Source organism: Lagopus leucura, unplaced genomic scaffold (assembly GCF_019238085.1).
Source record: "Lagopus leucura isolate 7727_CA_CO unplaced genomic scaffold, USGS_WTPT01 Super-Scaffold_100004, whole genome shotgun sequence".
Taxonomy (NCBI): Eukaryota; Metazoa; Chordata; class Aves; order Galliformes; family Phasianidae; genus Lagopus; species Lagopus leucura.
Window position 1 is genome coordinate 57430739 of NW_024962264.1, and position 72089 is coordinate 57502827.

A 72089-nucleotide genomic window follows, 5' to 3' on the forward strand; every position below is an offset into this window, starting at 1 on the left:
GGGACCTCCAGAGATCATCGAGTCCAACGCCCCTGCCAAAGCAGGTTCCCTACACCAGGCTGCACAAGTAGGTGTCCAGGCAGGTCTTAAATATCTTCAGAGAAGGAGACTCCAGAACCTCCCTGGGCAGCCTGTTCCAGTGCTCCGTCACCCTCGCATTTGTGCGGAACTTCCTATGCTGCACTTTCTGGCAGTTTCCCCTTGTCCTGTCTCCACACACTGCTGAAAAGAGTCTGGCCTTGCCGCTCTGCCCCCTGCATCTTAGATATTTATAGACCTGGATCAGGTCCCCTCTCAGTCTTCTTTTCTCAAGGCTGAACAGACCCAGTTCATTTAGCCTTTCTTCATAGGGGAGATGCTCCAGGCCCTTCACCATCTTTGTGGCCCTCCGCTGGACTCTTTCCAAGAGATCCCTGTCTTTTTGTACTGGGGAAGTCAGAACTGGACACAGTACTCCAGATGAGGCCTTACCAGGGCAGAGTAGAGGATCACCTCCCTCGACCTGCTGGCCACGCTCTTTTTAATGCACCCCAGAATGCTATTGGCCTTTTTAGCCACAAGGGCACACTGCTGGTTCATGGCCAACCTGTCATCCACCAGGACACCCAGGTCCTCTCTGAGAGCTCCTCTCCAGCAGGTCATCCCCTAACCTGTATCGGTGCATGCAATTATTCCTCCCTTGCTGCAAGACTCTACACTTGCTTTTGTTAAATCTCATCTGGTTTCTTACTGCCCAGCTCTCCAGCCTGTCCAGGTCTCACTGAATGGCAGCACAGCCTTCAGGCGTGTCAGACAATCCTCCCAACTTCGTATCATCAGCAAACTTGCTGAGGGTGGCCATTATCCCCTCATCAAGGTCATTGATGAAGATGTTGAACAAGACCGGACCCAGCACTGGCCCCTGAGGAGCACCTCTAGTTACAGGTCTCCAACCAGACTCTGCACCGCCAACGACCCTCTGTGCTCTGCCAGTCAGCCAGTTCTCAATTCACCTCACTGTCCACTCATCTATTCCACACTTCCTCAGCTTTGTTATAAGGATGTCGTGGGGGACATTATCAAATACCTTGCTGAAATCAAGGTAGACTACATCCACTGCTCTCCCCTCATCCACCCAGCCAATGACAACATCATAGAAGGCCACCAAGTTGGTCGAGCATGACTTCCCCATGGTGAACCCAGGTGATGTTTTACATCTCTGACTTAGAGAGGAATATCTTGGAACAGCCTATCTCCAACTAAAATAGCAAACTAGTGAAGGCTAAACAAAGTTGAAAGATACTTACTTTGAGGTCTATTTTAAACTAGAACAAAACCTTCTTTACAGAAGATTATTTTACTATGAGATAGAAAAATAATGAAGTAAATTAGGAAATGAAGGAATCATAGAATCATAGAATCATAGAATCATAGAATCACCAAGGTTGGAAAAGACCTTCAAGATCATCCAGTCCAACCGTTCACCTATTCCCAGTAGCTCCCACTAAACCATGTCCCTCAACACAACATCCAGCCTTTCCTTGAACACCCCCAGGCTCGGTGACTCCACCACCTCCCTGGGCAGTCCATTCCAGTGCCTGACCACACTTTCTGAAAAGTAATACTTCCTAATGTCCAGCCTGAATCTCCCCTGCTGTAGCTTGAAGCCATTCCCTCTGGTCCTAAATTATATAGGAATATAGGATTAAGTTACTTTAACAGAACAGTGGCTTATACTGGAGTTAAAGGAACATTGGCCTTGTTTGTTCTACCTCCCCCTGGTGAACCCATGCTGACTACTCCTGATAACTCCTTTTCTTCCAGTTGTCTGGAGATGGCATCCAGCACAAGCTGTTCCATCACCTTTCAGGAGACAGACAGAGATGAGGCTGACTGGCCTGTAATTACCTGGATCTTCCTTCTTGCCCTTTTTGAAGACCGGAGTGACATTGGCTACCCTCCAGTCTTCAGGCACTTTCCCCATTCTCCAAGACCTCTCAAAGTTGACAGAGAGCAGTTCAGCAATCACCTCCGCCAGCTCCCTCAGTACCCATGGATGCATCCCATTGGGTCCCATGAATTTATGAACATTGGTGTTGCCTAGGCACTCTCAGACCACTTCTTCCCTGACTAAAGGGAAGTCTTCCGTTCCCCAGACCCTCTCACCAACCTCCAGGGTCTGGGATTCCCAAGGGAGAGCTTTTTCACTGAAGACAGAAGCAAAGAAGGCATTCAGTATCTCTGCCTTCTCAGCATCCCCCATTACCAGAACACCCCTCTTACTTAGTAGGGGAGCCACATTCTCCCTAGTCTTCCTTTTACTGTTAACATACTTCAAAAAGCCTTTTTTATTATCCCTTATCACCTTTGCCAGATTCAATTCCAGGCAGGCTTTAGCCTTCCTCCCTGCAGGCCATGACATTTCTATATTCTTCCCAAGTGGTCAGACCCTTTTTCCACCTTTCATGGACCTTCTTTGATTTCATGGATCACCTTCTATTTACAAGTTATAAGACCAGTAGAACTACTTCCCCTGTAAACTCATCCATTACCTGCATCAAAACCTTGTCATGAGCACAATCTAGAAACTTTCAGGATTGCTTGCATCCCATCAAGTTTCCCTTTCAGGAGTGGTTCACATTAGAATGAAAAACCACAGTATATCATGATTCTTCTAGTTTTGTAAAGAAATATTCATTGATTTCTTTTTCTTCTTGACTATGAAACATATAGCAGAAACCCAATACGACACACTCCCTTTGTTTAGCCTCCACTCTTTTCTCAGTTCATTGACAAGTCAACTCATCACAATGGACAATACAAAGACAACACTGCATATCTACCCCTTCTTTATAGAGTCCCCTATACCACCTCTTTCTCATATTCATGTACGGATTTGAGACAAGTCTCTTAGCAGTACCATTTTCCAAGAGTACTTTAAAAAGTCTTCCTAATCATTTTTTTCAACAACACACTTGGCTCCTGGCCTTTCTTCCTCCATCTGTCTTCAGTATTTGTTCTGTACCCTTCAAAGTATCTAGTTATAAATCCCCATCACTGTGTGTCAAACTGAATCTCAAGAGTGTTGTGGACTACAGGCCTCATAAAAATACATCAGTTCCAAGTGGATCTTCAAACAATCTGAAATAGTACAGTTACGACACAGCCTCTGTGCTCCCTTCCATTATACCTTTCAGTTCTAATGCTTAAGAAGACATGGCAGAGGCAATGCACTACAGCATGCACAGATTACCAGATACCACTGCAGGGAGTACAGGAACACAGGAAAATAGGGTGGTAATCATCCAACCATAGTGCTTCCTTTGCAGTTTCTCTCAGCTGTGCCCTGCATTAGTCTCTTATGGAGCCAGTAGTGTCTAGCAACAAATTACCTCTTTCACCTGAACCCAGCCCCGCAGACCCTCCCAGTACTACAACCTTGCCATTGACACTCAATATAATAATATAGTTCTGTCTTATTGCACTTCATTCTGTTTGCTTGGTTGGCTGTTGTTGTTTTATTTGTTTGTTTTGAAAGAAGTGTGGCAATCATAGCATTCACTGCTGAGGGCAACCTACAGCTCTGAGAAAGCATACACTTGCAACTTTTTGAACAATTATAAAGGCTTTAAAAGCTGGATTACTGCAATATTACTGTACACACCTGCCATGAAGAATAGTACTCCAATCATGGTTTACAGCATCAGTATCACTGGAAATCAACACTCTGCAGAATTAAATTAGTGACTATTTCTATTAACTTTTGATCTGAATTTGTAATCTTACTCACTGCTCACTTGCAACAGAGCAAATTCTTGTAATTGGATTTACTTAGGTATAATTGCTTGCAATTTACACCAATTTATTATTTTTAACTTCAGTTTATTTCCTACTCTATTTTACATCACATTCATTTAAATTTGTAGAAATGAATGCACCTGTTAGGATATCGCTTAAACTGGTGATGAACATTTCCACTCAAAATAGTTTTTCCAAGTATTCAGTTTCAAAAACAGTAGTGTCAAAATTATTTTTTCCCAGATGCATCGATTTGGGATTTTTTAGCATAAAAGATCTTTAAAATTTTAGAATATTACCTGAAATGACATATATTTATTGAGTATTTTAAAAAATGGTAGCTATATTGATAAAGGGAGTATTCTGCGGTGTGAATAGGTGACCGGGTGAGTTGTTCATTTTGTTTTTCCTTGGACTCCAAAGAGCAATAAAGGAAAATCATGTAGCTACATAAAATTATTTCCTTTTGTGTAAGACGTGTTCTGTTTTTGTAGGTATTTACAAAGCATAACTATTAATTTTAATTTTTTAATTAAAATACACAGTTTTTTATTTTTTTTTATTTAATTAAAATACACAGTCCTGCTGTGGCATAAAATTACAGGAACAGGGGGTCAACAAAGCTTTCCTATACTTCTATTGTGTATTAAATGATTTTTTAATTGTTTTTCCCTTTTTTTTACATCTCCAAATACAAGCTAATATTTAGGCCTAGAATAAATGCTTTTCAGGTTGCATCACAATATTGAAACCATATGTGTTCTAGCCCCCTAAGTAATCCCACAATGTTTCTTTTGTGTTTCAGGACCGCTTATTATGGTCCTTCTAGGGCCAAGGAGCCAGAACTACACAAATCCTGGCTCTTTGGTATGACAGACCTAATGTACTCTGGCTGTAAAATGAAGCTGAATGACTGTGAGATTCTATCTCTGTAGCTGTGCAGAGAGATATACACAGACAGACTGCACACAGAAAAGTGTGAGAGTCAGTGAGAATCTGATCTGGTACATATTTTCTTTGATCTGTATTTTCTCTATCTAAATGCCTATATTTATTTCTCTGCAATATCTGTATTCATATCCCCAAGTCATTTTTGTGATTTGGGCTTTATCCTTTCAACAAATCTCAACAATGCACTAATTTATTTGCATGCCTTTGAGATGTTACCCTGACTTTCTCATTGTTCTTACGCACTGCTCTTTTCCCATCCACAGTCCTATATTTGACATGTCACTTTCATATCCATTCACTGCTACCTTTGCCAAAGAGCAGATCAGAATTAACATGATTCAGAAGGTAAATTTGCCACTTAACACATTCCATTTACATTTTCAATCCTTTAGTAATGTAAGTCTTTTTAACCTAGGTGGTTAAAAATGCAAAAAGGACTCTCGGTTTAAAAACAGGGTTTCAGTAAAGGCAAGTATTCATCCTGTGCTTTGCAAAAAAAAAAAAAAAAAAAAAGAAAAGAAAAGAAAAGACCATTAAAATGACCAGGTAGCTACTCTACCTTACGAAAGATACTCTATCTCCCTAGCTCTCTTTTTTGTCTCTAAGCTGTAAAAAGGAAGTAGCAGAGAGCAAAGAAACAAGAAAATAGGTCAGTCAATGTTTAAATGTTCATGCTGCACAGCAGTTCCTACCCTTAAAAGCTGTTTTATTTCACAAGAGCAGTAGGCTGAGTGCAGCATATTGTGCAAGAACTATTCAGTATAGTCATTTTGGGGTTAAAAAACACACATACAAAAGACCAAAACAAAATAATTGCCATAGTAAAGCAAATACTTTTGCTACAACAAAGCCAGCTTGCATATTGCAGTTCAGATTAACTCTTCTTTTGATATAACAAGTTGCTTTCAAGGGAAAAATTTAAACAAATTATGTAGATTCATGGATTTTGTCTTAATTTGACTGCAGAACTACTATCAGAAAGAAACAGAACTTCCCTGAACCACCAATAGAGCACATTAACTATTTACTATCCTTTATTTAGTTCTTACTCCAGATATTGCTGACAAATATTAAATGTTCCTTCTTGTCTAAGACATTTGTACAATAAAGTTGAGATTCACATTAGCCTTGAACTGAATGGCAAGTATTTACAATCTTTTTCTGGAGTTCTCAGTTATTTTCATGGTAGTTGGCATTGCCTTCACTACATTGAAAACATTTATATCAAGATATGTTGCATGTTGCAAAGCAAAGGTGTAGGCTATGCCTGCATTACACTTCTTCCCTGGCAATTTGATACTGCTAACCACAGATTCCTTGATGAGCAATGCCTGTTCTACAGAACTTCTCTCTGACATTTTAGGCTCAGGAACAAGGGGAAGAGATGTAACTCTCAGTGCTCTTAATAAAATTTCCATTCACTTATATCTGTTTTAACCCTCAGGGTACGTCAATCTGCTCAGTAATTCACCTTTTGCTATTCAAGTATCAGCAGTAAATTTGCCTGATGAACACAAGTTAATTTGGTTCAATGAAGAAAGCAACTTTCAACTTTCTCCTTTTTGCTGAGAGATGTCTCTCTAGTGGGGTGAATATCCAGAGCAGTGAGGTGAATATTCCCATGAGAGAGACAGATTACATTCTGTCAAATTTTTTTTGCTCTATTAAACAAAGGAATGTGCAAATCAAGAGAGAAGTTCTTCTGTTACGCTACTTTTAAAAGGACTATTACAAATTCCAAGACACATGCAACAACTTTGATTTTGGTAAGTGTTGCATACTTTTGGTCTTGAAATAGACCCGGTAATTCCTATTCATCAAAGGATCTGGCATGACACCTCACATTTGTTTTTGAGGAAGAGCTAGAGGAGAAACTATATATCATTGACCTTCAGCTGATGAGTTCCCTAAATTTTGGGATCACTTTATAATCTAGAATTGAAAATGATGTTTTGAGGCTTCACAAAAGCAAATCTCCCCATTGAATTTAAGAGTTCAAATCCTTTCCTATTCCATTTGTGTTTTATTCTTTTAGTAAGATATGTTTTTAATTAGATTTTAACGCACTTAAGAGGAAAGCAAAAGTATTTTCCCACTTTATTTCTAGCATAAAAAAATCAAGACTAATGGAGAGAGGGAAAAAAAAATCATTTTCCCCAACAATTTTGAAATAAAAACATGTGAAAAAAGTTGTCTGAGTTAAAAAAAATTCTTATCAACAATTTAATTAGCTTTGGATAAGGTTTGGAAAATAATCAGTACTGGTTCTACAGTTCTGGAGATACCCAGCTCTCTTTCCAGTCTAACAGGCAGATTGTTTAGACTGACTGTGAATATGGCAAGGAAATATTCAAATTGTTGTGTAAGCCAAGTTCTCAAAACACTAGAAAGGCATAGAGGCAGAGTTGCCCTGAAAAAAGAAAAAAAAAGCAATAAACAAGCAAAAAAGTAAAAATACCTTGATCCTTTTTTTTTCCTTCCCCCTAGGAATTTTATTTTTAATGTTACCAGTAAAGAAGATATATCCCATTTGAGTAGCATCTTTCAAAAAGGAACATTGCTGGTCATTTTTTTATTTTTTAATTTGAAAACCATGTAAAGGACAGTTAGGTATTCCAAGTGAACACAGAAGCAAACTACTTTGGGTGGGATTTAATCTACAGAGAATGTCCTGTTTTTGCTAAGACTAGTGCTTGCTTTTTTATATTTGTCAGTTCTACTGACTTCAGTGGATAAAAGTAGTTGGGATCTAATTCATGAATGGGATAAATTAATATTGAAAATACCAATTCATTTTTAATTCTGTTTAAAACAAAAAGATTGCAGAGTTTATCTTACTCTTGCAGAAAATTACTGAAAGGTATTTTCCTTTTTCTGGCTAGGCTGGAGTATGTAGAATGATAAAAACCCAGAATATAAAATCTTTTTGCAAATATACTACACAAATAAATCTGCATTTGGAACAAGAATATGTGCTAAAACACTTCTTCCCATCAGTTTAACAAGATCACTTCCAGGTGTTCCCTAATTAGCAGAGGAGCGGACTGCAGTTGCCTTTCACATTATCCACGCTCACAAATTTTCACTGTATTCAGCATCTTGTTTGTTTCTTTTTTTATTTAAAGGCTTTTTTTAAAAAAAGGAAAAAGATTAGGAGCTCTGATAGATCATGGTAACCTATGTCAAGACAGCCTTTGTTACAGAAGCTTTATCCTACTTTCACTTAGAAACATCAGTATTCACTCAGTTTTACCAGTGAACAGAAATTCCTGATCAAACCACTTTTGCAGCATACATATGTTTCTCCTGCCAGAAACTTCCACCACTTCCTTTATTTCTGCAAACTGTTAACATGTTGGATACATTCTGCCATGTTCAGAAAACAGTGAGTAATATAATTCCTCATAATTCCCTTCTCCGTACAAGGCTCAGGGAATCAGATGAACAAGTGTGTATTAAATTACAGGTCATAAATCATGTAAGAAAACTATTTTCTGTGATGTGGAGCAAAAGACAACTTTGTCACAATGCTTATAGTAGGCACTTTTTGATGCATTTTATCACCTGCCTGCATTAGTAAGCCCTCTGTCCCATTCAGTCATGTTGCACTTGTGCATAATCAGTCTGCTCGGCTTTTAAAACTTCTAGTACATTAATTCTCACAGTGGCATTCATCTTGAACTGGATTCTAACAGCTAAAATAAAGCTGTCATTAATTTACAGTAAGCATATTCTGACTCTAGATATTTAATTTACTTGTCTTTGAAAAAGAGCAGTAATAACAAAATAGTAATATTGCTCTTTTTTTTTACCACCCATTTTTATAGTGTTTTCAAGTGCTAATCTCAAGACAGCATTTAAAAGAAGCTAGCTGTAATTGCTCTCACTTTTTCACAAGACAATCCATTAAATACAACTTTTATGAGCTGATTACCACTGAATATATTTGAGTTCCTTAAACATGAACATGTTCTTAAATATTTCCAATTAGGAACTTGTGATATACAATGTGAGGCATAAGTGTGCAAATTTATGATTTACGATTTATCACCACAGGATGAGTACTCAGGAAATACTGGTGGATACAATCTCTTCCTTCTATCAAATCATTACATTTACCCTTTTTTTATTTCCCTTGGCATTGATCAACGCTTCATGAGATGAAAATCAGGACCATTAAGGTCAATACAGCTGCATTGCTTTTTAGTCTGGTTTAGCGATCAGTTTTAAATGCTTCCAGATCATTGCCATAGCCATAACCATGTGGTAGTTGACATTTCAGCATGCAATTAAAGGCAATGTGAAAAAATATGTGTTGCAATATACAATTTCTAGCACTTCAGAGATGCAATAGTGGCTTCCTAAAATGTTTGGAACATTATCTTTTCCTTTACTATAAACAGGAGTATAATTTCTTTAACTTACGCAGACATTACTCTGATTTACTGAGGTATTCTCTAGAGTCATGATTCATCAAAGTGAAAGCCAAATAAATGCAATCCTGGTGTATATATAACAAGACCAGCTTATGTCACTATAAATTACCTCACAAGGCACTGGCATTATCCCTTTTCCTAGCTACAGTGGGTCATTTCTACCTCCAGGTAAGCACATGTTTGCAGGTAACATTTTCAGTCAGTCTGTTGATTTTGAGTTCTTGTAAAGTGTGATGGCCAGAGTTCACATTGCAGCTTCAGGCTTTCACTGAAAACAAAGGGAGTCATGATGAAAGGAAAAAAAAAAAAAAAAAAAAGAAAAGAAAAGAAAAGAAAAGAAAGCTAAATTTTAAAAGATAAAGAATTTCCCTAACTTAGCAGGATAGTACATTAATTTGAGGTAGAATTATTAGAGGAAACAAAGAATTGTTTTAATCGTCCTATTATTTACTATTATCATTCATACCTGAAAATAAAAAAGACAACAGATAAAACCGTAGGTAAAGAATGTCAAAGTTAGGTAGGGACATAAAAGTTTAAAGCAGTAAATATATCACATTTTCTCTTCAGACATTTTTTTCTAGAAGCTTTAAAGGAGTTTTGCATGACTGCAGCAAGTAGGACATTGAAATTTGGTTTATAGTAAATGAAACATACTCCTCTTTCAAAAATGCAGTTTAGAAGAATAACAGAAGTAAGTGCTAGGTAGGAACTTCTGTACTGTACTGCACTAATGATTAAACTTCTCAAGGAAATAAGTGAGCAAGTGAAAATTCATGTTTAGATTTGTTTTTAACCTATATTTACTAGTTCAAATATTTATGGAACTTAAGACTTATTATAGACAAATTTGAAGAAGTAGAAGTATTCAGAAATTGGGGAGAAAAAAGTGTTATTGACTACAGCAGTACTTCCTCAGCAAGTTGAAACTGAAATATATCTACTGTTTATCAAGCATTGCAACTTCCTAACACAAGACAAAATGAAATGATACAGTTCTGCATGCAGTATGAACCATAATTTCTGTAAGTTTAGCTTTGTGCCTATTTACAAGACATTTACAAAATCCTATACATCTTTGATCCTCTCAATGCTTAAATGTGAGGCAATAACTGTAGCTGATGCTATAATTATTAATGTGGTTATGTATCTTAAATGATTGATAAGGTTAACAAAGTTTATTAGAAGGCTAATGAAGTTTAATCTTACGCAAAACTGCTTCTTATGAAGCAGAAAATTGTTTACAGACATTGTGAGAGAGCCTAAAATAATTCTGAACATCATTAATCAGTGCCAACTGAACAAATTGCACTAAAATTACATGCAACCATTCGCTCTTGACTTAAAACAAAATATATGCCTTCTTTGTCTTTCTCACAATTTCTTTTGCTGCTCTTTGTTCTTTTAAATCATGAATCCCTTTATATTCTTTTATTATTTCAGGCAGAGACAGTGGTATTTATCATTGAGTTTCCTAAGCAGGACGTCTGTGCATGTTTATTTAATCAGTTTCAAGATTGAACCTGGAGTTTCATATTTGTGCGTTATGCCTACTGCATCTATTGCAAGTAATAGTAATAGTTTGCAACTCTGCAATAGTTTGCAACCACTGTGTTCAATTTCCTGTTCCTTTTTTTTTTTCTCCACAGTCTACAGAATTCAGAATATGATTTTTGGCAAAGAGATTAAGATGTCTTTTAAGACAAAAGCATTTCTTGTTTCAAAACAGTAATTGAGGGTACAGGACAGATGTCTCAAGTGGGTGGACTGAAGTGGAATATTAGAGTCCTTATCTTACACATAAGTGTGAGGCTTGAGACACCTATTCTCCCAAGAAGGTTTCTTCATCACGTACTTCAAATGAGTCAAAAAGTAAGAAAGCTAATGAACATGCCAGTAAAGCAGGTGTGTAACACTGGGAAAGTCAAAATCCCACCCCCAGCCTTAGTTTTGATCTTCGTATTAACTACCATTGGTTATCCATAGGAACTGCCATAAAATGAGGGACTACAGTTATTGAGTCCGTGATAGTATAAATAACCTGATGGTAAAGCTGGGGCTGGTGTGTTCTTTGCCTAAAGGCTCATGGAGAGACAGCTTTGCAGAACATAAGGGTCTGAAATTCCTTAAGAGGGCCAGTAAATCTTAAGTGAGAGTTCTTGTTCTTATCCTATTAAGGTGGGGAAACATCAATCTCAGCAGGTATCTCTGGACAGAACCTGTGCTGTCAGTATTATGGGATTTCCAAGCAGAGATGACAGCTGTAGACCTTTCAGAGAATTTAGGCTCAGGCATGGCTAAACTGTAAATTTCAGACAAGTGCAGGAGAGAGACAAGTACCAGGCACACAACTCAAGAGGGTACCAGTTCTTAGCTTGCAAAGAAGAATAAAAATATATTAAAATGAACAGATAATGAGATGAAATTTCTCTCCCTCAGAGAAGGATCATCCTTTCTTCTGATAGTAATTCATCTGATCCCATACGACCACCTTGAGAAAAACCAAAGACTAATAATAAGGAATGCTTTCAGTTACACATAGCATCTCTATAAATGCTATAAAAAAAACTTTTCCAGACAAAATATCCATGAATGCTTGCAATTATCCTGAGTCTGTTCAATTTTGAAATCTGTACTTAAATGTGGAGTAATGATCAAGAACACATTGGGATTCTACTACCATATGTCTTATATCCTCCTTTTTGCTAAAGATAGTATGACTATGTAATGTAACACATAAGCATTTTCTTAAAATATGTCCATTAATATTTGTACTTTTCTTAGAACAAGGTTGATTAGTAACCTTTCTAGAAGAGCAACAGTTTTCTTAACAAAAAGTCGTGATAAAAATACAGAGACTAAATTGCTTTTCCCTTGAAATCTGAACTTATTTTACTTTTGGCAGTTGCCAAATGCCAATTGTTAATTAAAGTCAAGGCATTAGAATGAGATTTGTTCTTACACATAGTAACCAATAGCAAAAGTGAAAATGATACTTATACTAGTTTTTCTGTAAGATGTTCGTAGTTTTATGCAATCCTAGAATTTTATCATCACATTAGTATCGCATAAATAAAGACATTCAAATGAAAACATGTGGGTAACTATCACAAACAAATTCAAAAAAGGAACACTTAGGAAAAGTATAAAAATAAAAATATTCTCTAGGGTACTTTGTGTATAGGCTCTTGACATACTTTCCAAACATAAAATCCTCACTTAGAAGTTTCAGATCTGTTAAGGAAAACATCAGTTTATATTGTTGTTGTTTCTTCGGGGGGGGGGGGGGCGGGGAAAGGGTTGAGGATAAATAAATTACCCTAGATCATAATTATTTTTACTGGGGCTAAGATCCAAATGACTGATATTAGTAAACCTGACTGACCCTGATGAGGGCTGATGAGCCTTAGAGCTCACTTATTCCTCTTCAAAGTAGATTGCCTGTTCCCTGTGATGTGGAAAACATAATTTCTTCCTTCATTTTACTTGATCAGAGAAGGCTGCATACTTTCACTACTTCACAGTTCAAATACTCCAACACAGTGCCTAAAACCTGTTCTCCTCAGACTAAACATTTTGCATTATATACTTTGATATACTCTTTGGTATACTTTCGTAAGTCAAAATCTCATTTTCAACTGGAAATTCTCATGTACTTTTAAACCTCTTCAATTTCACTACCAAATTCTATTTAAAAGTTATGAAAATGGTACTAATTAAAATAAATGTGCTGTAGTGTGTTATAGATCTCTGAGACCACTGTAGAGATAGAAAAAGACTAACACACCAGCAGTTGGATTCTCAGTAAATACTTAGAATGTATCAGCATACAGGAAAAAATCAATACTTTTATTGAAAGTAGAATCAAAGATAATAAAAAATGAATCACATGGAAACCCATAATCTTAAGACTGTCATATCAGCCTAGTAGGTATTCATTTTGGATAACTGATCTTAATATGGCAATGTAAAGGAGTTACAAATATTTTGTTATGGAAATGAGAATATTCAGGGTTAAAGCAGAGGCAAGACATTTCTTTTCATCATAGAGTGAGAAAATCAGCAAAAAAATCACATGTAGTATCCTTCTGCATCTTTGTGGGAATCTGCTTCTTGTGATCTGCTGCTGCCAGATTTAATGTACTGAATTTATTATACACAAAGTTGTCTGACTCACATGTGCTTTTTATTTCCTGAATAGAGATACTGTTTTGTGTTGCTGTTCAACAGCACAGAACAGTTACCTAGCGAACATTTTTAGCACTTACAAAAAATGTAAGGACATGAGCTATTTAAAATATTACATACATACTAAAAAAAATTGTTGGCAATACCTGTATGTTATTTCTAAAACAGACTCTGATTCCTTCTCTAGGTTCTTTCAGGAGTATTCAAGATTATCAGTTTGGCTAGCATGGCAGATAACAAGGAATATCATGCAACTAGTATAAGCGTTATTGTATCTACCAGCCCCTAGGGAGATCACAGCTGATGAGCATTTCCTAGCCAGCCAGAGCTGTCAGGCAAGTTGCAGAGGGGATGGATCTTTCTTCTTGCAACTGACTGATCATCCTTGTTGATGAATTACTTTCTGCTAATGCTCTGGTTTCTTTGTTTATGTTTTCTCTTTGTGTATTTCTTTGTTTTGCTTTGTTTTTCCCTTAGGGATTCTACTTTATCATATCAGTATTTTTCCTCTCGTATCCTTGAGATGTTGGCTACTGACATCTCAGCTACTCCACCTCCGTTTGTGTTTTTGCTTTTCTTATCTTGCACAGATTTTGCCCACATAGTTTCCTTTTTCTTAATAACATTTTTCTCAGTAAAAGCAAGTCAGTTGCAGAGCAAAACCAGGCCTGGATTACATTCCACTGAACCCTTGGGCTGTGTGTTACAAGAATAGTGTTCACAGCTAAGAGATTTACTCAATGTTACGGATGAACCTAGATTATACTCTGGCAATTCCTGCTGAGCTCAATGCCTTATCTGCTAGGCCACATTGCCTGCCTTCAGTAACAGCACTTAGTAGTGCTGCCCAAACCACCATGCTAAAGAACAACAAATTTTCAACATTTACAGATCCTGCAGTTGAGTTAGCGATACCACTTGATTCACCACCCTTTCTATTTGTAATTTATTGTATAATTTATATGTGTAATTTATAATTACACAATCACCTACACCTTTCTATTAAATAGGAGTGCTGCATTATTCAGCTCTCATTTAAGAAAGAGCTATTCAGTAGTCTGTTGCTTTCCACTGCAATTCCAGTCCCTCATTTGTTTCATGTTATTAAAGGCAATTATTATGCACTTGATGCATTCCTCACAAAGTTCATCACTGCAGATGACTACAGGGTTTAGCCACATGTTTGGAACCTGACTTCCAGACTAGAAGATATTTAACTAATACTTAATTGTTGTTCCATAGGATGTTAAGGTTGGAAAAGACTACTAAGATCACCCAGTCCAACCACCAAACCATCCCACTAACTCATGTCCCTCAGTACATTTCTTGAACACCTTCATGGACAGTGACTCCACTACATGCCTGGGCATCCTGACATTAAAGTATGAAGATCTAGGATCAACCTTCCATTTTATCCTGGTTTATTCTTGTCCTAATAACAGCTGATAGTCCAGCATTAACGATGTACTACACCTTTTGCCTTCAGCTGTTGACTGTCATGAAATATGAAGACAGTCAGAGCCACAAGCCCATAGGAAGTAATTTAAAATGAGAAGGCTATAAAAATTGGGCCTGCAGCATTGATGTCAAGTATGGATTTAACTTTTGTGCATACTGCTGTCTGAAGGAATTCTCAGTCTCCTTCTATACCTGTCCAAAAATTTATGGGGAAGGAAAGATACTTTGAAAAATATTGATAGAAATACGTCTGTAAAGAGTTTAATTCTGATCATAAAAATCAGAGATCTTTAGGTAACTTATGCAGTTTCCATGACTGACTTTCACTTGAGACTCCTAGTTTTAGATCCTGAATAAATCTTTACAGCTAGGTCAAGTCCCAGTCTTTAAAGGTGAAGTACTATATATGCATTTTATATAGATAAGACAGGTTTACCAAGCAGACAATAACTTATTCTTCTCTAAGAATCAGGCCTTTACTGTGCAGATCACTGAAACAATGTAAGAAATATAGGTGGAAGAAGAAAAGCTTGTGTCTTTGAAAAGAGGGTGTCTAAATCAATTTCAGATGTAACCACAGCTCAAGTAGCTGTCCATCAGTGCTCACTTGCTAGTGTCCTTTTCTGTCTTTAAGATTAATATAAATAAGACACTCCACCCATACTTTGGAATTCTGGATGAAAGGAGCAAAAGCTGTCATTTTATGAGATGGGAGTGAATGGATATCAATGACTCCAAGAAAAGTTTGGTTTTCCTTTACACCTTGGGTAAAAATAAGGTGTTTCCTTGAATAGAAGTTCTACTGTCTATGTCATCAACATATAAATTGCCTAGCAGTCCTGATTATTTTTGCTTTATGTTTTTTAAGGTTTAACATTCCAAAATCTTTGCTCTTATCCCTGTCAACTTATAAAAATCATATTTAAAATGCAGTAACTATATCCACAGTGTAACTATGTCCTTAGAAACCTAAGAACAAATACTGTTATCGCAAAATAAATGACTTGTTATTTTATATTTCATTTTCTCTGCCATATGAAATGAAATATATAGATATAAATAAGCCTTCAGAACAGAGAGACATACTGTTACAGTAGGAAAACAAATCCTGCACTAGGTCGCAATCTCATTAGGACTTAATTTCCTGTTTTTACCAGTTTCATTTCTGATTCACTTAAGAATTTAGAAAGCAAGATTTTGAGAGTACAGGCTCTCTTTGGCTCTTCTTACTACTCATTTCTTTCAGAGAGAAATTGGCTCCAATTAAAGATGGTATCATTTGGGGATGTATTAATTAATAATGAGAGGTTGCACTTTCCATGCAAATGCTAATACTTCATTTTAAAGACTATGGAATTCTCACACTCACAACTACTTCTGCTTGTTGTTTTCCAGCAGAAGCAATGTAGGCCAGATATTTTGCATTTTTTCTTGAGAAAAATCTTCCTAACGTTGCAAATAACTTAAAAATAAGTGCATCTAACATTTTCTAGAAGTAAGAATTATGTTTTTCCCTCTCATGCAGCTCAATTCAGTACCATTCCCCTGCTGTACTGCCTGCATGAGGTATTATCTGATACAAGGTCCTGATTTTTAATAAGAATTTTGCATTTTGGCAGTCAATCAGACTGTCTCAGATAATTTATGAACTCCTTTGCTCACAAATTAAACTGATTCTGTTCCAGAGAAATCCATGAACTATTTTTTCATGTGTGACAGAGTGATGTATGTTTTCTGTGATGAAGTGGTACTTCCCTGAACCCTCATCTTTCTGTAGATATTAAGCACTGATACTCTTCACTTTGCTGAAAAGGATCTTGGATTATTAACAATTATGCTGACTAATTTAACAATAAAGGCCAGTTAGCTGGCTGAAGTGTTCAGATAGGTCGATAGTAAAACAGGCATTGAAGCTAGAAATAATCTACTGTCAATATGAATCCTTTTTTTAAATAAGACAACAAAATGAATATCAGCTGTCCATTGCCTATAGTTTGTTCACTGTTTCAGGCTGTTTTCTGTGGAACAATTAGAGTAATTTTTGCTGGAATGCTGATCAATACGATTTAGCTGGAATAAGCAGGTGAGGAAAGTGAAAAGCACAGGTTTGATTAATTGAATACAATCTTTACAGAGGCCTTAAAGAGGCTGATAATGAAAAATTATTTTGATGCAGCAGACTAGAAAAAGGAGAAATACAAATAAACCCTATAACAAAACTAAACACAGAAATGGTAAACTACAGATATTCCAGGCATTGGTGCTGGTTAGGTATGAGCTTTCTTACAGTTGGTTTTACTCTGCTTTACCCTAATAGGTTAGGCATTCAGCAGATGTGAAGGGCTTACCAACAACAATCCTGGGTATGTTACTCTTTGTCACTAAAGCAATTCTCTCCTTAAAAGATAGTTGGTGATTTGTTCTGCTCCCAAGCTGTCTGCAGTTCTACTAATCTAATAAACCTGTGCTCTTTTATAGTGCCCCATCAGTGTGGAACTAGCCCAGGGCTGCTACCTAACTCATTAAAGTTCACACCTTCTAATCTGTGTTTACCTTACAGTTCTGTAGTGTTCAGAGGAGAAAAGGTAATCATCGGCAAATTAGATACTTATACTTTGTTAGACAGCCAAAGTTATACAGATCTCTATAAGAAAATTATTACATATAAAGACAGTTTATTTCACTGTCTTTCCACACCTATTCTGGACTTACGTGCTTTCTTAAAAGTACTGAAGTCCTCTAAATCACCTTAGATTTCTCTTCTGTCAAACAGAATAGGATTAAAGCTCTCAAGAGTATTCCAAAGGCTATGTCTTTCTGAAAACCATAATACTGGTTTTATTTCATGATTATTACAATGCAAAAGATTTACTGATTTATCCAAAGGCAGCAAAGAGACTTTCTGAAAGTACTGAAAGGCATTCTGGGTTAGAATGATGAAGTGCCTATTACCTAATGGCTGGTTCTTCGTAGCAGAAAGCAGCTCTCTGTCATTACAATATATGCACCACTCAGGCTTTTGCTAAAATGTGTTTAAGCTTTAGAATGTATTATTTATTAAATAAACATGACTTTCATTTGTCTCTTTGCCTCTTCTAGTATTCCAAAATATTTCATTTTCATTTCTATTCAGAACAAGATGTTGCAATTCTGTGAACCTATGTCAAGATTGTTAAGTGTTTCCTGCTAGATTAGTGGTTTAAAAATTCCTAAGAAATGGATAACAAAAGATTTATAATCTCTGTATGAAGCTGTTGGCTTTCCTTAGCAGAGCTACATGCTTTTGCACATCAGTTGCTTCATTAAGTCTTCAATTTTAAGACGCAGTTCTCTCACTTTTTAATTTGGAAAATTCTAATATTAATTTTTTTTTATGTTGTAGTTACTGAAAATAGCTTAGCTATCAAGTTTCTAAATCGTTATTTTAATTCTTTGATGGATAACCAGTATATTAACACTCCATTCTGCTGTAAAAATCTAGGAGCTAATCCAGAGCAATAAGGTCATCCAGGGTTGTTAATAATTGTAAATGATGACTGGACTAGGAAGCGGACAAAGAACATCTCAGAATGTAACTGCAGAAAGATATCACAAATTCACAGATTCATATGTGTTGGAAGGGACCTCTGGAGACAACCTTTTCCAACCCCATTCTAAAGCAGTTTCCTACCATAGGTTCTACAGGAAAGCATCCAGGTGGGTTTTGAGTCTCAAAGGCAAAAACAGCTGCTTAGGCCTATATAGGCTGGCTAGAGAATTTACCTATGGCTGCGTGGCTGAGGATGCTAGGTTTTGGATTTGTTTCTATTTGTTTCTTTCTTTCTTTTTGTTTGCTTGTTTTCTGGGGATACGTTCATATGTGAAATTCAAGAAACTTGAACAGATCCTTGTCTCAGTTCCGCTTAAAGTCATAGAAGAGCACCAATTATGCTCCTAGCTGTTTCTTCACAGGGCAAAAAGATATATTTTTTTTTCCTCTGTATCTTGCTGAGCGCAACTCTTTGAAAAAAAAAAATATGGAAACAGCCTGGTAATTATGTACATACTAAAATGTACTCAGTCATTCATAGCTCATAATGTCTTTCAGAAAACAGAGAGATAGTGGTGTGAAATCTCAGGCCAAATTCAAATTCTATTTCTTTCTTTCTGAATACACACATGAAAAAAAAAATGGGGCAAAAGAGGAGGGACGCCTTTTACCCTGAACAAAGTTATATAAAGACAAATAATCATTAGATAAATTTAAAAATATATTTTATTTCTGTATAAGGTATATTTAAAATTAGATTATTTATTATATTTAATTATTGGGAAAATAAATTAGAAAACAGTTGTCCACAAGAAAACTGATTTTAAAGTTTTGCAGCTCAGGTGGGATGCCTTTACCAGCACCAAATCCATCAATTGCATGGCCTTCTGCTTGCATGAGAAAAGAAACTGAATGGACTCGGCTGCATAAACACACAAAAACAAAGGCAAAGTAGTTTACCACACCAAAGCTTTAATTCAGCATATATTTAATCAAGATTGTATTTTTCTGTTTTGGTAATTAGGCTGGGTTTTTTGTATGAATAAAATTACTGTCTTCTTCTACACTTCCTCTGTAATTCTTGCTCAGTTTTACACAGACTAATGAACAATTTATTATAGAATAAATTAGTTTCTATACTGTATTCATGCAAAAATCTCAGCATGAAAGGTGAATTCCACTGTTTTATTTTGCTAACTCTAAAAAAGTTATTTCAAATAAGGAAATTAATTCACATGAAGCTGAAACACGGCATGTCAAAACAAACAAACAAACAGGTACAAAACCCAAGTTTTCTACAGTGGAAACTGCTGCCCTATGAATATATGTGGGCAGCATTAGCAGCAGTGTGGATTCCCAGTCTTGTGCCAATGCCCAGGTACATCCCGAAGAAGATGCACCTCATTTTGCTTGTTTCACAATTGCACAGCACAGCATCAGCACTTCTCATTCCTAATATTACATTCTCACGCATAAGGTCCTTCTTACCTCCCCATCCCCTGCAAAGTAGGACCCAATCCTCTCCCTTCCTATACTCACTCAGGTTCCCCACATTCATCTCTGTCTTTGCTATGTCACATTTTCTTGACTATGCTTTCATATTCAGAAAGGAAAATACAAATCTTCTGAAAGAAAGTTAAGCTCAGGAGCAAGTTTTATGCACATATGTCAGCAATATACCAACAAGCATCATTGGTTGTCAGTATATGTATATCTTACAGACCAAATGAAATCTCTGTAGAGAATGTCATTATTATCACATTAAAATGATCACATTAAAATGATCACATTCCCCCACTGATACATATATCACCTTTTTTAAAAACTACTAGAGTCAACCAGAAATCTTCTAAAATAAAGAATGCAATTCCCCTTACAGTATCTAAACAGGTAGGATTTAGATTGGATATAAGGTAAAAGTCTTTTACAGTGAGGATGGTGAGGCACTGGCACATGGGTTGACTCATGCTATCTGCAATGCAAGGTTAAAAATCTCATCATTTGTGACCGTGTACCCATTTTGCATGATAAAAGATTGTTTTGTACTTATGGCTTGCTTTGGTAGGAAGTGGGGCAACAGAGAGGACAGGACATGTATTCCCAATGGAAAGTCCTAGGTTCAGAAGAGGTAGCACTTAAGACTGGTTTCAATAAAACCTGAAGATAAAGCAATGAGTGCTGAGGCTATTGGGCCTCTAAGAGCTTTTTACAGACCATGGGGATTCCATAGATGATTTCACTGTTCTGTTAGAAGTAACATTTAAGAAGCATATTTTCTGTAGGCTTTAGCGTGCTAGAAAGGAAACAGGTATTCATGGAAAAAGCTTCTGGAACACATGAGAAACAGATTGGAAGAGCTCCTTAATGGTGAAAACTAGCCAGTTTGCAGCAACAAAAGCTCCAGTTCATGAAGATGCTCTTTTGAAAGCTTGAATAGAAGCAAGTGAGCTTTATGCTTTTTAAACTTGTTTGAAACAGTATTCTATTGCTGGAAACAGCTTTTAAAGTTTCAGGCAGGGGCCATGCATCAACATCCTAGTCTTGTTGCATTGGAAGTGCAGTGAGAAACAGAATCCTCTGCTGGAAAGAGTGTATCTCTTGAGGGATGATATTCCAGTCCACATTTTACAGATGTGTCACAGGAGATTATTTCAGCAGGAGAGAGAAAGCAAGGCTGACTAGCTAAATCATCTAGAAATGTTTGTGCGTGGGCAGGGTATCTTCTCTAACAACCTTAACCAGTGGAACTCCCCAACAGTCCTGCAGCCCTGGCTGTCAGCCTATATCCACAAGCCCTTGAAACAGGATCAGTAGGTAGGAGACTCATTTCTTAGGCCAATATTTGGGGTTTGATGGTTTTGTTTTTTTGTTTTTTGTTTGTTTGTTTGTTTGTTTTTGGCTAGTAAAGGAATTTGTGCATTAGCCATCTGGCAGGGCTTTCTATATGCTTTTAAATTTGACTCCAAACTCAGTGTAACTAAATGGTATCTGAATCAAAAATGTCTACCAATGCTATATATTCAAAAACAGACTTATTTTTCCTCAATCTGAATTTCTTTCTACTTCCACTATGTGAATTTTAAGTGTTTTTATCAAAGAAGGTCTAATTTTCAGCCTAAAGCAAGCCTTTCCCTGTGAAACAATAAAACCATCATATGAATGCAGTAGCAGTGCTTAACAGTAAAGGAACAGGCTATGAATCTTCCAATCCCATATCTGATTTCTACAGATTTTGAAAAAGAGGATAATTTTAAGTGTATTGTATAACACCAGGCTTTAGATTTCCTGGACATTCTTTGATTGTTTCTTTTCTGTGTAACATTTCGTTTCACAACAGTATTACCATAAGAAAGTAATCCATGTATGCAAACAGTAAGAGACACACATCCTTCTCAGAGGCATAGTTTGAGCCATAGTTAATCAACAAGGTTATTCAAATTTCCCAAGCTAAGACCTGCTTTTTGCTTGATTATGCTATCATGAACTTTGAAATAATTTAGTCTGGAATTTTCTGTGCTCTGAATCCATAAATCAAATGATTTGTGTGTACAGGTTCAAGGAAAGCTTCAGCCCAAACAATATCAGAGTAAAAAAGTTTGTTTTGACAAAAGAGCAGATAGAAAAAAAAAAAAAATTTGCCTATTTAGGTTTATGTACTGTGTGCTTTGCTGTAGAGAGCTGCAAAGCTCATTTTGCATATATATTTCACCCTCTCTGAAAGTATTTGATCAGATTTAATTGAATTTCTCTCAATCCCATTTTACCTCTTTACTATGTATAATAGATTACTGAAGAAAGTCAGAAGTTCCATCTATCTGCTGTATCTAAGAAACAACATAAATATAAACTTGCATAAAATCATTAGAATCCTGCTGGACTTGAAAGCTTAATTATTTGCAAACTGTGCAGCTGTCAAGTTTTTTTTGTTTGTTTGTTTGTTTTTGAATGAATTTGACTTTCTCTACACTAGATTTCGTTGTGTGTAGTCTCTAGATTCAAAAGGAGCACAGAGACAAAATGTGTCCAGTATTTCCAGTGTCTTCTGCTAAACATCAGCAAATACCAGATAGCTACCTCCATCAGCTGCAAAGGCACAGAACATACTGGGCACAAGAGAATCACATGAAGATCAACACATCAAAGTGCAAAGTCTTGCACCTGGATCATGGCAACCCCACTATCATTACGGGCTAGGACATGAGAAAAGAGAACACAGCCCTGCTGGAAGGGACCTGGGGGTCCTGGTGGGTGGCAAGCTGAACATGAGTCAGCAGTGTGCCTTTGCAGCACAGAAAATCAACTGTATCCTGGGCTGCATCAGAAGAAGTGTGGCCAGCAGGGTGAGAGAGGTGATCCTGCCCCCCTACTCTGCACTTGTGAGGCCTCACCTGGAACACTGCATTTAGATGTGAAGTCCTCAGTGCAGGAGAGATGTGGACCTGTTGGAGTGCATCCAGAGGAGGTCCACAAAAATGTGTCAAGGGATGAAACACCTCTCCTGCAAGGGCAGGCTGAGAGAGCAGGGGCTGTTCATCCTGGAGAAGAGATGGCTCCAGGGGGACCTGAGAGCAGCTTTTCAGTATCTAAAGAGGGGCTGTAAGAAAGAACGGGACAGACCCTTTAGCAGCATCTGTTGTGTCAGGACATTGGATATATAGAAAAAAAAAATTACAATAAGGGTGATGAGGCACTGACACAGGTTGCAAAGAAAGGTTGTTGACCCATCCCTGGAAACACTCAAAGTCAGGCTGGATCAGACACTGAGCAAACTGATTCAGCTGCTCGTTGCAGGGGGGTTGGACTAGATGACCATTAACGGTCCATTTCCACTCCAAGGATTCTATGATTCTATGATTCTATTTTAGATACGAGTAAACAGGGGACAAGGATCCTGGGTGAGAGATTGAGTCTGAAGCTACAGAAAGTATACATGAGGAGGAAGACCTGTTAGACATGGTGAATGGCACTGACTGTGGCCAGACAGCAAATGAAATGATATTGAAATTATAAACATGCACCCATAAAAACCATGGAGTCAAATTTTCATCTACTGAGATAGGACTTTGGCAGACAACTTTTGTCACTTTCTGGTTTTGAGGTGTTTTTTCAATTTTGTTATAATTTTCCTTGTTTCTCCTTTTCCTATCCTGGGAATATTCTGTTTGTTTGTGTGTCTGTGTGTATGCATGAGCACACACACAGAAAAAACAACAACCAGGCAACAAGTGGCTATTGTCAGTTGTACAAAATTACTCAAATTAATACACACACATATATATAGAGTGATATTCTTCACTCAAAACAATGTCTCTGCCATTTTACTCAGCCATTTCCCAGACTATGCAGCTTTCACTTTCAAGACCAAAATGAGCCAATAAAATTAACAGATTTATCCTTTCACTAATTTTTGAAGAAGCGCTTTTTTGAAACCAGGTTTATTGATGATAATTGACTATAATTAAGCTAAGCTGTTAACTCTTGCTCATAATATTATTATAGCATTGTAAACAAGCTCAGCAATCTTATTAAAAAAGAAACTGCAAAAACAGAATTACTCATTCCCTCCCAAGCTTTCTTCTATTCATAATTTGCATCAGCATGTTTGCTTGTTGTGATAATTCAGTGATATGACAGACTGAATAAATGTGTCAAGAGTTCTTATCAACAGTTTACTTCTCCCATTTACCACTTTGGGTTGTGTATTACCTTGAATGCTGCTGTTCTGAACTTGTGATTATACTTCTATAGCTGGTCAATTGCAAATTGGAACAGCAGCACCAGGAACATGAGATGGTCTTTGAAGGAGATATTTAGTCTTAAAATAAATAGAAAAAAAAAAAAAAAAGCATGCTTTTTAGAAGGATTTAAGAATGTTATTTCATTAGAAATAACGCAGGCTAACATTTTCTTGGGATTTAATATAGAATTAGAGTATGGTTATGAAATCTGTTGTTTTGTAGGACATATAGTTTCCCATAAAATATTATACTTGCATAGAACCAAATCTGATAACATGAGGAATGTAACTAAAAAAGAAATTTTCCCATAGCCGAATATATGTTAATACTGGGAATACAAAATTACATTTCAATTTCAAAGAAGTCCAGGAACTCTAGGAAAATCTTAATTGAGACTTATGTTAAAAATACATAAATTAGTGGAATTTACATATCTTAATAATGTATATCTTTGTTAAGTGTTTCTTCAGTCTCACGTGATTTTAACTACATATTTATCTGGTTTATGTATTCAGTTTAGGGATATCTAACGCACTCAACACTTTGAAAGGGTAGATAATGGAACAAGGGAAAATGGTTTTAAGCAGAAGGAGGGAAGATTTAGGTTGGATGTCAGGGGGAACTTCTTTACAGAGTGGTGAGGTGCTGGAACAGGCTGCCCAGAGAGGTTGTGGATGCCCCGTCCCTGGAGGTGTTCAAGGCCAGGTTGGATGGGGCCCTGGGCAGCCTGGTCTAGTATTAAATGGGGAGGTTGGTGGCCCTGCATGTGGTGGGAGGGATGGAGATTCATGATCCTTGAAGTCCCTTCCAGCCCTGGCCATTCTATGATTCTGTGATTCAACAATTATCATTTATCTTAAATTATGACAACATAAATGTGGGTTAAATTAAACTGCAGTATTTTTTATTTAAAAAAATCTATACTGCTCAGAATAGAGACAATTAGATTTTTGGGGAATTAACAATATAAGTTTCAATTCAGATTGTTTTATTTAGTTATTTATTTTAAATAGCGCTGTCATAGCAGTTGCAACATTTCAAAACGGATTAAGTGACTTGGAAATTACTTTGTAAATTATATAATCCTTTGAGAGCTTAGGTTTTGTTTAAAGCTCTTTTAAATTCATAAACAGAATTGCTGACATCAATTACCTATGTATAAACGTTTATATATATGCGTTAATGAACATGAAACTTGACATCACACTGAATCAGCCACAAAGCGATTAAAATAGTCCCTGAATATTTTTAAAGCTCTTTCATACAGAGTTCAAAAATACTGAAAACATAATAAAGTATCAACAAAGTACTTCTATTATTGCAAGAAAAGAAGAAACTGTCAGAATACAGTCTTACTTCTAGTCTGCAATCAAATATTCTACCTTAATGTAGATACAGTTTTCAATACAGATATTAATAAAATTCAGATCTAATTTTTTGATGGGACTGTCTATATCATGCACAGAAACTTTTTTGGGTCACAGCAGGTAGTTTCAAGTACAGCTTTTCTGACACTCTAGAAATATAGGCTTTCATATTTGTCAAACAATCACCTTCCATATAAAAGTAAGCTATGCTTGATTTTAGATAGAGATTAAAGAAAAAAACTATCACTCATGACTATGACTATATAGAACAGATTGGTGTGATGGCCAGAGGATTTGACTGTTTCTAAGTGAAGACACTTTTTCCTGACTGCAGTTCAAGCAACACAGCAACACACTGAAACCTAAACAGGTACAGAAATTATGCAAGCCTAACAAGCACAAGTGTCTTTCCATAGCCCTCAGGACTCTGGTCTGTTATTCCCAAATCCCCAGCTCTCAGCCATAAGCATTACAAACTCAAGTAAACAGGCAAACAAACAAAAAAACTCCCTACAAAAGAAAAGCAGACAATATTTTGTCAATTTTCAATTTTTAAATATCAAACCATGAAATAGATTCCCTGGTTATTTATTTTCATTGAAACAATGCATCAGACAATCAAAAGTTCTTCCTAAGAATACTGGGAAATACAAACAGAATATTGGAGCTTGGTCATTTCTTAGAAAAGTATTCTGAAGTCTCATCTACTGTTTTATAGCAATAGAGAAATTATGGAGAATTTCCAAACTTTTAAAATACTCTTCAGAATACACCTGAAGAAAACTTTCAAACTGATGATGTGAAAAATGTAGTGTGAAAAACCAAAAAAAAAAAAACACATGGGGAATTTCAGGAAAAAAATTGGAAGTGTGAGAATAGTCTGATTACAGAAAACTGGAAAGATAACCTCTTTCCCCCCCCACTTTTCCCATGTCATGACTCCACGCTACAAAATAAAAAGTAAAGGAATATTACAGCAATCTCAGTGTCCCTAGGACAGCTCCCAAAATCTTTTAGATGAATACCCCTGACTGACACCAATAGAGTAATTCACTACTTGTAAAGGAAAAGTAATAAACTGGATTTTAAACCAGGACAGCAAGCTAATCAAGGAGGTGTTGGGTACTGATAATGAGTCTTTACCAGAAAATCTGGAGGTTGGTTTATTACCTATTTATATGTTATTTGAGTTCAGATCCTATTTATAAATTTGGGCACATTCTCTGCTAGGTGATTCCAATTACTTGGTCTATAATTCAGCTGCTGAATCAATTCTATCAAGATGAAGACGGTGCACTTGATGAGATCCTATTTGCTGAACAATGGTAGATAGACGTTTTCTTAACAAAATAATAATAATAGAAAAATCTGTAAGTAGGCTAGACACAGTGGTAAGTCAGCCTACAAATGCAGGCCTGTGTTCTGTTGCACAATGAGTCACAGCCTCACATATGTGTGGTGGAGTGTTACTTACAGATGGAACTGTCAAAATCAGGTTTTCATTATACAGGATGACAAATGTAATCCTCACAGGAGACATTTCTCAGCATAATGAGATCTAATCTCTTTAATTTCAACATTGGTGTCTGTATTTTTATTGTTAGATCCAGATTCACTTTCTTCATTTGTTTCTTCAAATTCCTTCTAATTACTCCATTTTTTATAAGGGTTCACATGTTATCACTTTCTTTGTCATCTGTAACCAAATGTGGGAGAGAAGGGGAAGAAGCAGAAATACTCCAAACTGAAAATATTTATTCCTCCCTTGCACAGTTGTTTCTCTTATTTCTGCTCTCTGCCACATTGTTTTCCAACTGATGGAACATGGAAAGGAATGCAAACAAGATCTGTTAGAACTGTATCAGTATGGCCCACTTGAATTTTTGCTGTTGTGAGGTCATGTACAGCACTGAATCCTCCCATGAATTTGGACTATTGGACTGTGTTGCAGTTTTGTATTCCTGGTTTCTTTGACCATTTGCTGTGGAATCAGCTTCCTCTGAATCTCTGCTTATCCCACAACTGAGATGTCTTATCGACTGCTAAGCTAACAAAGCTAAAGAAGAAGCAGATGAAATTGCAGCTGACAAATGCAGATATCATTGCTGTGGATTCAAAATTTGAAGGTTTTTTTTTTCAAGAACTACAGATTTTCAGACTAAAGTATAGAAAGCAATAAGAAAAAGGTAAAATCTTAAACTTTTCTTCTACAAAGAGGCTTCTATGCTTATATATCCACCAAACAGCTTGTGTTTCTCAGGTACAACAGAATTCACCCAAGGATCTATGTATATCCAGTGAGTTACTTATTTCACAGGATCACAGAATCATAGGAGTTGGACAGGACCTCTGGAGATCATTGGGAGCCCTAAAGTAGGTTGCACAGGGAAGCATCCAGGAGGGTTTTGAATCTCTACAAAGACTGAGAATTCAGAACCTCTCTGGCCAGTTTGTTCCAGTGCTCTGTCACCCTCAAAGTTAAGCAATGTTTCCTCATGTTCATATGGAACTTTCTGTGTTCCACTTTGTGCCCACTGCCCTTGACAAATGTCAGTGGGCAAAACCCTTTTATTTTTCACTGGCTATCCACAAGATGAAAGAGAATACAAAGAGTTAGAAAAAAAATGAAAATGTAATCACCTCCGCCTTTTACAGTAATAGAAAGACCATATATTTCAGCAGTTATCACTTTTGTATAACTGGGAACTCTGTTTGCTACAGAAATCAGGAAAAAGAAACGTTTTCTCTTGAACTAGTTGCTGCATTTCCTACGCACAGCCTATGCTCATAACCTTTCTTATTCTTCCCCACCCTAGATTTCTGATGCAACTCAAAGGAAAAAGAACGTAAATCTATCTACAATACTTCAGATAATCATGTAGTCATTTCCTTTGTGAGTCTTCTGACACAAAGATGACATTCGAATTTGCTGTTTGGGCTCCATATCTAGATGTCATACTACCAGAGGCTTCAGAGAGAGATGTGCTGAACCAGCACTATTCAAACAGTATCACACTTCTTAGCTTGCTAACCCTCTAGTTCCTGCACAGAGACAGCACTGCAGAACATTTAGGCCTATGTGCCTCTACTTATATCTGTAACAATGGAAATAAGCATAATACTCAAAAAAGGGAAGGAAAAGGTTGAAAGCTAGTGTAACCATACATAACTGATATAGATGAAGAAGATGGAGTAGCACTTTACTGCCTTCCATCCATAAAGAGCTATGGAGATTACGCTGCAGCCAGTACCTAATGCTACCTCCATTTGCTCTTGCTCAGCATGATTTCAGAAGGCCCTTTGGTATCTGTGGGAGGGAGTACAAAGTTTAGTACTTGTATTTGCAGAAACAGACAGGTGTTTGCTTGTCAAGTCAGTATAATGTCCATAATAACTAGTTTGCACAAATCAACGTGCTTGGGTGAGGTAAACAGATGGTGGGAAATGCATCATATTTTCCCACCTGATGCAAACACTTTTGAAAATCTTTTACGAATATTGCCTCAGTAGAGTTAACAGTGTCACAGTCAAACATATTTAGCATCCCTTTTCACTTCTAATTCAAGGTACTTATGCATTTGTACTTTCTCTATCCATGCCCATATGTCTCAAGACATACATTAGATATGATTCTTGATTGTAATTGGACTCTCTTCAAGTCAGAGGGACTTCTGCCATGGATGTAACTTGTGACAAGTAAGATTTTCTCCAAAACCCCTTTTTATTTTAACCTCAAGCTTTCTTCCTGTTTCAACACTCAGCTGCTGCAGCTAAAATCTTCCAAATACACAGTTAACTTCATGTAGATAATGCTTTCCGTCAGATTCTACTCATCTGCTTTTAACGTACACGCTGGATATTACCTGCTTGTTTCTTAAAGCCTGGTTTAGTTAGAATGAAAGTACCACATCACTGTAGGACACAGAGATGAATAAGCATACTATCCCAGTAGCAACAAAGTGTCTGAATCTCCAGTTACCCCTAGCATCTGTAACTCTCTCAAATAGGTAACAATAACCAAGTGAGTTTACTGTAATATCAGCATACGCAATGCTCTTTATGGGGGTCAGAATGTAGACAGCCTTCTGCAGCTGAAGCAGAACATCTCTGACACCTCAAGATGCCTTTTTGCTCTCTGGAAAGGGTGACAGTGGAAGCCCAGCTGCAAACTGAGCCTCAGTTTTGTCAATGTCTTGCCAGTTCCACACACCTTAGAGCTTAGATGGATGTTTCCTACAAGCCTAGCATTAAAATAGAAATAGAAAATCTAACACATTTTATTTCACTGGACAGTATTTAACAATTTAATTTAACAGTCTAATTGGTACATGCATACTGACCATGCCTTAGCACACAAGTCATGGTCATCTCCATATGCTCTGCTCACGAAGAGTGGACAGGCACACTCTTCTTGGTCACTGGTGGAACCTTGTGTCAGCATTAGCAGTTCTGTGTGCATGAGAAATGTGAACACCACTAAGCACAGTAACCAGCCAACAAATCTGATAGGATTTGCCTCTCTTATTTCTGCTTCCTACATCTGAATTGGTTTACTAGCTTTGCTTTAATAAGAAGATAGAGACATTGGTAAATGCAAAGCTCATGTTACATTGTTACGATTTAAATTGAGTTGAAGTCACACCATGTTGATTACATTGGCTATAATTCCTGATGTAAACACTACCAGAATTAAACCAGCTCTTTCACCAAAATAACTTGCTATTTACATTGGAAGGTAAGATTTGACAAATCACTACTGCAAAACCACAGACAATTGGTGTAGTTTTGCAGAATCACAGCCCTGGAATCTCATAGAATCTGTGATTCTCTCACAGCTAGCTCAAAAGGTTACAACTGAGCAGACAATACTGACAACAGTGCTTCAAAATGTTATAAATATAGATAGCGACAAATGACTACTCATTAACAATACAAGTCAGTGCGAGATCTTACACAGTAGATTTGTCTGTGTTTTGTCATTAGTTCTACTTTAACATCAGACAGGCTGCAAGGAAGCTGGAGGTAGCAGCCAATGGCAAACAAACTGCCACCAGACACACATAGATTGGAATATAAACTTTCTTTTAAAACTGTCATGTAATTCAAAACAAAATACGAATACGGAAATTAAAAACCCTGTAGAATTAAAAACCCTGTCCAGAACCCTGTAGAATGCAATTTTTTTTATGCTTTGGCTCTATCATTTTTCTTCTCACACAACAGTTTCAGTGAAAGAGAAGGGGTCTCATGTAAGCCCCTGTTGTGATCCAGTCATCCTGACTTTAAGCCTAGTCTAAACAGATTTACATATTTCAGGACAGTATTGTACCACTGAAGGTTAATCTGTTTTTTGTTTTTAAATCACTCTACACATTATTATCCATAGGACTTTTTGGATAAAAAAAGTAGAATTTTGAAAGGAAAAAAAAAAGATTTTGACAGTTCTCCAACTTAATCATTGTAAAATTGAAACATATTTTCATTCCAGTCAAAGGGAAGGTAGTAGACTCACTCTTAAATCCCTTTTCCCACAAGGCAGAACAGAAGCTACACCCTTGTCCTTCCAAGGCAGGTCATGAAGGGGCCTCTTATCTTTGTAACCTGAGTCCAGAAAAATCTTTCCATATGCAGTCACATCAGAATTATCATTTTTCCAAAGAGCATTTTGGTTTCAAAAGATGAATTTTTAATAATTTTTTTCTCTCTAATTTTTTGTTCAATCTACTTTGGTTATAACAGACTCCCAAAGCAGCAGACAGAGAGGATATTGATTCCAGTGTTGATTCCTGATTCTGTAGACACTGTATTTATTTGAAAGTGAAATAAACATTTTTTAAAATACATTTTTTTCCAAAATGACATTAGGAGTGACAGAGTAAGATTAGAAAAGTCAGTCAATGAATAGTATGATGTAAAGCAGATGGAAAGAACTATAAGCAGCCTGGGACCCTATAGCTGAAGTTATGTCCTGACACAGTGTTCTCTGCAGATCATAGTCCATGTCTTTCTTTGAAATGTAGGAAAATGCAAGTCAGAACAAACAAACGAAGAAAAAACACATACTAATGAACAGAAATGACATATTTAAAGGAATATCAGGTCTCCACAATAGGAATCAAAACACTCAAACTTCAATAAATATACATGGTGATAGAAAAATTAAAAAAAACCTTCTAGATTGCTGCTGAATCAATTTCTTTTTGCAAATGTGATTAAAATTTAATCTCTCTGTCACTGTGGTTGGAAAACAAAAATGAAAAATAAAGACATTCAAACAGCAGACAAAAAAATTGTAAGAACACAGTCTGAATGCACAGAGGCAATCTTTACTCTCTTCTTCACTAAAGTTCTAAATGAGCAGTCACTGGTAATAATAAATGCTGTATATTGCACTGAACATGTACCATAAGGCTGCTCAATTCTGACAAGCCTTTTTGAGTAATCCAGGTTTCAGACATTGCTTTCTCACAGCACTAAGCATTCTAAATAGTGATGAGTCAGAAAAGAGAATAGAGCAAGAATAGAATGAATAGGATGAAAATTAGCAAACAAATAAAAAGCCTAACAGCTTGCATCTCCAACTTTTGCCCATGCACTTGCATATTTTTAGAGAGTATGCTTTGATACTGTTATATAACATACATATACACTATATAACATACTACTAACAACAAAAAAAAAGCCAGTGAAGATCAAAGTCCTTTTCCAAATACTAATTCTTCAGACATTTCTGAAATATTAGAATTTATTTAGATTAGATCTACTTTTATTTAAATCCTGACACATTAATTTTGGAGAAGTTTTGTATCTCAATTAGAAAACATCTTTCCAGATCACATCAGAAAGCCCAGAACATTGTTCCACAAGCTGACAAAACTGGATATCTTAATTCAGTAAGCCATCAGTCCCATATGCTGAGCCCTAGGACAGTGAAGCTGAGCATCTGTTCTGCTGCACCACATGCACATGAAGACGCCTGTGAAAACCTGACTTCTTCCAAATGGTTTGTAGCAAGTGGCAACCTATTTAGGGTAAATCAACAGACAGAAAGACTCCAAAACCTTTGCATCATTTCCTATTTTAAGCTACATCTCAAGCTACTTATTCACTGTTTTCAAAGCCCTACATTGCTTTTCCTTTCCATTCTTCAATATACTATTTAAACCTCTCCTGTTTTTATCAACATGAATGGTTATCACTGCCATTCAGTCTGCTGACGCTTGTCACAATTTGTATAATCAGACAAAGGAAATAGTTTCTTCATTCCTGTTCATTCTGGATAAAGATCCATACATAAGTCTTGTTGCCATTACATGAAAATAAGAATAAGGATTTGAATGTATGTAGTTAACAACAACAACTGACATTGAATAATTGAATAATATTGAATAGATGGAGAGAAACTAACAAGATTTATCCCATGTTTATCTTGCACAGAACTTTTGCAGTAGATAGTTTTTAAACACAATGAATATAACTCGTTAATGGTGTTAAATTTGGCATATCAGTTAATTTCATGTTGATCTTTCGTCTCTTTCTTACTTTGAATCATCATCACACCAAAGATGAAAGATTGTGTAATAATACAAGAAACTAATTTCTCTTTACTGTGAACACACATGTAGGAGGGGTTGGTTTCTTCTTGCCAAGTCCCACATTTTAGTCATAGGATAACGGGAATTACCTTGAATGCTCTCCAAACCCACATAAAAATAGGCCTTGGAGATGTGTGACTACTGGTGCCAAAGCTATTCTGCTTTGGAGAGACAAGGGGGAACTGCACCTTATTAACTCCATATTAATTTTACAACAGACTACACTGTATGAAAAACTGTTCATTTCAGAAAGAACTAGAATACTCAGCTTAATGCAAGACTTTTAAGTACTTTTACTGAATAGAAATTATTCAAGCCCTTGTCTTTGACATCTGATTTGGACATTTAGAAGACTGTATTTTTAATATCAGTTTCCTAAATAAAGGACAAGTTTACAAAGATTATATGGAATTATTCTGAAGGAAAAAAGAAAAGAAAAGAAAAATATATCAGGTAACAGTAGAGTGGGAAAAGATCCTTAAACAATTTCAGAAATTTTAGGTTAAAAAAATAATCGTTTACTAACAAATAAATATGAAATAATGGTATGATTTTACTTTATTTTTCAGGCAGGCATTAATCATAGAATCATAGAATCATAGAATTGCAAGGTTGGAAACAACCTGCAAGATCATCTAGTCCAACCACCCTCCCATTCCTATTAGTACCACAAGCACTAAACCACATCTTGCAGCTCCTCATCCAGGCGCCTCTTGAACACTGCCAGGGACGGCGACTCCACCACCTCCCTGGGCAGCCATTCCAGTGCCTGACCACCCTTTGAGAGAAAAAGTTTCTCCTAATGTTCAACCTAAACCTCCTCTGGTATAACTTCTTGCCATTTCCTCGGGTCCTACTATTTGCCTGGGAGAAGAGGCCAGACCCTTTTTCATCACAACCTCCCTTCAGGAAGTTGTACAGTGCAATGAGGTCTCCCCTGAGCCTCCTCATCTCCAGACTGAACAATCCCAGCTCCCTCAGCCGCTCCTCATAAGACTTGTGCTCCAAACCCCTCACCTGTTTCGTTGCCCTTCTCTGGACACGTTCCAGGGCCTCAATGTCTTTCTTGTAAATACAGCACAGAGGGAAAAAAAAAAAAAAAAAAAAAAAAAAAAAAAAAAAAAAAAAAAAAAAAGCTGCAAGAAATCACAGATTTGTAGAACAGTTTAGATTGGAAGTGAGATATTGAGATCATCTAAGTCCAACCTATCTGTTCAAGCAGGACCATTAAGGACCACATCTAGTCAAGTGTTGAGTATCTCCAAGGTGTGAGAGCCTGCAACCTCTCTGGGCAGCCTATGCCAGTGCTTGGTCACCCTATCTTCTGCTCAGAAGAAATTTCAAGTTTGTTCATTTCTTCCTATTGCTTCTTTTCTTGTTCACTGAAGATCAGTGTCTTAAATCTGCTTTCTGTCTCACTTCTGCAGTTATTTTAAATTATCCTTTCAGTTACATCTTTATCTTTTCATCATTTTCTTCTTTTTATGTCATACGTTCACAACACCTCTCTTCTCATCATGGCAAAATACGAAAAGCAAAACTGCAGCTCACTTAGCACATCCGCAAACCACCTCACTGATGTTACTAGTTTTCCTTCTTATATGTTCATTATTTTCTCACTTGCAAGAATTCTGAATTTCTCAGCCAGACACAGTGGCACAATTATTTTTACCTTATTTTACGCATCCTGCTGTGTATGTCTACAGGCTCAGAGTCAAATGTCTGCTTTCTCAACAGCTGATAATCTTCCAAGCTCTGTGGGACTTGTTTACTACTCTGTGCCAAAGGGGCACAATGTTCTTTGAGTGGCTCTAGTAGAGTACTGTTAAATTTTTTACAAAGATGAAAATCGATGATGGACAAAAGCAAGAAGGAATTAGCTTTCACTTAAGTACTTCAAATCGGTACATTTTTGAAGGAGAGTTCCATTTACTCAATTCTGCTATTGTGAAGATATAAACCTCATAATTATTTTGGCTGCCTTTGTAGTTGTTGTTATTGTGTTGTTTTGGTGTTGTTTGTTGTTGTTTTTTGTTTTTTTTTTTAACTAAAGCATAAATATGCAATCAGTGCCTGATCTGAAGAAGTCAGAATGGGGTTTAATTTATCTCTTAAAATATCCAGGTTAAAGTAGCAGCAAAAAAAGTTCAGATGTACAATATGATTACACAAATCCACCATATAAACTAGCTAAGTGTTTAATAATACCAAAAATAGTCTCTCTATATCCAATATGTACTGTTGAATCAGAACTTTCCTGCTTTTTTGATCAACCACGTACATTGTGATGTAAGATGAAAAAAATGGATCTTTCCCCATGTGCTTTACTGTATGTGAGAGATAGCCTGTCCCAGTGGACATTAGAACCTAATTTTATTTCATTTTTCCCTTTGCAATTCTGCCTCTGGGTGTCCTGGACAACTATTTGTCCTATGAAACAGGAGTAACAAGGCTGACCTCTACTGAAAATTGCTTTGAAATCTCATGAGAGAAACAAAATAGAGAACACGGGAATTATCGTAACAAGATGATAATCATTTAATTGTTCACATACAAGCAAAACTTTACAAGCTAGTGCAATAATCTTAAAGCAGTGTGAAAATTCTACTTTTGAAGACTGCTCTGCTGTATATTTGCTAAAGAGTATACCGATGTTTTCCATTTTCCAAGAAGATGCTATTACTTGTCTCTTGGAGCAATACCAGTTATCAGCAACTTCACTGATAAGCAATAACTTATTGTAGAAACCTGAATTATTTTGTCAGTGCAATTTGAGCATTTGTTCTAATACATTTGGGTACTTTCAGCATGCTCAAGTTTTGCTTTCCTACAAAATAGGAGAGCTAATAACCACTTCTGTTAAACTATCGAGTTGATTGCATAAGTTCCAGGCAAAATTTAAAGCAATCAAACTTCTGTAAAAGGTTGAGCTGGAACAGCATCCCTCTGACATTTGCTTCCTTTTGGGTAGAAATGGAGAAATTGTCTACTTCAGCTTTATCATCCTGAATTATCCAAATCATACAAGGTTGTACTGAAGAATTTTCTGGAGTTATTCTGTAAGAGGGTTATAAGTCTTAATAACCAGAAAATCCTTCTGGTTTTGGCATAATCTCTTTTAACAATTTGGATTAATTGAAGTAGCAAATATGAAAAATATGTATGCTAAACAGTAGAAGTCACTGTGAGGTTCTGCAATTCATGCTCTTTTCATAACAGCTGCAGTAGGCCATTCATACCACGACATCAACATGTTTCCCATTTGTTTTCCCCAAAATAAAAATAAGCAAGCAAGCCTTTCCCTCACATCCACCTATTCATTCTAGTGCCTTTGGTGAGTAAAATTTCCGGAATAAGGTGTAAATTAGTTATTCTATTGAAATGTATGTATTTTTTGATTGAGAGAAAATTTTCGTGTATGGCTCCAAGTATTGCTAATTGCCTCAGAAGCCTGATGCTGAAATATGAATAAGCAGTCATGATTATAACTGCATGATATAACAGCCATAGCTGTATGCTTGTCTTACCAGTGTTAAAGAATAACAAATTGATACAGCTACAAATAGAAAGGTTTCTCCTTATATTCCAACCAATATCTTCTATCCTAGTGGGAGTCCAGAAAAAATAAAAAGTATGTACCAAAGTATAATTATGTGACTGTTTTTCTCCTAGGGCCCACACAAGAACAAAGGCATGGATACTGGGGGGCAAACAGCCACCAATTGACATGAAAAATAAAATAAATGTACCAGCTCCAAGGATAGAAAGAATAATGGCTTGAATAATAGGTCAAATTTCAGGCACCATGCTGAGTGAACTGTCAAATTTTCTTTGTCATATGCTGTAGACTCACCAGATGAAACAAATTGTTGTATAGTGGTTTAAAAAAAATTGATAATATTCAACTACGCAAACTTTTTCATCTTTACATGACAGAAAACTCAAGTGTTAGGATGAGAACAGTGATACGGGAAGGTACAGCACCAAAGATATAGTAAATAAATTACAAATGGGAAAATGTATTAAAATAAACAGAACTAGGCAAGTACCTTCTATAGAATAAACATCTGAGAGTTGACTGAAACACATGAAACTAAAAAAAAATCCAAAATAGAACAGAGTTGGAATGAGGTAATACAGAAGAATTAATTAATTCTGTAAATGTTTATTTTCTTGTTTTCCCCTTGGTATATCTACTAGCATTTTAATTTATTATTACTCTTATTTGGTAGTATTGGTAATAAGCTGCTTACTCCAGTTTAACACAAATATATTGTCATTAATATTTAGAACCATAATGAAATATGAATAAATATTATTTTTGATGTCAAAACATCTCTCATTTGCAATACTGCTATGTTGCAATTTGTTTTGTAAGCTCTCTATGTATCTATATAAAGTAGTATGCTTACACAGAATGCAATAAGCTTATTAAATAAAGAAAATTACTAATTATTCTGTGGCCTCATAAATCAGGTCATATGAGAGATATTCATATGTTTTCCTTAAGGGAACTTACATTTCGGAAGTAAGAAAAAAAATGCATTTGAGGGCATATTCTAATTTAATATACAAAGCTTTGGAAAGCATGCTATAGAAACTGCCAAACAAGATGAAAATTGCGTATTTTAAGCAAGCTGATATTAAAAACTTGTCTATAAAATTTGTTTATATTGAGAAATGAACTTTCAGCTTCCCTGAATCAGACATGAAGTTCCACATGGTGAGAATGGGATTTCTTTTTCCCACTGGACTATACCTTCTTTGACACAGCTAAACCTAAGTTCTTGCAGAAATTCTCAGCATTAACAAATCAAATTATTGATTGTTCACACTGACTTTGATCCTGTAAATATTTAAGGAATGTTTAGTTTCAATTTTTTATATTCAAAGGGAGCACCACTGCTACCATATACGAACTAGCTAGATAAATACCTAAACCTTTAAAATATTTGATAACAAAAAATCTAATATCATAGCCTATAAAATTTAATCAGTGAATCCAGTAAATCTGAGCACAGCTCATTGGCCCACAGAATCATTTTTGAGATAGGGAATTTTAACATGTGCAGTATACTGACAGTGAAAGGGCCTTTAGATTTCCCAGGTGAATGGCAGTGTGCATCACCAGCTCCAAGAAAGTGGTAGACGATCTCACCCATGGTTTCTGATGGGTAGGATACCCATATTCTGCTAAGAGGAATTTCTGGAACACTAGATTATATTTTGGCATGATTCTTAAGATAGTTGGAAAGTGCCTACACACTTAATATTTGAACTTTTAGAAAGGACATACACATCCTGGGAGCAATTACTGTTGGAATGATTATTGTTTTTTCCTTTCTTTGTTGTCCAGGTTAACTTGGGGAAAATAAAATCTCCAACATGTTTAAAAATTGCGAGCAACAAAGTCATACATGTCTTTATTTCCTGAATTAACATTTCTCTTTTGGTGCATTTTTGTAATTCTGCTGCAAATGTCTAATTTACAGGGGGTGAAAAAAGCAATCAGCCAAGCATTTTTGCAATTCTGCTGTGAACTGATAGTATTATTCCTAGGATGTGCTAGGCTACTGTTTTCTGCCAAGACCGCATTTGTGTCTCTTAAGAGCTAAATAAGTTAAATCCTTTTCATCTCTGAACTGGAACTTTTTCCTACTGTGTTTGAATCAAACGCATTAATGCACTAAGGCCCACAGAACCAACTGTATGTCTGTGCCTGAAAACTTCTGCTACATTCAGTTTAATGAAGCAACAAAATACTTTGAGGGGAGAAGTGCCAAATTTTACTGCACTTTACTGTAAAGCAAGGGATGAAACTTTAAAAAAGTTTCCTTCCAAATGAGGAACACAGCAGTTCAGGTTTATTTCTGGTGTGTTTGTAAGTTAAGATGGGTACATCTCTTTGATGTTGTCACTCAGGTGATTTTGGACACAAACAATGCTCTGCATCCTTGCTTGATGCAGCTGAAATGGTGTGAATTGGAAATAAAATACACAAGAAACTCTGTAAAAGTTCAAACAGTTCTGCTCCAAAAGTGATGCCTATTTACTTCCACTGAATCTACAACAGAAACAAAGGGGACAATAGCACTATTTGACAGAGCTAATTCTAAGCTACAAAATGCTATTTTTCAACATAGTCAATAGCATTATGAGCTGAGCATTTTCACCTGCAATGAATAAAAGCCTGCATGATGCTATGCTCATGTAAATCTTCATGGCCATCAGAATGTGCCTTGCCTTTCACGTTGCTTTCATCACTGCTGAAACACAACACTCAAAACCTGCCTGTGCTCAAATCCAATCTTTGATTTCCGTAAACATTCAGCAAGTCAATGGGTGCCATTTTTTCCACATGGAGGAATTCAGTGATGCACCTTTTCTTCACACATGCTTCCATGTCAGGAGTCAGTTTGTCAGACTGCCCCTCTGCTGCCATTTGTCACATGGCAACAAAATGTAATGGAATATTGGTGAGAAGGTTCAACTTCTACTGCCATTCCACCAACATTTGCCTCTGACATTGTGGGCTAACATAATAATACAGGAGGCGTTACTTTCAGAGAAGACATTGCACATGTTATTAAAAAATATTATTTTTTTAATAGAATTATATATACCTATCATCTTCTTTAAATCACTGGGCATGGAAAAATCACCACTCAGAATATGAGATGTTTTCCAGTTAACAGACTGTAGGCAACATTCCCTACCTCACACTCCCTGTTGTCCTTACATTTAATTGGAAATTCTCTCAGTTCTTTTCCTCTGAATGGCATTTGTAGACAAGTTTCCATTTCACTACTTTTAAAATGATCAAAGCAATTCCTGTAATTATGTGAGCTTCTGGCAGTTTTTGTACTAAAACTACTTCATTAGGTGCTGCTATTCTTTTCTAATTTTCACTGTATCTGTCATTTATAAAAACTCACATCAACATTTCGTGCATCCACATTAACTGTGACTAGAGAAACAACTTACTGGATGATTCTTTTGAAGAATCTGCCTCAAACAAAAATTTATTAAATGAAATTACAAAGCATGAATTAGCATACCCTGATACCAATTAGGTAATCTTATGTTAATCTTACTTAACTCATAGCAATCATGGCATTGTTCACTTAGGATAAGGAACAAAACATGACACACGAAAAAGAAACTGTAGGGGTTAAAACTGAAAATAATCAGAACAGGATATGAAACCAAAATATTCCTAAAATTATCATACTTCATAAATATGTATGAGGCTACTAAATAGAAGATATGCTTTCTTATTTTATCTGTTTGCTTTCTTATCATTTGTCATGAATTATAACTACTCTACATTATCTCGCTATATTCCCCCTTCATTCCCAATTTATGACCTTTCACTATGATGGGATTCTGTTTTCAGCAAAACACACTGAAACTATTCAGGGGATGGATGTAGATTCTTTGCATCATCAATTGAGATGGTAAAAAGGCTCAGCTCCAATAACTTTAACAGAGACAGTTGCCATAGTGCTTTCATCTGCTATGTGTTGGAAATACATGTTTGATGTGAAGTTCAGAAAATCTGTGGATAAAATAATACAACTCCACTGTAGACAAATCTTAAACTTTTGGATTTTTACATGAACTATATTTATACTAAACTAAAATTATACCATTTGCATAGTTCCCTATAACCACAGATTCTTATCATAAATGCACCTAAATCTATTTTGAAATGGTTGCCAGTCCCTCAGACCTTCTAACAACTCTCATTTTCTTCCCACAGCTCAGTCTCCTCAAACCCCCACATTCTGTCCTTAGAAGTTCTCAGCGTCTCCAGTCTTCTGAGGAGAAATGTATTCAGACTCATGCAACATTTAACAAGTGGCCCTTGGAAGTCAGAGAAAAACCCAATCACCTGTATCATATCTCAGTTAGAAAGCATCGTCTTTGCTTTGGCTCACTCCAACTAGCTCTTTCCCAATAGAGGGAACAAGTTCTAAGGTATTCAGATGCAAGCCACATTTATTCTTGAGGAGCAGTATTCAGTTCTTGTGCTTCCTTTGCTCAGTAGTATGGACACAGCCCAAACAGGCTCCAAACCCTGAGGGTTCCAGAGATTTCAGGAAAACAATCTGCACACCAGAAGACTGCTTCCAAATTAAACCCAGTCCATCACATTGCATAGGATCACATAATATTCTTTTAGATTCATATGGTAATTAAAAAGCTGGAAATATACTCAATCTGGCATTTTGATAAGTTGTTTCAAACAGGTTTATAAATATTTCTGAGAATATGTGGTCTGAGTACAGTCCTGTAACACGCAAGGTTAAGCAGCCATAGAAAATAATTTAAATCTCAAGTATCTCCACGTAAAGTGGAAAAAAAATATATTATAAAGTGATATCAGGTAACTGGTATGGAATGGTCATTGTTCAGAGCAGGAAAAATGGTCATTTAAAACTGACAATCCACGGCACTACCACTTCCCTAAAATTGTAAATTTTACATGAAGGAGCTGAATGAAACAGAATATGCCATTACTTTAACAGTGCTGTTGCAGACATCAGCTAACAGAAGGTCTTTTCCTGGCCCTTATTTCTCTTTTAGCACATGGGGCGCTCCAAGGAAAGGTTGGTTGAAGAGCCCAGGCAATCAACAATAGGTGACTCTGATAACAGAAATTGGATTCCTCTACTCCAAATACTGAAGTCAAGTATTGGAGCTGAAGAACTGCTTTGGTTTTAGTAGTCTAAGAGTAGCACAAATCCAATAGCAGTACAGAAGGAAAGGAATGACTAAACGAAGGAAGAGAATTCTTCATTGAAAATTAGTTTGGTTTCAGTAAGTATTGCATTAACAATTTGCATGTGGCTGGTATCAAACATCACATGGCAGAATATATGAAGTCTGTGCAAAGATATACAAGAAAAATATTTTTCTAAAAGCCCTACTTTAATACAGCATCTATCTTTTTTGATCCACCTTATTCTCTCTTCTCATCCTCTCAGACCCTTTCATTTTAGTTGTTCATATCAAACTACCAAAACCTATCAACATTTAATTGCTGTTAATCTTGCTAATGTCAGGAAGTTTTATAATAGTTGCAGCTATTTTGTAGTTCCAAGGAGGTCATTTACATTCTTTATCGTATATTGTTACTAAGACAGCACTAAATGGATGCAATTTTGCTATTCCAAACATTTTAATCTCCATATGGGAACAGAAATAAAGTGTATTTACTCAGGGCATTGTTATGTAAGATTAACTATATCCATGAGGAAGTTGCCCTGTATTATGAGTACTGTTAATATGTTGTAACTTTCACATATAGCCAAGATCTCAGTTGATTTAGATTGACCATTACAAGTGAATACAGTAATTTAAATGATTTGCTCTGTGTTCCTAACTCAGTTTAAGGAAAACAGAGCTACTATTAGGCAGTTTGGTATGCTACTTTTAAAACAGCAGCTTGTATAGAGCTTGTTTAGCACAAGTAGCTAAATTTGCTGAAGCCTAAGGCCACAGGTCTTGAACTTTTTTACCAGTTATAAGGAAGATCACAGGGTCAGTTGGAAATGGGGGATAAGAAAGTAAGAAAGACAATACTGACAGCCTGTGAAACTGTTGGTAGATTCTAGAGCCCTAAAGACAAGAAAAGAAACAGCTCACCTAGAAACAGTGAAAGGAACCAAAAAAGAGAAGTCAAGTCTCCTACCATATTATTAGCATTGGTCAAGACTGTTAGATAAAAGATTGGGAATGTAGAATGTAAGGAGTAATTGCTCAGGGATTTTTTTTGTTCTGGATTCATTCTCAAAGGCACCCAGCTTGAGCTGTTACTGCAAATTTAACTCTGCAGATTTTTTTTTGTTTGTTTGGATTATTAACATTGCAGAAACAGACAGACAAACCCCGTTATGGTGGCTGCCTTGTACAATTTTTATAACAATTATGTAATACATAATTTTCTCTGTCATCAGTAAAAACCTTATATCACTTTTTCTGCCTCCAGTTGCTATTTATTCCTGGTAATTTGGTGACAGCAACTGTTTTATTTTTAATTTTATCTTTAAAAAGTATACATTTTAGCTCAGAGAGAATATATGACCCTTCTATACAAGGTGTATATATTATTTTCCACCTGTAGCTGATTTTAAACTTACCACACTCTTTGGATTTCTTATTCAGGTTTCTTCCAATATTACCACTATGACTTTTCAGGCAAGTGCTTGGATGCCACTGCGAATTTTATGCGTAGTAAAAAAAAAAAAAAGTATCATATTCCAAACCAATGTGTCTATATGTATATGTATAAGCATTTTACATAATATAGACACTTCTGATTGTCTATTTTTAGTGAGACTATCATAGAAATCCAGGGGATTATTTCATTCTATACAGCACACACTTAGAAAAACCTTGCCTCTACCTTAAGTGTCCAATCTGATCTGACAAACAAGGGACACCAAGTTAACTCTTAGGTCCAAATACTGATAGCTGTAGTGAGCCACTAAGAAGTATGCTTTGTTTTCTGAAAACAAAAACAAACAAGCAAAAACAAACAAAACAAAAAACACAGAACCACCAAGAGCTATGGTGCTTTTTCACGCTATTTCCTTTATATCACTGAAAAATTCAGGGTACACAGTGCGTTTTCGGACAGAACAGATTAGAGGTTTCTACTGCAACTATTTTCTAACCAAGCCTCCTCAATACAGAAATGTATTCGCTGCTACAAAGGTGATGTCTCACGTTGCTCTCCCTCCTCACTTGTCTCCATTTATCTTGTCATAATCCTACATGAGAAGGGGAAAGAGAAAGAAAGAAAATGTACATATTCTGTTTACAAAGCAAGACCTGTTTTCATAACTAGGAATACTGACACTCTTGAGATATACCCATCTGCCTTATGCTTTATATAACATTTATTTCTTCACTTTCATACTTAGAGCACAGCATCTTCAATAAGTCCAGTGCTGTGCTCCGGAATACTATTATCCATATTGCATTGCACAGGGACTCCACCACCAGACTTTATAGAAATTGATTAATAAACCTGTGGAATTGAAAACCTAAACCTATGATTTCAAAATCTAAATCTTAAACTCTGAGTCATCACAATGTATTGCTACACTAGAAATCACGTGCTTTGAAGAAATACATCATACTGAGAATAGATTGGTGGAATTTTTGTTTTTATGCTCATCAGTTCACTAGGCAGAAGACAAACTCTGAGTAGGATTTAACAATATGAATCGAAGTCTGCTACATTTTGCAACTAGCTTTTATCGTTGATTACAAAATATTTATTCAATGTTTACATTGTCCCTCCTCTTGTTTCTACATTTATTTCTCTCTACACTCTAAACACACCTTTATGGCTTTTCACGACAGTATTTAACCTGCTGAGTGGACTATACCAGTTCTGTTTTAGTACATATAGGATCATACAGCTTCTACTAGTTCAGTACCTTCACCATATGTAGATTATATATAGATATCTTTGTAACTTACACTGATGAGTTCTCTTATCACAGATACTACACTTGATCCTAGCCAAAAGGCTGAGAAGCAAACGTCCTACCACCGATATGTCCATTTCTTTAAATAAATTGCTAAGTATCTTTGTGTGTGATAATATAGTTGGGGCATACACACATTCTGGATAACACTGGGAAAGAGGATGAATTTAGTTATTCTATGCTGAAAATCTCTTGATTAATTTCAGTCTTGTCTTGCTCTCCTGTTGTTCTGTTTGACCTATTAGCACAGTATGCCAAATTTTCAAAAGTCCATTCATGCTTCACTGTCACTTTTCTTTAAGCATCATTAAAGCATTGATATTTAGAAATTCCAATTTAGTCAAAGGTGAAAGTCTGTTTTTTAAGTATCTGTCTTCAGAAATGTGACGCTTAAGCAGAAACATTAAGGTATCAAAGAGTGTCTGAATGTCAATTTTTGGAATACTGATAATCATCTGAACTTTTGACATCTGGCATTTTTCTCAACTACCTAAAGAATGTGCTTCTAAAGTGCTATTACAGTGGAGAACGTGATACAAGCAAATTAACACAGACGCAGTACTGATTTATCAACAGAGTGGAAACTTGTTATAGCAAAGAAAACTATTGGTGATTAGCATTTATAATCTTACTTGGCTTGGAATGTATACAAGGGCTGCTCTGAAAGTAACGCCTCCTATTTTATTATATTGGCCTACAACATCAGAGGGAAATGTTTGTGGGATGGCAGTAGAGGTTGGACCTTCTCAACAATTTTCTATTATGTTTTGTTGCCATGTGACAAGTGGCAGCAGAGGGGCAGTCTGACAAATTGGCTCTTGACATGGAAGAAAAGGTATGTCACTGAATTCCTCCATGTGGAAAAAATGGCACCCATTGACTTGCTGAATGCTTGCTGAATGTTTATGGAGATGAAAGAGTGGATCTGAGCACAGTGAAGCTTTGAGTCTTGTGTTTCAGCAGTGGTGACAATAATGTGAAAGACAAGACACATGCCAATGGCCATGCAGATTTATATGAACACAATATGCAGGTTTTTGTTCATTGCAGGTGAAAATGCACAGCTAATGGTGATGACTTCATTGAAAAACAGCATTTTTTAGCTTAGAATTTACTGTATCAAATAGTATTCTTGTGCTCTTTGTTTCTGTTGTAGTTTCAGTGGAAATAAATAGGAGACATTACATTCAGAGTGACATACATACAAGGTTTGCATCTGTACTGTTAGAGGAGGAGAGAAACAAAAGGTAGCAGATGAAGTAGACACACTGCCTCTTTCAAATACGTGCTGTCTGTCACCAACTCAGAAAGCCTAACAAGGTACATGCTACATGAAAGACCAGAAAAAGATATGGGTTCAAAACAGAGAACTCAATCAGCCTCTATAACGAAAGGGATTTAACTGCTTTCAGTACAGTGGCAGGAATAGCAGCAAAGAAAGCTATATGATTCAATTGCAATAAGCCCTGCTGGTTGTTGCTGGATTGATAACCCTACAGGTTCTAACCATGAAATCCTCATTGGGTTGCCTCCTAGATTTACAAAGAGTAGACAGTCTTGAATGATTGTAACCTAATCCTTATACCAAGACATCTAGCTTTTAGAGAGCAGAAGACTGGGTAAGCAAATCTCGTAAATTAGTCATCTACACTCCTGTAGTCACTGAAGAGAGATGGACACAGAATAAGGCTATTCATCTCATCTATCTTGAGACAAAATTAATAGTTCTGTAAAGATAGTGATTTCTCTGCACTGACTAGAGAGTGAGCTTGATCACTATCTTAGATTAGAGCTGTATATTTTTGATGGCTGAAATAAAATAAGATGAATATAAGCCAAAATGACTAGAATTTCTAGAAATCCATTTATTTTTCTTTTCATCTTGAGTAACCTGCAATCACCGGGAACAGTACAAATTACTACATTTTCTCTGCTCAGTTATTTTAATTCAATAACATTTAGTCTAATATAAATTTATTCAAAGATGCCATATCCTGTTCAAGAAAAAAATTCCTGCTTCGCTTTCAACTGTTTAATTTTTGAAATAGATTATTTTAACCTTGCATCATCAATTATGCAAGCGTTCCATTTTATTTTAAAAAAATCTGAACAGTAGCCTGTAAGATGTAAAATTTCTGTTCATTAGTTCTCTTTCACTTTTTCATTCTATCTTTTTACCAGTAACAGAAATTTAAAAGACAGATGTATAGGAAACACCACATTAGAGAACTAGCATTAAGTAATTAGCGAAAAATGTTATTTTAGTTCAACAAAAAGGCTTTTAGCAACTTGCTTTTCATTGCTGGAGTAACTTTCCTTTGTAATTTAGTACATCTCCTGCCTAGGCCTGTATTTCTCACTTTTACACCCAACATGTATAAATCGCCTCTCCATCTTCCCCAGACTGACTTTGGATTCAAAGGCATGTGGATAGGAATAGCTCCATGTTCTTTCTGCTTAAGCTGCTGCTGCTCAGCAATAAAAAATAAACAGAAGTACAGCATTAGCTACTTAAGCAGACTAAGTTCATGGCAGGGATGCTGTGAGACAGCATAATGATGTACATTTAGTACATGATAACCATAGAATCATAAAGGTTGAAGAAGACCACTAAGATCATCTAGCCCAACCATCAATCCATCCCCACCATGCCCACATCTCCCAATGCCACATCTACCCTTTCCTCAAACAGCTCCAGTCTCAGTGACTCCACCATCTCTCTGGGCAGTCTGTTCCAGTGCCTCCTCTCTTTCTGAGTGGAAGTTTTTCCTGATATCCAACCTGAACCTTCCCTGGTAAAGCTTGAGGCCATTGCCTCTCATCCTATTGCTGTTACCCAAGAGCAGACGCTGACACAACCTTGCCACATCTTCCCTTACAGGAGTTGCAGACAGCAATAAGGTCTCCCTTGATCATCCTCTTCCCCAACCTGAACGAGCCTAATAATTAGATGCAAGCCTAATTTGTACGTTAAGATGCTGATATCTGAGTGGAACAGCTACAAAAGCTCAATATGCTGGGGTTCTTCTGTTTGCTTTGTGTTTACTACAAGGGCCACATACATACAGCCAATAAATTAGGCAAGGAAAAGTAAATAAGAAGTGGAGTGAATGGAAAAGGCAAAAGACATATAAAAGAATAGGAATTTGATACTTTAAAACAAAATTCAATGCTCCATAATTAGTTTTTTAATATTATATTCAAACAAAAATCTAATTATTAATAATTTGATCATCAGGGCAATTTCTATACTGTAAATAGAGATTCTTGCTTAACTAATTTGTCTCGAAAGACCTGATTTTGAGTGTACATGATCTTATTTTATTCTTTTTACCGTTGGGAATTTACCAAAGAGAGAAGTGGCCTTTGAGTAAGGCTCCTACCTCTCATTGTGTGTGGGCTTCTATTGGAACATTCCTAAAGGGTCATCACACTCTTACCTACCAGCTCACATGTGGGCAGCATGCACATGAATGCTGAGCTGCAAGGCCCAACACATCTCATTAAGTTTGTCTAACTGAACCCTAGCAAGGTATGACAGGCTACATGTGATTTTTGGCTAGCAGCCATCAGGTACAAACATGAGAGACTGTGAGGCTGCAGGCACAACCTTAAATGTGGGCCACTTCAGTAGCTAAAATATGTTATCACTGTTGCCATGGGTGGTTAGCACCCCCCACACACAGTGCTGGTAAGTGCAGCTCTAGATCTCATTTGTTCACGTATGTCCCTGTTTTCTTCCCTTATTCCCACCTCCTCCCTCCATAGAAATGGAGCAATTGCCCATAGGCTTTCTAGTATCATGGCTAGTTCTACAGTACCATTTGTCTAGAAATCACTCTTTCCAGGGCTCAGCTGATGAAAGTGATGAAGCAGGTGCACTGCATGAGTAAATATGCATTGGCAAGATAAAGTGTCGTTTCAGCTGTAGTAGTGATTCTGAAGCTAAATCAGCAATGTTAATTCCAGTTTCACTGAGCAGGGGGAAGTAACAAGGTTTGTCAAAGTGATGGTAATTTTCACTTGACAGAGATACAAGAAAAATATTCTTCTGCAATCTGTACTCTGGTTTTATTTAGTAAAATATTCCATTGATTTTCTCTTAACAGACTTCAGGACTGAAAGGGTTTGATAGTCTGAACTTTATTGTGGTATATAATCAAAGACATTTAAGAAATTAACCATTAATTACCATTTGATGAATAAAATCACTAAAGGATGGGCTTGAGTGGCCAACATCCAGGTTTGATCTTAGGTTTAAAAGTGCTTCCACTGAATGTGATCTGTTTTAATCAAGCGCTTTAAAAAACCTTTTTTTCTTACACTTAGAGAAAGAAGACTCTACATCGTTTCCCTTTGTTGGGGCTGTGATAAGAGGGCAACATTTTTTAAAAAGTAAGATGCATACATACATGCTCTCTATGACTGACTGAATAAGTAGTCCCTTTGCTCCTGCAGTTCGATGTACTTGCATCTATAAGCAGTGCTGCGCTTATGCAGGTCTCACAGTTAAAATGGGAACTGCTGTCACCTCAATTGTCACACTAATAACTGCACTATCCTTCATTCCCTGTACTGCAGGGTTGACATAGTATCTCAGAAGTTAACATAAAATAGCATGCCTCTAAGCTCTAGATTTTACAGCTGTCTCTTAAATGCAAACACCATGCCCAGCCAATTAAGGATGGGACTCAATAACCCACTGCCTAACTGCATATGCCAAGATGAACTTTCCCAGTTGTGCTGACATATGAAGCCAGCATTGTAACTTGGGAGTAGTATCTGCTCATATACCCTGCATAAGCAAAGTACAAAAGAACAGGTTGATTGCAAAAATTATCCACAGGAAAGTTATTCCTCTTTCATTTTCCTATAATAATGTTACTCACAATATCTATTCCAGCATACGTATGCATAAAGATCCATAATTATGCATTAATTTCCTGTTTTTAGCTTAATTAATATTTGAAAATCTCAGCTCTATGTATAGATAAGTTATAATACAGATGATACTTTCTTGATAACTTCACAAATCATGCTTTGATGAAGCTTTCCAGCCTGGGTTATACTTTAATTGCAAATAGGTTATATATATTTTGATGCTCTTGTGTAAGCATAATGACATAAATAACATAAATTTGTTTTAAAAAAAAAAAAAAAACTCAGTCATTGAAAAAGAAAGAGAAGTAGTTTTGAAATCTTCTCGTTCAGGAATACAGAAAATAGAAACAGCTCCAAGCTTGGATTCTTAGTGCATTCTCCTAAAAGTTCAGCTCTACACAGAGCTCAGTGTGTAATCTACATTAAGTTCACTATCTTCAGAATATCAGCCTACAACTAAAACAAGGCAGGACTTTGTCCAGTTAGCTCACTTAGTCTGGCAGTTTAAAGAATATAAAGATTCAGTGAAGTAAATACACAGGCCTGGAAGACAACTGAATTCCATCACTGATTTCAAATAGTACAGTTCCCACATGAGATATGCCTGCCAAACTGCAATCTAACATGAGCAAAGTTTGAAAAAAAAAAAAAAAAAAGAAAAAAGAAAAAAAAAAAAGAAAACAAGTGAATTGTGCAAGTCTTTTTTTAACTCATCAATTTGGCTGTAGCTCTCCTGAAGATTTGTATATCTTTAATCTTCCTGAAAGCAGCCAGCATGCAAGGTTACCCGGCAATTCATATTATCAAAAATATCCTCTCACTTTGAACATTAACGCAGGATTTTCAATGTGTGAATATTACCCCAGATAAGAACTTCAGTACAAGACTTCAGATGTATATGACCATCCCCAAACCCCTTATCTGATCAATACAACTGCTACCTTAATGAAGAATTTACTGCCTCAGGAAGATGAATTATTTTCCAAAAATCTATGAATTTCAGAAATACGGATACAATGTTATAAGTGTTCTGTATATTAGCATTCATTTGTTAGCTCTTCTTAACTGAGAGCAATAGCATACACAGGGGACACCTCTATTTTATTTAGCTTTGAGGCAAAAAAATAGATTTTCTTTTCCAAAATATTTTGGGAAGTAATTCTTACACTGAACACCTACCCATTAATATATAGCTTCTAAGCAGTAACCAGCAGGCACACATGACACCATTACACTGCTGATATTTGCCACTGAGAGACATAAAGAGAGAGAGATGCATACTTTTGAATGCTCAAGTATTTTTCTGTTATAACATTATAGTTCTATACAACAAAACATAGGCAAGGATTTGTACATTTCAGTTCTCAGCAACTGAAAACTCTACCACTTTCCTGCAAGAGAAACCAGTCAAAGCAAATGCACTGGACAACAAATGCTCTTGGTTGAAACATGGGGTTCTGCTGTGTTCATAGTAATTACATTGTATTCTGGTCACAGCCCTGCAGGAAAGTGTTTCAAACTGAGCTCTTCCCAGTCATATTAAAGAGCCTATGTTTTTATAAAGGAAGCTAAATCCTCTGTTAGCTATGATGGTCTGGAAACACAAAGTCCAAGTGCTCATGTGAATTCATAGCATTCATCTTCATCTTTTGAATCAGACCTGCTGAGGAGCTGGATTCGCCTTTCAGGTTACTAATTCTCAGCAGAACCGAAAAAAAAGAAATAGTGATTACTCTGTTAATCGAAATCTTTTATGAATAACACCTAAAACAGAACATTGCAGGTTTTTTAATTACTGGGGAGACTTCTTGACGGTAACTGCACAATCTGGTGAATATATCTTTGAGAAAAGCCTTGACTTCAAAATGGAGGAGTTTTAGTTGTTCCTTCATTGCCGCTTGTCAACAGTTGGCACCAATTTCACAAATTTCAGTTAGCAGCAGTTAGTTCCTTTGCTTTGTCGGATGTGACAACTTTGTCACCCCTTTCAATTTTCTGGACTTTTGCAAGTTGTCAGAAAGAAAAATATGAAATTGTGTGACCTCAAAAGTTCAATTGCTATGTGACCTAAGAAAATGTCTATTTATGAATAGCATCTGTTTCCCTTTGACATTAAAATCTTTGCATAAAAGTGTACAGAAAGTTTATCATTTAAAAAAAAAAAAAGTAAATCAGTTGAAATTCAGATGTGCCTATTCTTTTATAACTATATAAGTCTAGAAATTTTGCATGGGTCTCATTGCTGTAATAACTCAGCCTTGAGTCACTAGAAATGGATTAAAGTAATCTGCCTTCTCTTTTGGCATGTTGCACAGACAAAACAGAAAACATCGAGCTTATGAGGATTCAATTAAATAGGTAGTTCCATTCTAACAGGTCTGAAACAGATATCTGTTTCAGATATACTGTTATATATATATATATACTGTATACTGTTACATCTTTTAGATATACTCTAATCCCCAACTATTAGAAAACAACAGCAGTGATTTAACATGGCTAAAAGGTAATTTTATATAAGTTGAAAAATTGTAGATAGAAATGAATGAATATTCAGTTGAGACAATTTAAATACCTAAGTATTCCTAACATATATCGAAAACATCTGTTTGCAGTTCATTACTTGATTCAACTTAATTACCTATTAAATGTTTTAATTAATTTCCAAAGATATTACCAAAGCTAATCCTTATTCCCTATACAAATACTCATCTACTCTGATTGCTCTTAAATTTCTGAATAGAAATACTTTTAATCCTGCATGAACAGCTGAATTTCAGATTCTCTTAAGACTTAAGACATGATTATATCCTACTATTAATTAAAATTAGCATATAATTTAAAAGAGGAAAAAAAATGAATATACATTTTAGAAAGTGATGCTCCCTCCATAGACATACTTGTCCCAGGATTTCTCCATAGACATTTTCCAGAAGCTTCTTAGAGTTAATCAGTGCCAACAACTGATATTTGTGGCCCCTTTTTTAGAATAACAAATATGATAATACAATTATTTGTAGTACAATGCTGCAGCAACAGAGAAGGAAGTGGTTGAAATGAGACTTAGAAATGTTAGAAAGTAATTAAGCCCAAACATCAAAGGTAATGGGTAACTAGGTACAAAAGCTTTTTTATTGCCCTTTTATAAGGATTGTTTTCTGATAAGTAATGGAACTTAATCTGATAGCATCATTCTTTTTATTAAAATATAGATATCAATTTTACAGTAAGTGCTATTACAATCATCTCAGAAGAATATTTTTTTCTAATGTTTGCTTTAGACGTAGTATAACAGTTGTAGTGTAGATATAGCCTATCTATATGACTGTAACATTGTTAAAGATTGACTATGCATCTCCAGGATACGTTACTTTAGCCCTTAGCACATTGTAACTGCAATTATATTTGTGGTTCTCATGTTCATTCGTGTCTGTGATGTTCATAGACCTGCATGAGCATATTGCATGCAGGAGGATGTGCTTCCTCTTCACCTTGCCTCTTACTGCTGACTGTCTTGACAGACAAGCAGATGCAAACACTGGTAATTCAGATCTATTGTTGGTGCATAGCTTTTTAAAATGCTTCCTACTTGCCATTTTGCAATTTTACCACAGATTTTCTTGGAATCAAATGACAGCTAGCTCAACTCCACCACACCATGCCCTCACTTCCTCTTGTCAAAAAAAAAAAAAAAAAAAAAAAAAACCAAGGAGCAAATATATTGGGAAAAAGAAGTCACAGAACGAGATAAGGGCAGGGAGATCACTCACAAATTACCTCATGGGCAAAACAGACCCAACATGGGTTATACATTCATTTGTCACCAATCACTAGCAATCTACATCAGTGAGAAACTAGAAGAAACTCAAAACATCTTCCTCACATCCATTGTTTTCTATCACTTCTCTTCAAAGAGCACGGAGGAACAGGGAATGGGAGCTGCAGTCAGTCGATATGCCATACAGTATATGGAACATCCTTTTTGCCAGTTTGGGTCAACTGTCCCGGCTGCATCCCCTCCAAGTTCCCTGTGCACCTCCCAGCCTGCTCACTGGCAGGGCAGCATGAGAAGTCTTTTGCTCCATGCAAGAACTGCTCTGCAACAATGAGCCTCTATGAAGAAAATTAACTCTATCCCAGCTGAAAACCATGACAGAGCTTTCCATCTAAGTCTGCTTCACTTCCTTTACAAGTCCAGTCTATCAGTTAGGGCAAGCATCACTGAAAATGTGACAGCATCAAAGTGTTCTGGAGCAATGGAATCACTAATGTGCATGCTAAGAATTTAGTCTTGTAACACCAGACCTGTAGCAAATACAGTTTTTGATAAATTGAAGTAAACTAACACAGTATAACATCTGTTTTCTTAAGAAAATTGTTAGCAGGAAGGAACAGCTTCAAGAGAACCTTGCGTTGCTACTATGCACAAAGCAAAAACAAAAAAAAAATTATTCCCAGATGTGAAAATCACAGTGAAAAAAAAACCAATCTTTTTAAATGTTAAGATCATCTAAGTATTTGAAACAAAACTAGCTTTTTCCCTATGGATTTACAAATTCCAGATGTTTCAAGATTATAATGCCAGGCAAAATTTTGATTTGGCATCAGAAGAGAAATGAGAAGAATAACGAAATTCAAAGGGAAGGAGAGGAACATAATACATTTGTTGGAAAATATTCCAATATATTTTAAAGAAATCATTATTTTCAAATCTCATCCAGATCTCCCTGCAAAGTTAACTCTTCTCGCACTGGTATTTCAGTCTCCCAGACTAGACCTAAATCACCCTGGTATTTCAATGTCTCAGCTTACCCAGATACAAGGCCCAAGAGAACAAGGATTTCTAGCCTCAAGCCCTTTCTGTTAGATATCATATACTTGTTTAATGGCTTCTTCACAATTACCACATTTACAGAGTTGTATCCAGATAGTGTGGAGAAGCACAGCTTCATTTTCTTCTGCTCAACCTGTATAACTTGAGCCTAAGGAGCCTTGCTTGGAAGAAAAGCAGTCTAAACAATTCAGCAATACCTTATCAAGTCAGGCATATGGCAACATTTAAAAATATAAGTGTATTTGGATAAATACACTTTTTTTTTTTTTTTTTTGATCACTTAATATAGTACTGTCCTTTTAGACTTAGACAAATAGTTTGGATTCCAGTAGTAACAAAATTAGGGATCTTTGGTTCAACTCTGCTTTTCCTTAGCCTATCAGGAATAAAAACAGACATGGTACAATGTCCCACAGTTACAAGGCACATTTTGTCAGTAGTCTGCCACAACCTCTCTCGAGTCCTGTGATTTTGTAGTTATAACAGTTCTGGCATCTTCAGTTTTTCTCTCTGTGCTCTGGCTTATTTCTGCCTCTCTCCAAATAACTTCCTGACCCAAACAGAGCAAATGAAAACCATTTGTTCTAAATAGCTCCAACTTCTAAGTGGTTATACGTACCACCTTGTTACTTTTTGGAAAATATTGTAGTCTTCTACAGTTACAAGTGCAGGGCTATGCTTTTCCCTAAGTTCTATTACCTTTAAATTAACAACTATTTAAATTATTTTCGGGTCCATAAAGCAGGCCATTCTTTTATTCAGTAAGATTTTACTATTAAGATATCGGATATTTAAACATTTTTTTTTCTTTTTTCCTAATCGCCTTCACTGTTTTGGTGTTTATCAGAGGTATTTTCTGGGACTGAGACATTTATTACAGTGCCAACAAATTCTTTGTATTTCCCTGTGAAAGACAAATTCTTTCATTCCTTTCTGCCAAGTGGTTCTCAGTGAAGGTTGATCAACAACCTGCAAAGGCGGGGGACTTTTCCTCCAGGGAACTGCACCATGTGTATTTGCTCCTTCCAAAGTAAATGGACTTGAGTATCCAAGCTCAGTATGACCCCAGCTCCTGGATACTTTGTACCGTGGCTCTAAGTTTTTGTCAGCTGTCTAATTCCAGCAAAGCAAGTTTTTTTCCACTCCAACTTAAAAGTTGACAGACTTTCCAGCCAGCTGCTCTCTTCTTTCAAAACATTAAAAAAAATATTGTCTTTTATGTTTATTACCTTCCATCTTTGGTCTAAATGTGTGTTCTCATACATCTTTGATCCTGTCCCAGTTTGTTTAGATAACTCTTCCCTCTCTGATACAATTCTTTCTGGTACAGAGAATCTCTTTCCAGAATTTGACAAAAAAGCAAGGTTCTTCCTGCTGATTTTCATCAAGTATGCAAAGAATGTCAGAAGAAAAAAAAGAAAAAAAAGAAAAAACAGACTAATGGCAACACAGACACAGCCATATCCATCTCATGCCAAATTATAGCAAAGATCTATCAATAAGAGAGAAAGTTACGAAACGTTAAATTCTGTGGACCATCACATGAAAAATGTATAGCAAATCTGAGGGCTCTCTAGGATGTTAAATATACTGATTTCCACAGGAAGATGAGAATTTTTTAAAAGTCTCCTAACCATAACCGTGTAACATATTGTAATGGGACTTCTCATATTTTTCCTCTAAATAAAGATAACAAATAGACATCTATCAAGCATTTTTGTGCCCAATTTCATATGTCTTCCTCTTTCACAAGCAACAAGTTCTCTGCTTCACAGTAGCAATTAAACATATACTTAACACACCCACCCGAAAGAGCAGTTGTCAGAAAATAGTAAATTTTTATTTTATACCACAAACTGCGGGCTATGTCTTTTATTTAAATATTTCTAATCATGACACAGCATTTCAACTCAAAGCCATAGAACCAAAATGACATATCTGTGTTTGACAGGTTGGGAGATGAGGATCGCAACATGCAGGATGCTGAATCTGTTACAAAACATGGTTCAGAAGAACTTAAATTTTCCCTGTGGTGTTGAATTTATAGACGGAACGCGCAAACCTTGCCCACTGATGTACAACTATGAAGGATTAAAACAATATATTTGTTCCTTTCTCTTGCTCCTGACCACAGAACAGAGGTCGTTTCTATCCCTCCTGTTCACTTCATATAAATCTCAGTAACATGACAGCTTTTGGGGGTATATATAAGCAATTAAAACAACAGCCGTTTCAATTTACATCTCCATGAATTTGCTATCTATGCTTGTAGTCTCCTACTAGTCCATGCTAAATTCAGCTTCTGAACAAAACACAATTCCAGAGAGAATCAGATACAGGAATGCAAGACTTCTTGTGAGTGGCTCAACAGAATTTCATTATTTTCTGAGAAATCCTCAGGCACATTTGTTTAGAAAATCCAACGAAAAAGACTGCTTTTAACTATGCACCAGGGCTGTAAACATGAATTATCCAGTTTCAACGATCTCTGACAAAATTAAATTGACTCCTGGAACACAGGGTTAATTTATCTGCATTTTGAAATCTTTCTGAACTTCATTTGAAAATACAAGACAATGTTTTAGGAATATTCTATCATGTTATCAAGAGGAATGTCAACAGGGGAAAGAAAAAAAAAAAAAGAGAAAATAAAGGAGCAACAAAGTACATCCTTTTACTCTAAAGCCCATAGCTATATTTCCTCTATATGCCTTTTCTCAATGAGAGTACAACCAGACTACATCTTTCCTAAACCTGATTCAAAGAAAAAAAAAAAAAAAAAAAAAAAAAAAAAAAAAACCACCACACAACAACATCAATGTCATCTAATTTCAATAGAGGTAAAAGTGAATAATTTTAAACTCATGGTATCTTCAATGCCAATTTTTTAATGTCCAGTTCTACCTGGATGAACTGGAATTCATCTAAGTGAGTTTCATCTTCTTTATTGTGCTTCAAAGTTTTATCCCTGCTTATGAAAGCCAGAAGACATTATTTCTGTTGTTAATTTATTTTCTATATTCCTCTGCAAGTAAGCATTTTTTTACATTTTTAAATTCTATTTCAACTAATTAGCAGGTGTGCTAATAAGTCTACCACTAAAATTATATTTAAATTAAATAAAAAGAAATAATATGTATTCAAAATTAAAGTCATTATTTATTTCCTCTGTTGTTTTGTTGTTTTTATTTTATTTTATTTTATTTTGGGGTTTGTATTGTTGTTGGTTGTGGTGGGATTTCTATTTAGTTGATTTTTGTTTTTAGTTGGTATGGTTTGGGATTTTTTTTATATATATATTTAAGAATATAAGCTTATGTTTTCAAGATTTCCCTCTGAGAGTTGGAAGCATAATCCCATTTCAAAGAAAAACTGAATGTGGTGTAACCACATAACTTTGCGGCTGTGGCATTTCAGAGAAAAATAAAATATACAGCAAGAGTCACCCATGAGAGTTGGCAGCTGCAAATACAATGCTGGTCTTTCGATCATCAAAGCAAAATTTGGAATCAAGTACATAAAAGAAACCAGCAAAATGTGAGAGAAATATTTTTATCAGCCTTAACTGCATAGAAGTCTGTATATACAAGTCAAATATAACTTGGCATACTCCCTGTAAATCAGAATAAGAAAAAAACTTGCAGGGAACTATGAATAATGTTTGTTCAAAAGCAAAATCTTCTCTGAATCTCAGTAAAAGTAGTTCTGTTGGATACAGAAAAAACATTACTTCTTATTTTCCTTATACCTGTTGTGATTATTTAGTAAGCTGTAGAAATGGAATTTCAAAGACGCTAGCATTTACATGTAAAAATAAAAAATATGTGGCTAAGTTTTATTTCATAATATAAAAAAAAAAAAATCACAGCATAAAGTAATCATCATCTCCTATAACTTCTGAGAAAATGAAGAGAGAGGCATGCTTTATCTACCTATCCATAGGATGATGTGTTTTTCAACAACGTGATCCTTTATTGCATCACACAGCTAAGATGCTTCCTTGAGAGTGTGTTCAGTGTGCTTTGAGCTGAGCTCTTTTTGGGAAATATCCTCAAAAACATCTTTCAGTATCCAAAACAGATGTAACCAGCTGTTTATGAAAGCAATTACATGACTGTCAAGCAGTGATGATCACTGCCCAAGAAGATACAGAATTACCCAGATCTAACACACAGCAGTAGTGGAATGAAGTACTTTCTGGAAGTTAGCTGGTGAACAGCCTTCTTCAGTAACATTTTTCATTGTTTTAACTCAAAAGGTCTCATTCTGCAGAATATTACTTCAAACAAATGTTCAGAGTCGCTTCTCTTAAAACATCTCTTTTTATTGCTGTTTCCTTCCATGGAAATTAGGAAAAATTACTCAGGCTATTTGAAGTAGCTGTCTGTATCTCCCCCATCAATTCAGCAGCAAAATACTCTTCCACTAACAGATATACATTTCCCATGCACGTACACACGCTGTGCAATTAACTCACATAGGCATTCAGTACAAAGTATCAGATTTCAAAAGCTGATAAAATATTTTCAATAAATTTGCCTCCACAGCAACCTTATAAGCTTCAGGAACTGATTATTATTTGCATAGGGTTGGCACTGGGCTTTTGCAAGGGGATACTGCTGAATTACACTCAGTAACGCATCACTGTTGTGATAAAGAATTACTCAGTGTCTTTATTGACTAAACTTATTTATAAAAAAAAAAAAAAAAAAAAAACTGAAGAAAAAAAAATAACAAGTAACAAATGACATACTCATGTTGCTTTATCCTGAAACGGGGATTCTTCCATTTGCTAAATGCTTCAGATCCCATTTAGTATTACAGTAGACTTTTTTTCTACTACCATTAGAAAAATGATCTTTCCTCTAGTACATAATGGGAATTACAAACTGAAGATTAAAGTAATTCAAGAATTCATTTCAATTTGTTAAATATACAATGCAAAAATAAAACAAAAACAAACGCAAAGCAATAAAAACTGTATAAAGTAAACTGGGAGGTTTGACTATGAAACAATGAATATGTTGCATACTCCTAGACCCCAAGAGTGGTATTTCTTCTATCTTTTAAAAGAGCAACAGAAATTTAAAGAAAAAATAACTGGAAAATAATAGTAACAACATTGTCAGTACATAAGATACTGCCTACGGTGACAAACTAATTAGAGACTCTACCAACAAATAATAATGGACAAACATCTAGTGCTACTATGACCGTCACTAGCAGTCCTTTACCTTCATTGCATTCCACAGATGAAGGACGTAAAATGAAAATGCAAGGCAATTCAAAGGAGGGCCAAAACAATGAATGTGGGATAGGGAAAATAAGCCGTGTGACAAGAGATATAAAAAGCTCCACTTATTTCATAAGTGCTTGATCATAACTCCATGCAATAGCTTCTTGATAGTGGGAGGCCTTTGAACCTTGCTGACATTGACATAACAAGGTGCAATGACTAGAAATGGAAATCAGACAACTCAACTTCGAAGTAGTTGAAATTTCACAAAAGATGACATTTCAGGGAAATGACAGCAATTAAATGCTCCAGCAATTTAGCTTTACTAATACTTTAAGCCCAGAAAGTGAGATTAGATATATTTCTCAAAAAAAAAAAAAAAAAAAAAATCCACAGAATTAATTTCTCTTTTAAAAAGAAATTCCTTGGCTTGTGAACGTGCCATGAATGGAAATAGGGCTCGAGAATTTTTCTGGATTCAAACTTCAGAATTTGATTAAATATCACTCATCATTTATTCCTGAGTCCCAGGGAGAAGGCACATATCCTAAATGCTCTTCTGCATTAAAGCGAGAGAACGACGTGAAGCTATGTCAGCAGAGGATTAGGAGAAGATTCTTTACTAGTAGATGCTGGGTGTGAAACAAGCTACCCAGGGGTAACAGCCCCAAGCTGCCACAGTTCAATAACTGTTAGGACAGTGCTCTCAGAAATATAGTTTAATTTTCGGGTGGTCCTTTGTGGAGCCAGGAGTTGGACTCAGTGATCTGTGTGGGCTTCTTCTAACTTCAACATCCAACTCTTCTATGGTGATACGATTATATGATTACAAATTTTGTCTTTTTTTTTTTTTTTTTTAATAAAAATGCATGTAAATAACTGAAAATTTCCTCAACTTGAAATTTGGTGCTGCTGAAGCAAGGGTATGAGCTCCCTCAGAAGCACCAGAGTTCAGCTATGGGGAAGGGGAAAATATTGTGAAAGATAAGCCTCCAAGCCTACCATCTAGAATGTCTTATTCCAACTCTATTGAACAGAAAAAAATAATCACTGAATTTAGAGTAGGAAAGAAAATCCAGCACAAATGACAGAAACATTCAGTTTCCAAAATTCCTAAGTAAAAAGAGTAATATTTCTCTCTCCATGTCCTTGTCACAACAAAAAATTCAAACTTCGATAGCATTTCACTGTTACCCGTGTTAAAATGCTTTCTGAGTACAGAAGTCTGTCTTTTCCTGACTTTCATTAAAATAAACAAAGATAAAACAAGATGTTCACACACACATTGTTAGTTTTTGCCCTCATTAATTCCTTTAAATTAATCAAAACTAGTTAAAATCAAAATAGTAACATAATCGGGCCTGTATTATTGTAAAAAAAAAAGTGAAATATACCTACATATAAGTCTAAGCATGCAAAACGTGATTGAAGTGCTTAAATAGAGCAGTTTCATGAACATAATCCTTTTCCTACTAATGGTGATCGAGGTTCTGTACATGCTATTACTACACTACTTCTTGCCATTTTTATGTTCATAAGTGCATTAGCATTTAGAAACTCAGAATGGAAACCATGAAAAAGATTTTGCTTGTCTCATGCCTCAGCCCAGATGAGTCTGTTATTTCTGAGACAGATATTAAGGATGATCACAATATTTTATCCATATAAAAATACTTCTATATTCTAAACGTGAAAATACTTTCCCCTATTTTATGTACAAGTCTAGTATTCCAGCCTAATTAAACCTTAGAACTAGCTGCCCAGAGAAGTGGTGGAGACACAGTACCTGGAGAAGGGTAGATGTCGCATTCATAGAATCATAGAATGGCCTGGGTTGAAAAGGACCACAATTATCATCTATTTCAAACCCTCTGCTATGTGTAGAGCTGCTAACCACTAGACCAGGCTGCCCAGAGCCACATCCAGCCTGACCTTGAACGGCTCCAGGGATGGCATATTGACAAGGTTTAGTTGTATGAAGGTGATGGGTCAGTGGTTGATCTAGATCTCAGTGCTCATCCCAACCTATAACTCTATGCAATTCTATGCAAGATTCTATTCCAGTCTATAATTCTATGCAAGCTTCCTGAGCAATTCCTATGGAAATCTTGCTACATAGCTAATCTAGCTGTGCAAAGTCTTCCTGTGCTCTACAACCCAGTTCCAAAGCAGTCTGAAAACTTAGATGTGTGTTACTAGAGGTCAGAGGTGCATGGCTAGAGTCAGAATTGCGCAGTCATTCTCTGATCAATTAGGGCTACAAAGATAATGAGGGACCTGGAGCATTTTCCTTATGAAGAAAGGCTGAGAGACTTGAGACGGTTCAGCCTAGAGAAGAGAACACAGACAGGATCAAATCAATGCTTATAAACATCAAAATGCAAGACTCAGGAGGATGGAGCTAGGCTCTTCTCAGTGGTGCCCAGCAACAGGACAAAGGGCAATGGGCAGAAGCTGGAACACAGGAAATTCCACATGAATGTGAGAAAAAAGCCTCTTTATTTTGAGTGTGACAGGGCACTGCAAGACGCTACCCAGAGAGATTTTAGAATCCTCTACCTCATGCTATGGAACTTGTGTTAGCAGATGGAGTTGCTTTATTTATTTATGTTTTAGAGACTACTTTTATTAACTGAAATCAAAGGGATCTGTACTTTGGATAAAAAGAATGCTATACAAATATACAGACTCCAAAAAATTTTCATTTTTGTCACTTTAGAGTCAACCCCCAAAATTAATGGAAGCCTTTTACATGAATCTCTGTTTCTCGTCAGTTGAATTCTGACAATACCATGCTTTGAAGATTTATTAGTCAATATTTATGATGCGTTAAAATACCACAATGATGATGTCATAGGAAAGATTCTCACAAGTCTTTACATTAAAATCACTATCTTTAAAACAGTTTCCAGCACTGTGCAGTAAAAATATAAGATTCAGACTTAAGAAAGAAGAATCACAGAATAGCTTAGGTTGGAAGGGCTTTTAAAACCATCGAGTTTCAACTCATATGCCGTGGGCTGGTTGCCATCCACCAGATCAGGTTGCCCAAGACCCCATCCAACCCAGCCTTGAACACCTTCCTGCAGGGATGGGACATCCTCAGCTTCACTACACACCCTATCAGAGTGTCTCATAATCCTCACAGGAACGATTTCTTCCAAATGCCTAACCTCAATCTATTATCTTTTAGCTTAAAACTTTATTTAGCTTAACCCTTCATCCTGTCTGCTATGAGAGACCACAGACCTTTCTTTTCTCTAGGCTAAATGACTCTAATTTTTCTGAGTCTTTCTTTATAGATATGCTCCAACCCTCCAATTACCTTTGCAGCTCTGTTCCAGAGCCTAACAGGTTGATGTCTTTTTTTTGCTGAGGGCCCCAGAACTAAACGGGTAATGTATCACAAGAGTAGGTGATGTCTCAGAGGGCAAAAGAGGAGAATCACTCCCTTCAAATAAATTGTTTCTGAACAATTCTCACTCATTGGATGTACTTAACTACTTATTAACGTGAAAGAGTATCAGCTAAGTTAAACAGAGAGAAAAGAGAATTGGAATAATTTTGCCCACACAGGACTTCTGCCTTTCATATATTCTCAGTTCTGAGTGCAGAACATTCCTAAAGCTCTGCTAATGCTGAATCTTTGTACAATCTCTCAAATTCTCTCTCACATCGCTGTGAGCAAAACAATGCTGATAACACGCGCTTTACTTCTTGCTGAGCATCACTGTATGGAGACAAGAATGTTTCAGTTTCTCAACTTCCCATACTGCCCCCACCAGTGAGGGGGGGCTGAACCTTAGAAGCTGAACCAGGACAGCTGGCCTAAACCATCTAAAGGGATCTCTCGTATCACAGGCATCTCATAAACCCATAAAACTGAGTGGAGTTGGCCTGTGCCTTCAAGCCCCCCTATCCCTCTCTCCTCTCCCAGGTGGAGAAGAGAACAAAAAGGCTACGTGATTTTTAACCATTGGCTGTGCATGCCACAAGCATTCTTTTAACCAAAACCTTTGTTCTAGTAACCTGTACCAGGAAATATAACCAACCACAAAAAGAACTGAAAGAAAAACTACTAAGAAAAGCATAAGCATTTGCAGAAATCTTCAAGTGGTCAGTTTTTATTTGAGTTTTGTTGACCTTTCTCTTAAATTTTCTAAGCCATAGTGTGAGGTTTTACTATCTTTTCTGTCTAAAATTTGCCACCAATTCAAATTCGTTTAACATATCATTAGTAAAATTTCAAAATACCTTGTCTGCAGTCAAACTCAAGCACGGGATGTGTTATTTTTGTTAACAAAAAACCCTCTAAATTCAAAGTGCAGACAGCATCACAAAAGCAATGTTCAGAATTCAGTCTTTCAGCCACTGATTTGTTATTCCATACAGAACATCACCTGAGCACTTCCGAGCAACACAGAGAAGCCACTACTGTGTTTGACTTTCCCATCTTCTCCTTCACATCCACTGCCATTCCAGCCACCCTAGCAGCTGAGGATGTCCAAGCAAGACTTGAAGGTGCCTTTTACCAAGTTGTGCCATTTGTGCCACAGAGAGATGAACAAAACTTTCTCTGACAAAAAAGTCTTCTGCAATTTGTGCAAAGCCAGATAGAAGCAGAGCACAGTTCTAAGGAAAGGTTGAGGTTAGAGTAAAAATCCTTCAGTTTAACCTAGGAAAGGAGCAGACACAAAAGGCTTCCTTAAAACTGGAATCCAGGGCAGGTGTGCTTTCAGAGCCCATCTAAGCCCAATGAATCAGACATAGCCCAAAGGACATGTATTTGTTCCATGGGTATGTGGCCCTATATTGAGTTTAACCCTCCTGCAGCATTTTCAGGCCACTGTTCATTGTAGAGGGAAAATTGCTTGAATTTAACTCCATGCAGTAACTTAACCCAGATGGAGACATGGCTCGAGGCTGGCCAGGCACCCTTGACCTTAAAGCTGTGCTTCCTCTGCAGGACTTTGAAGGCATATAGAGATGTGATGGAGATAGAATCCAGCTTGTACACAGACTTCATATCCTGCAACAGGATTGGCTAGAGGAATATTGTTCATGACAATCAGAAGATCAGAAGATTGGAAAAAAAAAAAAAAAAGTATCAGCACAAGAGAACCAAGGACACTGGTGAGCTCACTATCAGAGGGGCAGGTGAGGAGCCAAAGGAACCTGGAATGGCTTACAGCACTGAGCCTGGGGAGGCACAGCCTGAAACTGCAGCAAACTCCTTGGGAGTCAGGTGCAGTGAAGGACATTCAGGAGGGTCTCTCACATCAAAAGAAATGATCCCATGCACGAGTACCAAGCCAAGGGCCTGTCTTTGTCCAGGTTGTAGAGGTACTGGTGTCTTAATAAGAAGCAGTAATGACCAACAACGTTAATAGAGTCAAGTACACATCAGATACACCTCATGCTACATAGAAACTAAGTGTGTGCATGGAGGAGGAGGAGGAGACGTGATTTGCTTTTTCCACTTTTTTTTTTTTTTAATTAGCCCTCAAATATTTTCACTGTATTTTGAGTAGCACCAGAAGTAATTCTGAACACAAGCCACCATCTCCAAGACTTTGCTCATCATCTTACCAGAGAAGCATCATCCTGCTCAATGCTGCACAGTGACTGCAGCAACCCTCAGCTCAGCACTGAACAAACCACCCAGGCTGGCTTCACTAACAAGCAACAAAATAAAAAGTACAGCTGCAAAGGGCAAACTCAGCTCTAGTTCTTTCTTCAAGCTACTCTCTGTAACTATAATAATGCTATAAAAGTCATGATCCCAGTTGTTCAAATAGGTCCATAACAGCACATGTCCAGATATCTGTCCACAGTAAGCACCAACTAGAGCTCATGAGGCAGCATGCAAGCAAGCAAGCACCTATCAGGCTGTCCACTTGTAATCTGCCCTCTTGCAAGTTTGGCAAGGAGAGCACATCCTAACTTTGAAAGTGACTCCTGATTTAGGATTGCTATATCAGTGCACCCTGCAAGTAAAGTCCTCGTATCTTCCTCTGAGCCCCAGTGTCCTCAGAATCACCAGATCTGTTTTGAGAAGGGTTTATGCTCTGGGAATAAGACAAAACAACCCAACACACTTAAACTAAATATCTGGCTACAGGTTGGAAGCAACAGGGCTTCACTTCATTTGGCAAGCTGAATACAATCAGCTGTAGCAACAGATCCCTTGTATCCTTGGTAGAATGTAACTGTGCTTTCCTCTCCACTTGCCCCTTCTGCAGAAAGCAAATAAACCAGTACCTCCTCTGAGAGTGACTCTGGAGCAAGAAAGCAAACCTTCCCCATGAAGGCATACAAGCGGGTAGAATGGGGCAACAGGGAGGTTGACCGTGACCTGAACAAGAATCTGAGGCTCCATGGCCACCCTGTGTTGGCACAGCAAGTCCATCTGCTGCTGCAGAAACATCACCAGCAACTCCCTCAACATCCCAGAGGGTCTCCACACCTTCGCTGGGGAACACAGTGTAAGGGATGAAGGGACATGGGGGAATAGAAAGGCTCCAGCTCTGAAGCAGTTTATCATGTCAGCAGAGAATTCCAGTTCATACAAGGAGGGCAGAGTATCCACCCCCCCATTCAGGATACTGGCTCACCTATTGGCTTCCTTCTAGGCAGCAAATCTAGCCAAGGTCTTCACTAGACAGGAAGTGCTAGCTGAAAAGAATGTGGTTGCCAAGTGCCTGCCCAGAAATGGGACTGTTTAGGTATCTGGCTGCAGGGTCTGAACCTGCTGCTGCACTGAACAGTGGCAGAGATACCACCTGCATGAGATGTGAGCACCCTATGTGGCATTCAACTTCACGTACATCCTGGTGGGGCTGACTGTTTCAGCCACTGACTTCTACTTTCCTGAAGAACATCAAGTGCTTCCTTTGGTGGAAAACAGCTGAGTTTGGAATGTGCACAGAAACCCAGCCAGAAGGACTTCATCCTCATACTCATAGACAGATAAGCTCAGCTCATTTGGTGTTAGTTTTCATAAAGGAAAAGATGAGTTGACATGGTCAACAGCATCTTGTCTTGTGAACGAAAGAGACTCCTGGCTTATGCTTCCTACTAACTTTTGAACTTAGTAGCAAAGGCAACCTAATTTTTTTTTTTTTCTTTTTTTTTTTTTAGCTGCATGCCAATCCAGAAGCTTATGGTTTCCAGGGTCGCAAAAAGTCACTAACCACTTACTGTCACTGTGGTACTCTGAACTACACGTGTATACACCTAATAAGACCTGCATCTCTATGCTAGATAATGTTCATCACTGCTATGCTGAGAAAACATTACTTTTGTCTGTAATACTTTGTGCTGAGGTACAGAAGGTGCTGGTGAGCACAAAGAAGGCAGCCATGGTTTTATTATTATTATTCTATCTGATTGATAACTCTCCATGGTAATCTGTTTCAAAGCTGGCATAAGAAAAATAGTAAAAAGAAATAACTCATGCTTCTCATCTTTGTAACAAAGACCAGCTTGATTTTGTTTAGGAAAAAAAGAAGAGACAAAGTATGACATTTCATTCTAATGCCTGAGAAACGTGATAGTGACAATGAAACCCAGATGAGTGAGAAGATACAGAAAAGAAACCGCCCAATTACTCAACAGCTCCTTCTTGCCCCAGTTAGACATGAGATGAATAAGTCATATCACCTGAACTAGAAGAGACAGAAATAAAGTAGGTTTTCTTTATGTTTTAAAGGCACAACACTCAGCAGTGATTCACTGATCCATTTGGCAATCCCCTATTAACACCAGGCAGCTCCGTATGAGAGAGCATCCTACAGGTTACTGCCTGCTCCAAGAGGCATGATAAGGTCAATCAGCAATTTCTAAATATTTCACAAAGATACATCTAGAATACACTTGGTACTTAACTGAACAGCTTTTCCATACGATGCCCTACTCCCTCAATGGCAAAAGTTATTATGCTAATGTTTATTGTTAAAACGTATATTTTAGAAGTGAAATCTGACAAAATCTAGGCAGATGAGTATTGAGAGATTCACACTGACCCATATTAGACATTCACATCCTCTACAGGCCGGCCCCCAGCACAGAGAGCACATAATTCTGAGAAGCATCTTTTAAGAGCTTCGTCTCTCTCGACTGAGAGCAGAGTAAGCAATCTCCTACTTCAGCCTGCTAAGCTTCACATCTAAAACTTACACTGTGCAAATGAAAAAAGGTAAACAGACCCATCAGCTTAAACAGAGCTCAGCACATCTTTGTGGACCAAAATTTCAGCTTTCTTGTTTCTGCAAGAGTTACTTTTCCTTCCTTCTGACATGAATGAGTACAAGATTTTTTCCTGCATTTGTTTTCATGTAGTTTTTTTCAAGTGTTTGTTCAGTCTACTGAAAACCCATCTTTTTTTTCCACAGCTCAGATTATCAACATAATCTCCCTAACAACTCTAAGGAACTACAGTAACAGTTGTAAATCATATCCAGTAATTAAACAAAGCTCCCATAAGTCTTCCCTGGCATTATGACTTTCATTTTAGTTTGGAAGAATACTTTTAGAATAAGAATGATGTGACCTCATTTATACTGACAGAGTTGATACGTTATGCAAACCCTGTGACCTTGATTACATGTAGGCATTCCATTAACATGGAAGCAGTCTTCAACCAAAGTGGTCCACAATACACAGATCCTCCCACTCCCAACCAGATGTGCCAAACTCATTTACATGAGAACACACACTAGTATTTACAGATCAGAGATTTGGCCTTGTATTTGAAGCTAAGGAATCTGTAGGAAATTAACCCAGGTGTCAGCAAAATCCACTGGAAACAGAGGGAAACACTTTACTTTTCCAAGCAACAGAACAAGGAAAATTATCCACAAAGGTTTGAAAATTAATAATTTCTTTGAAAAGTTTAAATGTAATTCTGCAATACTACACCACACTAACTATTGTTTCAGAGCAACAATGCACAATATACATATACCATGTATAATGGTATTCCATTATTTATTATTCATAAAATTATCTACCAAAAAAAGGGAGAATTGGATGTCTTGTGTTTGTTTGGCTTATGCTGGTTTTTTTGTTGTTGTTCCTGTTTTTGGTTTGACTGAGTTTCCATTGATCAAAACAACAAAAACAATTCTACCTTACATTATGCCAGCTGTAGGACACATTTTTCACTCCACTTTTTCTAGATATTACTAAAGTTGCGTTGTAAAAGCTGTCCCTTCCCATCATAACATACCAGCACAAAAAACCCACCACTACTTTATTAGAAACTGTGACCCTGTGTTGATGAATGACTACATTATTTCCAAGTGTATGTGATGTACCTTCGCGGTCATGAACAAAATAATTGAGAAGAAAAACAAAAGGTGTAGTTATGAAAGGGAAGTAGAACAGACATCTGAATGTATGGATTTCAGTTCTTTATCCAAGAACTAAAGGAAATAAACAGAATATGCAGTATCCTCCAAAAGAGTACAACTCATTCTTCCTGCTGCTTTGTAGAGACACGTATTATGTCTGTGTTGTTCAATAAAGGGCATCAACACTGATCTCATTAAGCCTCAACTCTTCAATACAGTAAGCTTACAAGACCAGCTTTACATGGGACAAGAGAGCATCCTCCCCACCACAGGAAAGCTGCTAGGACCAAGAATGCCTGGGGTGTTCGTACAAAATTAAGTTTGTCCCGCAGGCAGTCCACAGGCTGTGCACCAAAGCAGCCATGCACACAGAAAGCTTGTAGGAAGATAATCATGCTGTGTTTTCATCTGCCTTGGGATGCTGCTATTTCAGAAGCATGAAGACATGGGCATTGAGTCCCATCCCATAAATGAGACATTCTCTTAACAGCGAACAGCTTGGACGCTGAAGTAGCAATGTACCATTCACTAAAGGCAAAGTCACACTGACAGCAACTGTAATGTTAAAGGAGCTTTCTTGAAGCAAATGAGAACAGAAAATTTAGCAGCTAACCACTTTAAGATACTGTGAAATTTTCTGAGGGAAAATTTCAATTTCCCCTGAAACTTCTGAGGAAGTATTTCAACTTCTTATTGAAATTTCCCGATACTTACAGATTTAAACCTCTGTCAGAAAAAATAAATATATATATATATATATATATATATATATATATATATATATAAATATATATATATATATATATATATATATATAATATGTTGCTCTGGGATGACAGCTGCACAAAAATTGAGATTTGTCACTCCACAGTAATGAAACATACCTTGTTGTTCAATCTTAAGTAGATATAAATTTGTCACACATACTTTCATATAATGCGCAGAGCCATTAAGAAAGACTTGTTTCCCTTGAAGTAGTGCTTTTATAAATAGTACCTTTGTCAACTTGCTGAACGTAATCTGAAAATAAGATTGAGCTCATAAGTCTCAAAATAAACTGTTTCAAAGTTATTTTAAAAAACTTTCTTCATCTGAAGCATTAGGGAACCTATTTTGCAAGTAGATACAGATTAACCAAAATAATTTCTGCTTGCAAATAAAGCAAGCCTAGGCAATAAAAAACTAATTATACAGTCACGAGCACAGCATGAAAGATGTAATCCCACCAGAAATTTCTCACAGATAGAGAGCTTTCTATTCTACAACATGAGCAAGCACAAACTACAGGGGAAAAAAAAAAGAAAGATGTCAAGTTAGAACTGCCTCAGTTAGATAAAACACTAAACTGAATAGAAAAGCAAGAGAACAAAGGATAAACATCAGAGGAATCATTCCTGCAGTACATAACAGAGTCCATCCTACAAAGGACGGTAGCAAATGGGACAGAGATTGTAGCATCACCACTATTGCACCTCTTCCCAGTAATTCTTGCAATTAATTTCTTTAACCTGAATATGTAGGACCACCTGTACCAGAGTAGGGAGAGGAGAAAAATAAACACTTGAATTTTCAGGTTGCTTTACAAGTAAAATAGGGTTCATATCGGTCCCCTCCGAGAAAAATTAAACAGAACAGGAAGATGCCTGTTGAATCTAGTTTCTGCTAAATCAAAACTCTATAGCTGTGGAGTCTGTAATTATGAAATTGTCCATCTGCCACAATGACTACTTCATGCAAAATTTTGAGTTTTCTTTTATACATACAGTACTGTAAATTGTATGGCTTCAAATGCTTTCATAAAAGTCTCAAATAAAGCATAGCACGATTTCCAAATACAGCCAAATCTCTACTGTTTTCATGCCATATGCTAAACGAATTGAGAGTTGGAATAACCCACTCTATTTTAAACTGATTTCTTGGACAATGAGCAGATTTTCAGATAAATTTTTTGGCTGATAACTACAAACCTGCAGCAAAGCTGTACTTAGGAGGGGGGGGAAATATAAGCCTACAGCAGGAATACTCATTTTGGAAGTGACATTACCAAGACTTACTGAGGCAATACTACTGTGAGTGCCCCATGCATGCTAACTGCTTGATCCCCTCAAATGTTATCACACTGTCATGCTGGACATCACTGCTTATGTTATAGCATGTGTGGACATTTTCATGATCTATAGCTTTCTCTCACATCAATATTAAGACTTTTTCTATGTTTTTTTTCCAGTATGTCAATTTTAACAGAAATATATATATCCTTTCTTAAATACACTTCTAGACATATCTTTTAAAATAGCAGACATAGGTCTTATGCCTTAAAATGTAAGGAAAAACATTCTTTGCATTCTACACAACTGTTGTCTATATGAAGGTATGAAAATCCACAAAAATCCCAAGAAGCCAGTGTAATAAGCACATTGTTCCCAAAATATTTTTTCTCTTGAGAATTATATAATAAAATAGTTACACATTTTGAAAATAAATTATCAGCTCTTTGAACAGCTTGAGAAATGAGGAAAAAAGGGAGGAATCATCATTTTTTCCCCATTAAAATTGAGCAGCTGTTTATCAAAAGAAACTTATTTTCTCTTTGCTAAGATTTGAAACAGCAGTGAAACTAAACAGAATTATCAAATGCAGGTTAAAGTAGATGAGTAAGAGAATGCGCTGTCTTATCTCACTTTGAGGTAGATGTGCAGATAACTGGTGCTCACAGTGCTGATTGGTGCCTTTGTGTGCTAGCCATCCACAGAAAACTCCAAACAGCAGCATTTTATCAACTTGAGACCATCACTGACCTCCAGATAGCTTTGTGAAGCATCGAGCAATGGCAAAAAATTTCTTTACAGCGGCAACCATCTCAGCATTTTGCTAGCTCGAGCGCAAAGGAAAGCAGCTGTGAGTTGCCATTGTTTCTTCCTATGCTCTTCTGATTTGAAAATATTTCTTTTAAGAAATGGATTTTAAGAAAGGGATTAGCCCATTTATCAGTGTATTTTTCTTCTAGCAGGGTAATTTCTACTATGATGCAAAACATTTGGTTTCATGATTTGTAGCCCTTTCAACCCACCTCACTGGGCTGCCTCTTGGCTCATGCTTGCATGAAAACCAAATGCGCTCTTAAATCAAAAAAGCCTCTACCAAACAATTTGGCCCTTTTTTGACTAATTTCTCTGTATGTGACTTTTGCAGTGCTAAATTCTGTTTAGAAGTACAATATTAAAACAGTAGTATTACTTTCC

General features: G+C 36.6%; 1 pseudogene; it reads right to left on the minus strand.

Moving 5' to 3' along the window:
- Nucleotides 1–44428: 44428 nt before the first annotated feature.
- Nucleotides 44429–44597, minus strand: LOC122180566 (annotated as a pseudogene).
- Between the last annotated feature and the right edge of the window lie 27492 nt (nucleotides 44598–72089).